General features: G+C 37.8%; 2 protein-coding genes and 1 long non-coding RNA gene across 3 annotated transcripts; 2 read left to right on the top strand and 1 right to left on the bottom strand.

Annotated features, from left to right (window-relative positions):
- Positions 1–6337: 6337 nt before the first annotated feature.
- Positions 6338–18164, top strand: LOC118643876. The gene is made up of 3 exons (XR_004962038.1): positions 6338–6443; positions 17599–17693; positions 18074–18164. It is a non-coding gene; the product is annotated as an uncharacterized LOC118643876 (long non-coding RNA).
- CUNH4orf17 (chromosome unknown C4orf17 homolog) lies at positions 7637–33814 on the bottom strand. The gene is made up of 9 exons (XM_036282216.1): positions 33688–33814; positions 28013–28225; positions 25663–25727; positions 22436–22438; positions 17581–17721; positions 12328–12409; positions 10579–10771; positions 9317–9360; positions 7637–7839 (listed from the first exon to the last, which is right to left on the bottom strand). The coding sequence occupies exons 1-9, from the start codon at positions 33812–33814 to the stop codon at positions 7637–7639; spliced, it is 1071 nt and encodes a 356-aa protein (XP_036138109.1).
- Positions 19400–19864, top strand: LOC118643865 (60S ribosomal protein L9-like). The gene has a single exon (XM_036282222.1). It carries the CDS (start codon positions 19400–19402, stop codon positions 19862–19864), a length of 465 nt encoding a protein of 154 aa, XP_036138115.1.
- Positions 33815–64708: the final 30894 nt, after the last annotated feature.

Here is a 64708-nt window from a genome sequence, read left to right as displayed (position 1 = left end):
ACAGTCAAAAGGTAATCTGTTAGTGGGACGAGTAGACTTACTTCCCGGCACTGCACTTGCTAGTCATGTGGCTTTGGGCAACTTATTCAACCTTTGTGTGTCTCAGTGTTCTCATTTGTAAAGTGGGTAAGTTATCCCCGTTTGTCCTCTTTTAGGATTGAGCAGTCAGTCACTTTGAAACTAATCAGCTAACTTGATAATAGTCCTGTACTGACATTTCTTCACTTCTTCCCTCATTTCCCTCGTTTCTCTCTCTTCCCTTTTGACATTGCCTGACTGAAAAATTAAAAATAGTAATATACTTTGTTTCAGGCTCTGCTTTTTGAGGAACCCAGGCTTAGATAAGATTTTTAAAATGGGAACTTTCTAAATGGCCAGAATGAATACTCATTAAATAAAATGTGGAAAGCACAGATCATTTAGTGAAACATTCTAAAAAGCAATAAAAACAGAATGCAAACATAAAACACAATAATTGCACAAGGCCATATCTCCTATCAGCAAGTACAAATGTTCTAAAATCACTGAAATTTGATTTTAAATGCCCCAAACCTAAACATACGCTGTTTTTAAATAAAGTTACTCAGCAATATTAAAAATACAAGAATGTGGAAAAACTCCTGGGCTAACAAAAGAGAAAAGACAAGTCACAATTTCACGTTGGATAAGGTTCAACACATTACAAACAGAAAAGAAGGGCATGCTGTAATATTCGAGAAAGCAATCCTTAGTGAAAATCTGATAGTATGAATATCTATACATCAGGTAGCATAGTATTTAAGTTTATTAAGAAAAAACTTCAGGAATTACATGAAATAATAAGAAATGCATTAGTATAAGGAAACTGATTTATGCTTTACAACCCTGGACAGCTCAAAGGGACAAAAGATAAATATATGGGATATGTAAATGCTATAATTAACAAGACAGATTTGATATATTTCAAATTCTAAAGGTTAAAAGCAGTTTTCCAGTGCCCAAGGAATGTTCATAAAAGTGTGTATGTATGTATGTGTCTATGTATATTTTTTTCCACAAAGGAAAATAAGTTCCAAAAATAGAAATAATATAAGCAACTTCTATGATAATAATACATTAAAGTAGAAAATAAATTTGTGGAACAGCAGGAAAGTCTTACCACCTAGAAATTTTTCTAATGTCAGATGGTCTATTATAAAAAGCAATGTTAGAGATAAAGTTAGTCATGACAATTATAAAATTCGAAACTATGTTTACACATCACTTCAAAATATATAAATAAAAATGAACAAACTTATAAAGACCACTGAACTACACATCTATCATATTAGTTGGAAAAATTTAGTACACATCTATAATTTTTACTCAATCACAAAGGCAAAAATTCAATTCTAATTAGTATATTTATAATCTTTCATGTGTCCAACAGTTTTACAATTTGCATTCTTTCAAGTTATATGGAACATTCATTTATGAAATTGACCATATGCTAAGCCTCCAAGCTACCCTCAAGAAAATCAAAGGATTGGTCATTTTTACAGATTACATCAGCTATGATACAATAGGATTGTAAATCATTTAAAGTATGTTTGGAAAACATACATTTGGGAATTTTAAAAAATTCTTCTAAACAACTTATGGGTTACAAAAGGAAACAATGAAAATTAGAAAATATTTAGAATAAATTTAATGAAATTATTAAAATATATGTGGAATATAGCTAAAGCAACATTTAGAGGGAATTTTATAGCTTAAGTCAGAAAAAAAAAAAAAGACCATATTATTGAGATATGCATTTAATTTAACAAGTTAAAAGAACAATATATTAAAAGTTGAAGGAGAGAAATATAACAGCAGCAACAATGAAAGGTAAAAATGTGGAGAAGAGGATCAAGGCAACAATGGGCTCTGAAAAGACTTAAAAACTAGATTAACCTCTGACAAAATTAAACAAGAAAAAAGAGGAAGAAAGGAGGCACATAATATAGAAATGAATAATGGAGGTATTAAATTGGAAACAAAGGGATATTATAAAATGTCAATACATTTGAAAGTTTACATGAAACAACTAACTTATTAAAATAAATAAAAATCACCAAAAAATGCAAAAGATTTACAACCCCAAAGAGTTTTATAACTCTAAGTAAATTGATTTAGTGTTTAAAAATTTAGGACCAAGTGTCTTATGGGCATATCTGTGAGACATTCAAAAGCAAACAAATTATTTTACACAGACTCTATAGAGAACTAAAAAGGAGGGAACCATTATTGTGTGAAGCTTGTTCAAGTCTTATGTATTTTTCCTTTTTTTTTTTTTATTATGGTAAAAAACATATAACATTAAACTTACCATCTTAACCGTTTCAAGTGTACTGCTCAGTAGTACTAAGTATATTCACGTTGTACAATAGATCTGCAGAACTGATTCACCACGCAGCACTGAAACCCTGTGCCATTAAACACTAATTTCCCCTACCCTCTCCCACCAGCCCATGGTAATCACCACACTACTTTCTGTTTCTATGATTTTGACTAGATATTTCATATGGTGGAATCATACAATATCTGTCCTTTTCTGACTGGCTTCTTAGCATATTGTCCTCAAATTTCATCCATGTTTTAGCATGTGATGGGATTTTCTATTTTAAGGCTGCATAATATTCCATTATATGTATATACCACCTTTTCTTTATTCATTAATCTGTCTGTGGACATTTGGAATGCTTCAGCCTCTTGGCTATTTTGAACAATGCTACAGTGGACACAGGTGTGCAAATATCTTTTTGAGATTTTGCTTTCAATTCCTTTGGATATATATCCAGAAGTGGGACTGCTGGATTATATGGTAATTCTATTTTTAATTTTTTGTGGGAACTCTATACTGGCTTTTCTTCATAATGGCTGTATCATTTTACATTCCCACCAACAATGCGTGGGATTCCAACTTCACATCCTTGCCAACAATTATTTTCTATTCTTTTAATAGGGGCTATCCTAATGGGTGTGAAATAATACATCATTGTGGTTTTGATTGCATTTCTGTAAGGACTAGTGATGTTGAGCATCTTTTTACATGCTTCTTGGCTATTTATCTCCTTTGGAGAAATCTCTATTCAAGTTGTTTTAAATTGGATGGTTTTCTGTCACTAAGTTATAGAAGTTTCTTATACAGTGGAACCTCGGTTCTTGAACGTCATTCATTCCAGAAGGCAGTTCAAGAAGCAATTTGTTTGAAAACTAAATCATTTTTTTTCCCATTAGAAATAATGTAAATTGAATCAATCCATTTCAGATTCCCAAAGGATTCCTTTTTAACCTTTCTTATATACAGTATGTCTAATGTCTGTTTATAAACGAACACTTTGAATTCATCGAACCACCCCTACCAGCCTCTAAGGAATCAGTCAACACTTGTTCCAGGGGAGTGTTTCAGGTCAGCATGAGGCATCTTCACTTCTTCACATATCACTGCCTCCAAAATGCTGTCACCAGCTAACTGCTTTTCATTTATCTAAATCAACAACGGTTTTTCTATCTCTTCAATTACCTGTGATCGTTGTTTCTTTCACACCCTTAGGAACATTAGCACTCTTGATTGTCTCTATATTTTAAAATTGTGCTAATTGTCCATTTTGCCAGTAACAAAAGCAAAATAAATAAATAAAACCCCACAAAAATATTCACAGCACAATTTCCTGAGATGTTAAACAACGTGAGGTTTAGTGGTGAACTGACTTATACTGGCACATTCTCTCCTTTGTGGCCTGAGAGATGCTTTTTGTCATGCTGATGTACCAGTAGGAAAGGGTTGCTGGTTGAGAACTGAAGTTTGTTTCACAACTGAGACATTCTTTTCATGAACAACTTGGTCGAGAACCGAAATGTTTGAGATGGGAGATGTTTGAAAACTAGGGTTTGACTGTATATTCTAGATATTAAATATAAGATTTGTAAATTTTCTCCCATTCCATAGGTTGCCTTTTCACTGTTGAGTTTGTGTGTGTGTGAGGAAGTTTTCAACTTTTGTGGAGTCTCATTTATCTATTTTGTTGTTGTTGCTTGTATTTTGGTGTCATAGCTAAGAAATCACCTAATAGCCTAATTCAATGTCCAGAAGTTTTCCCCTATGTGTTCTTCTAGGAATTTAATAGTTTTAGGTTTTACATTTAGGTCTCTAATCAAGTTTGAGTTAATTTTGTATACAGTGTAAGATAACTTCATTCTTTTGCATATGGAATTGAGTTTTTCTAGTACCATGTGTTGAAAAAGGGTATTCTTTCCCTATTGTGTAGTCTTGGCACCCCTGTTGAAAATCATTTGGCCATCTGTGCAATGGTTCATTTCTGGGTTTTCTTTTCTGTTTCATCGATGTATTGATTTACATGCCAGTACACACTATGTTAATTACTGTTGCTTTGTAGTATCTTTTGAAATCAGGGAGTGTGAAGCTTCCAACTTTTTTTTTCTATTTTCTTTTTAAAAAATTCATTGTTTCTTGAGATTCCATAGAAATTTTAGGAGGGCTTTTCTATTTCTGCAAGAAATGTCATTGGGATTTTGATAGGGATTGCACTGAATTTGTAGATCTCTTTGGGTAGTATGGATACTAATTATTTTCTTCCCCTTCTTCTCTAATTTCTATGCCTTTTCTTTTCTTTCTTTTTTTTTTTTACCCCTTGTCTGATAGCTCTGGCTAGAACTTCCAGTATTATGTTGAATAGAAGTGGTGAGAGTAGGCCTCTTTGCCTAGTTTTTCCCTCGTTGAAGATATTATTAGCTGTGGGATTTTCAAATATGGCTTTAATATGTTTGGGTTGTTTTCTTCTATTCATGGTTTATTGAGTATTTTTATTATGAAAGGGTATTGAATTTTGTCATGTGCTTTTTCTGCATTGAGATGATGGTGTGATTTTTGTTATTCATTTTGTTAATGTGGTGTATTATATTTGTTGATTTTCATGTATCAACCCATCATTGCCTCCAGGTATAAATCTCACCTTATAAACAAATGCTAATAAATGAGAATGACTAAATATAACTATATTAATAATATTCAACTGAAGACATTAGAACAATAGCGAACCTGAAGGGACTAAAAGAAAAAGAGTGAAAGGAAATATTAATGAAATAAAAAATAAGATTATAGAACATAGCGCTAAATCCAAGATCTGTTTTTCAAAGTGATAGTAAAATATAAAAAGCCATTATCCAAATAAATGAAAGCATTACAAATACATAAAAATGAGACTGCAGTATAAACATAGAAAGAAAGTTAGAAAAATTATGGGAAAAACCTGTCTCAATTCTATAAAAAATAAATTTGAAAAGCTGGATGAAATAATTAATTTTTAAGAAAATCAAAATCTCCTAAATTGATCCTTCAAAATATATAAAATATAAACAGGTCAGAGGCCACAAAAGAAATAAAATTGTCCAAGGGTTACCACTTTCCAAAATGCCAAATCTACATGGTCTGACAGGTGAATTTTTACAAAAATTTCAAGGAAAAGGAATCTGCTATGCTATTGCAACCTCTCCACAGCAGAAAAAAGATAGGGAGGGAGAGGAAACTTCGATACTAATTTTATGGAGTGTGGTCTTGATACACAACAGTAGTGCCTAGTGGTTAAGCACATAGATTCCAGCCATGTTTTGAACCACTCACTAAACCTTTGTGTCAGAGAGAGTTAACTGTCCACCAGCATCCAATTTTCCTTTCCATAGACTATATAGTACATTACTGGAATATGATTGCTACTTAAGAATTTTATCAGCCCCCTTTCAGCTAGACTATTTCTTATTCATGGAATATGATTCAAGTGATGTTGACCATTTCAAAACCAAGACTTTAAGCAGATGGACTATCATTGTGGAAGGCAGAATAATGTCCCCTCAAAGATTCTAATCCTTGGAGCTTGTGATATTACATGGTAAGGAAGAATTTATTGCTAATCATTTGACCTTAAGATGATCTTATATAACCTAGGTAACACCCAGGCCCAATGCAATCACAGGAAGAGGGGACAAGAAGAGTCGGTGTCAGAGTAATGTGCTGTGAGAATCAACCTGCCATTGTTGGCATTAAAGATAGAAGGGAGCCACGAGCCAAGGAATGTGGGTCACCTCTAGAAGTTGGAAAAAGCAAAGGAAACATATTCTCCCCTAATGTCTCCAGAAGGAATAGAGCCCTGGCAACCCTTTGATTTTAGCCCATTGAGACCCATTTTGGACCTCTACCCCCAGAATTGTAAGAGATTAAATTTGTGTTTGTTTAAGCCACTGAGTTTGTGGTAATGTATTACAGCAGCTATAGGACATTAGTTAATACTTTCCTTCACTCTCCTTTTCATCTTTTGCCAGCAGGATGCAATTGACAGTGAAACCATAGGTGATAGTTGAGCCACAAGATGGAAGGATCCCAGGCCTCTGAATCACCAATAAGGCAGTTATCTGCTGACTCTTAGGTGAGATATAAACTTCTATTGTATTTGAAAGATGACATTTGTTGCAATGTATATCTCATCCCAATGAGTAGACCTCTCTGTTCATCAGTTTTCTTATTTAAAAAAAAGGGGAGAGAGAGAATAACAACGTAGCTACCTTAAATAGTTATTGTGAAAATTAGTCCTGGCCAGTTTGGCTCAGCATCAGAGCATCAGCCCATAGATCAATGAGTCATGGGTTCAATTCCAGTCACGTGCAACTACCTTGGTTGTGGTTCATCCCCGGCCCTGGTCGGGGTCAGTGCGGGAGGCAACCAATCAATGTGTCCCTCTCACATTGATGTTTCTCTCTCTCTCCCTTTCTCTCCATCTCTCCCTCCCACTCTATCTGATAATAAATAGGAAAAAAAAAGTTATTGTGAAAATTAAATGTTACTATATCAATGATTTCTAATGCGCAGTAAGTACAATGTAAATATTCAGATTGCACACATGCATGCCTGCATGTGTACACACACACACACACAATTTATAGTATCTCTTTTGAATATCGAGCATTCTAAATAAAAGATTGGCTAACTGGTAGATAGAATCCAGCAGTACACAAAAAGAATAATAGCCATGGCCCAAGAGTGGTTTATTTGAAGGAAAAATACAAAGTGTTCAATATTAGGAAATTTGTTAATATCATTCACAATTAGTAATGAGTGGAAACTAGTTCCTTTCTGGCTCATAAGTTAGGGATAATTTTTATAGCTTTTCTTTTTTGGAGGAAGGTGAGCATTTTTTTCATAATATCCCAAACAACATTTTAACACCATAGATTGTGAAAATTAGCTCAGACGTTAAAATTCTGTCTGTTTCTCTGTCAGAATTTTGAGCAGGTGTCACATTATAACTGCTGAAATCTGATCATGGGTGATTATTCTGGTGTCAGAGCCCTATACTTATGAAATAATACTAATAATACAAGATTTTAAGTGTAGAATACAAATAAACATTTCTTACACATGGTGTTAAAATTAACTACAAATAGAAATACTGTCTCCAATAGTATTTGTTTAGTAGCATTATATGCAGGTGCTTTGAGGTTAACATGTGCCACCAAATAGACAAGCTGCGTATTCCTCGATACTAAAACATTCAGAAAACAATAATTTGATGTAACAAAGTGAAGCTCATGTTTGTGAAGGAATAAGCCCAGTCTAGATTTTCTACCTTTGGTATGTTGAAGGAGAAAATGTTCTTTGGGGAGAGAGATTGCATCTTTGTTGTATACTCCTTGCTGACATTGGTTTTGTTGATATGCTCTCCTGACTTTTAGGACTGGAAGGAGAGTTTGATTTGCTGAAATAGTCTGCAATGGGTATTGTCATCTTATTTCTTCTTATAAACATTGGAGGCTTGCACTCAGCCTCTGAAATAGAAAAAAATCTAAATAAGACCATAATCGAGACATCGAACATAACTTCTGCCATGTTTTAGTAGCAAATGACATAAAAAAACTGTATGAAGTTTAGATGAACCAGATACACCTTAAATTCATAAAATAATCTATTCTCATCTTTCGTATTATCTGCTCGTCTTTAATGAGTTATTTGTTCTATAACATGCAGATGTGTTCTTTACTCTTAGACTCAAACATTATTTTGTTAAGAGTGAATCAAGGCTGGGAATAGGCATGATGGGGCCAGTGCAAGAAAGCAGAGGGATCTATAGTCCTGATAGATAAAAAATGAATAGACAAGCAGGTTAAAACAAGTTATTTGTACTCATGAGACCTTCACAAGGCCTCCATGGTCACATCCAAAGAGGAATAAGGTTTTGGGGAGATTCTAAATATCAACACTGGAGACAAAGGTATCTAATTTGGGGATTCTTATACATTTTCCAAATATCTAGACAGGGTAAAATAGATTTGGAGCCAACAGTATTAAGTCATAAAATTGAGTAATAGAAACATCACTGTCAGGATTTTGTAGTCCCCGGGTGAAGAGTTTTGTAGAAGAAGATAGACACAATAGACAATCCTTGGAGTATCAGAATAAGGGGGTATTTTCTAATTTCTAAATTACACTTATTATTGTGTAATAGCAGCTAGAGCTCCTTTTGGTTTGGTTAACTCCAGCAGAACCTGCTGCAGTCTAGAGTGGCCTCCAGGAACTCTAATTGATTACATACCATTTGTGGTATAAGGGGAACTTGTAAAAATAATAAGACAGATTTTTGTTTGAGGCTAGTAGACATACCTCATAGCCATTGCTCTGTACTCATTGTTCTATAGTCATTGTTGCTGTGCCTGTTTTAAGGCTGGGAGCTACTACTAATCCCACAGGGATGTTTCAGTTGGCTTATTCTGGACCAACATAGGACTTTCCACAGTTCTTGATTCTTCTTGGTCCAAATCATAGGCTGGGGCTGGGCTTCTGGTAGGGACACAACTGTTCCTCTCTTTTGTATTTTAGCTGTCTCATGAGGCATCTGCTGGATGATTACCATTTTACTGTTTTCTCTGGTTGACCTTGTTTCTAGTGAAAATCATTTGGCTCAATGACAGTTGAGCTGTGAAGAACCAAAACTCTTAGACGATTGTCTTTTTGTTAAGTCAACACAGGGCTCCTCCTGTCACTGGGCTGGCATGACCACACCTATAGTTCCCTGTGTCCTTCTGTCTTGCTTCTCAAAGAATGTCTGTCCCAGATGAGGCACTTTACTTTTCAATACAAAGTTACATTTATGTCAAATTTATCTCTAAGAGAAATTCAGCTGATGCTGCTCCTTTTGTATTTTACTGCATTTGAAACCATAGATCCTTAATATCTGTGTCCCTAACTAGTTAGATACATACTGGTTTCCTTATAACAACTCAGTAATTATCACAAACTGTACTTAACCTTTTGGTACTTCCTTATTTTCTTCAGATCCTTGACTTGGCACTCTAAATCAGTTAGAGAAAGAAAATGAAATTCATAGATAATAAACAAATATTTTCTGTAGACTGCATTATTGTCATATAAGTTAAGTATATATGTGTCTTAAATATGCTATTCCAATTCTTTGTGTTTCAAAGTTGACAGTATTAAATGTGTTTTCCAATGAAAAACTATTCTGACTTTGAGTAAATATCTAAATAGTACATCATACTCACAAAGCTAGAGAGATGGACCCTGACTATCTCCCAATTTCTAATTTTTTAAATCCTTACCTGAGGATATGTTTTTTCCCCCCTTGATTCTCCAGAGAGAGAGTAAGGGAGGGAGGGAGGGGAGAGAGAGAAAGAGAGAGAGAGAGAGAGAGAGAGAGAGAGAGAGACTGGTTGCCTCCTATATTATCCTGACTGGGGATGGAACCCACATCTGGGTATGTGCCCTGACCGGGAATCGAACCTGTGACCTTCCATGCACTGGATGATGCTCTAACCACTTAGCAACACCAGCCAGGGCACACCAGTTTCTAATTTTATGGAAAATTTAAGGTGGAGACAAATTGCAATGCTACAAAATTCTCTATCTTAATTTTTAATTTTAAAGCAAAAAAGATTTTCTCTCCCAGCTTAAATAACATCTTACCATATTCTTTTACCATGATGTTATACATAAATATGCATTTTCTTCTGTCATTGAAATTAGAAGGTTTAGGAAGAATTTTTACTGAAATATTTTCCAATTCCCTTAATAGTTATTTTTCCATCTGACAACCCCCAGGAGTATGTCAAAAATAATTAAGTAAAGTAATTTATTTTATTGCATTGTTCTATACAAAAAAGTGATACCTCTATGATTCGCACTTAAAAAATATACAATTTGGATTTTCTTTATAGCTTTTATTTTTAATTAAACTAAAAAGCATAAAACCCTATATTTTCTTAGATTTCTGGGTGGCTACACTTGCTCTTAGTGGAAAGGGAACTTTCCTCAAAAAGAAAGGGTGTTGGATGAGGAAGACATAGCCCCTGCAAAAATGCTTTGAAAAATATGATTTAGAGTGGTTCTCATTACATTTATGAAAATGAAAAAATATATATACATTGTTGTCATTTACTGAATAAAGAGGAGACTTAAAACCTCAGCATGTTTAGCGTTTTGAAAGATAAAGAAAAGAGAATTCAAAGTCTTACATACCATCCACCCTCTAGACGGTCATTGTGTCTAATTACCTGGTCAACTGATGCCCTTCTCTGGGTCTGGTCAGCACTTTCGGTTTCGCGGGTAAATTTGAGGGCGATCTATCTTGGGTTGGCTTCGCGGTTACTGCTGCTGGTTCTGCTGAGATGCTTCTTCTTTGAGGGCCAGCCAACAAGTTTATCTCAGCTAGCTCAGCATGAATCAAAGCTGAGACCCACTCTTTTTCTGATTTAACAGAAGAGGCAGGAAGGGCAAGAAGGTTGGTAAGTATCATCGTCTAGAAGCACTGAATTAGTTTTTGTATCCAGCACTCCAGTGTAAAAGGCTGGTCATCTGTTTTCTGGGTAGGCACCTCTGTGTGAGTTGAAGTTTCTGCAGAAAAATTGGCTCACCACAACCTAGTTTCTGTTTACCTGTGATACTGTCGGGTGCCTGAGTAGCTAACTCACTGAGGTACTTGTCCATGAATGGCAGTGGAGTAGTTTTCAGATATTGAGTGCAAAACTCAACCTTATAGGCTGTTGCCAAATGAAAAAAGGAAAAAAATAAAAGTATACCTAGCCCTGGCCGGTGTGGCTCACTTGGTAGGAGTGTCATTCCGTACACCAAAACGTCATGGGTTCAATTCTTGGTCAGGGCACATACCTAGATTGTGGATTCAATTCCTGGTCAGGGTGCGAGCAGGAGGCAACTGATCAATGTTTCTCTCTCACGTTGATGTTTCTCTGTCTCTTTCTCTCTCTCTCTCTCTCCCCCCCCTCCTGTCTCTCTAAAAATCAATACTTTTTTCAATAATAAAAAAAGAGGAAACCTATACCTATAAAAAATAATGAGTACAATATGACCTTACTAAATACAAACTGAGTTTGGCCAGTGTAGCTCAGTGGTTGAACATTGATCCATGCACCATGAGGTTGCCGGTTCAATTTCTGGTCAGGACACATGCCCGGGTTGTGGGCCAGATCCCCAGTGGGGAGCATGCAGGAAGCGGCCAGTCGATGTTCTTTCTTATCGATGTTTTATCTCTCTCCCTCTCACTTACTCTCTCTCTAAAATCAATAACGGAAAAAAATTTAAAAAAAAATACAAAGTGATAGTTAAGTAATAGTTACAAGCATATCTAGAAAGATATACACTATTCACTGAAATAATGTCTGTGATAATTTTATTTATTATTATTGTTCTTCTTTTATTTTTTTTCTGGTTTCTTATCCCCCCCCCAAAAAAAATAAGCACTTATTTCTAATGTAATTTTTTTGTTATATTCTTAAAAAGGACCAAAAAAAAAAAAAAGAATAACTAAAGAATTATTACCCCTAAATACTTCCCAATGGCCTGCCAAGTAGTCTTAAATTCCTGGGATAAAGAACTATTTCCAAAATGCTCCCATTTAAAACATTAGCCTGTTCCTGGCACACTGGTATTTCCCAACTTTAATTAGTGCAATTGTTCTCAAAGCATTGTCCCCAGACCAGCATTCTCAGCATCATCTGGGAACTTGTTAGAAACGCAGATGCTCAGGCTTCACCTCAGAAGTTTGGCCTCTGTCAGTGTGATGACCAGCTAGGCTGAAGGACAGCTGCTCTATGCTGTTCACGGTCATCCCATTAAGACCGGCATGCGTTCTCATGGAACAGGCCAAGAAGGGCCTACAGGAGGCGAGCAGGTGATGAGTTGACGGTTTTGGTGGGGAACTGGCAGAGCTGTTAGGATCTGGAACTTGGAAGCCTATGCTCCTGCCGTCCATAGCAAAGAAAGAAACAGGTTCTGGTTCATCTCACCTTTTGAACTTGCGTGAAGCAGCCACTGTAGAACTTCGGCCAGAGAATCGGTACGTAAAATGTTACAGAGCTTTGCCAGAATCTGACAGAGAATATTAGAGTTACATAGTGAGCAAGGACATGTACAAGGCTTATAAAGTTCCCTTTACTTTCTCATCTTCCCAAATGTCACTCTGTACACAGTGCTCAGTTAACTCAATAGGGATTCTAACTTGGGAGACAGCAGACTCTTTAAAAACAACATCTCCAATACAAGTAGTAACAGTTTAGGTTAGGTGATGCAGTTTCCTTTGTTTTGTCTGTTCAGTACCAACATCATCTGGAGAAGCCATTCATTTTTCTTCTGTTGGGGAATTGATCCTTTCCCTCTGGACCATGGGCTGCTAATGGGCATCTCCTAGTCACGGAACTGTCCTATCTGTACTGCTCGCTCCTCTCTAAAGTGGGGGAATCTAGCTGGATTTATCATTGTTCCTCAGTTCCCTGAACACAGTGATCGGCCCAATGGGATAGGAATCTAATGCCCTTTTGTCAATCAGAATCCTCCTTTGACAATTTTTATCTGAAGCGAAGGGCTGAAATGTGGATGATAGAGGAGATAAATATGTGAAATAATTAATTCTAATAAAAATGGACTATAAAAAGCATTAAAGTGCAAAGTATTTAGCACATGTAACAATGTTTCCAGTTTGACCCTAACCTCCATCTGCTGTTAGAATTTAGACATATCTGAAAGTCATATCTGTCTGTATAACCATCAGCCTACTAGATGTATCCACTTAGACATACTACAGCTACTTTGAACCAACATATCTAACACTAAACCTCCATCTTTCTCTTCCTAAAATCTGCACCAAACTTGCTTTTCTTCCTGGTTCCCTGTCTCTGGGACAGCTCTAGCAAACATGAATGTATGTCCAAACCAGAACTGTGGGTTCATCTGATAATGCCATACAAGTTCAGTAAATTCTTCCTTCTAAATATTTCTCAAATCTCTCCGTTTCTCTCTATGAGCAAGCACAACCTTGACCTAATCCAAACCATCATCAATTCTTCCTTGAGCTACTGCAGCACCTTTTTTTTCTAGTCTCTCTGCCTGAAATATTTTCTTAAAATACTATTAATTCAACAAATATTAGTGTCTGTCACTGATCTAGATGCCGGAGATATAGAATTGAAGTTAAAGGGCAGATTTATCCACTGCCCTACATTGAGCTTTATTATATTATTAAGATTCTTGTCCTCAATAATGTCATATCCTGAAGACAGAAAATTAAATTTGCTCCTAATTTCACAATAATCAACGGTTATGGCAAGTATAGGAAAAAGAACCCTTTGGCATTACTCCCAGCTTCTTTAACTCATAGATTACTCACTGATCAACTTTGACAGAATAGAATTATCCTTTTAGTGGGAGGAAGTATAGTATGCCCTCCTTTCTTTTCATTGAGTTTTGTTCCAGAGGGTTGTAAATATATTGGCAGGTGAATTTGATGTGTGGAAACTTGATTTTAGGATTTGGGAGTGTAGGTCTATCGTAGACCCTACTGTGGGGCTAGAGTATCCTACTCTAAGCTTTGAGCTTTCTGGGGTCTCAACTGAATTCCTGGTGTGTGCAATAATGTCTCCTTAGTCTGGCAGGTCAGAAGTCCAGCATCTCTAGGCAATGTGTTACCTCCTATTGGCTTCCTTCTGCCAGGCCTCAGAATCTCATCTTCTGTATGTGCAGCTTACACTAGTTTGAGGACTCATGAAACCCTGTGCAGAGTTTTAGAGCTCATTCTCTCCACAGATTTCTTCAGAATCTTAATTAGCCAATTCCAGCCGCTTTGTCATCCCCCCAAATCTGAATTCTGTTTTCTCTACCAGAATTCAAATTCTGGTGAAGCTGTTACTGTCTGGGCTCCACTTTTCTATGCCATAATTAGGAATGTGCTCCAGACAGAAATGTGGAAATCATCCCAATTGTTACTTCTTTTTCCCAGTGGTCTTATACTGTACTTTCTGTTGCCCAGTGCCTGAAAACAGTTTCTTTATATATTTTTCCCAGTTATATGGCTGTTTACAGTAGGAGGGTAAGTCCTGAACCTAATCTATCATTTTGGAAGCAGAGTACCTTGCCTGCAATTTTGCTTCCTCCTTCCAAATTCATTAGGTATCATTCACTGCTTAAAATTCTTCACTGACTTCCCACAGCTCTTGGGATGAAATCTGAACACCTCATTATAAAGTACTTCATTATCTGGGCTCTGCTTAGTCTCCCACCCCATCTCATGCAACTTTCTCCTCGCACTCTGCAATAGCCATATTAATTGCTTTTAGCTCCTTGAATAAGCAATGCTCTCACCTCCTAACCTTTAGATAGAAGTTCTCATGGCTGGGAATGACCTTTTTCATACTTCTCTTTATCCTCTAAGTATATCTTAAACATTATTAAGTTTTTTTCCTCCTTGAAGACTCTCTTAGCTATAGAATTTCTTTCTCTATGATCTTATAACACCTGTACAATCCTTCTCATAAGCTTTGTGAATGAAGGAACCAACTGTATCTTCCAACTATAGTATTTTGTCATTTTACATTAAATATTTATGGAATAAATGAATGTGTCTGGCAGGCTTTTGGGTGCCAACAATAAAGAGACTTATTTCTATAAATTCAGGATCTTTGGGAGGAACACTAAAAACAAGATCCTAATAGACACAGAATTCTGTTTTCCTTTATAATAATAATTGTGAAACTGCATACTTTTTCATACACACCCCTATACAAACAGTTCTTGATTCCACAACCTATTCAGAGTTACCAGCCTGGATAATAGGAAATTGGAATATAGTTCAGATTTTTTGTAGAAGACACAGAATAATGGGATACCACCAAGATGAGCTCTGTGTTTAGGACTGTTTTATACAAACCAAAAAATTTTAATGACCTATTTTCTTACTTTACTCCTTCTCCTTTAATTTATTTAACAAATAGTTAACAATTATTTGCTAAAATACAATGCTGTGTGTGTCAGTTCAAAATTTGCCAGCCGGGCCCTGGCCAGTTTGGTTCAACAGTTAGAGCATCAGCCCGTGGACCAGTGAGTCCTGGGTTTGGTTCCCGCTAAGGACACGTACGGTAGTTGCAGTTCTTCCCAGCCCTGGTTGGGGTCGTGTGGGTGGCAACTAGTCAATGTGTCTCTCTCACATCGATGTTTCTCTCTCTCTTGCTCCCTTTCTCCCTCCTTCTTTATCTGAAGATAAATGCAAAAAAATGTCCTCAGGTGAGGATAAAAATAAAAATAAATAAATAAATAAGAATTTGCAAGCCGGTAAGTGTTGAAGATCAGTTGTGAACACGATAAACAAGATCCCCTCTTTAAAAGAGTTTACGTTTTAGTGGATTTTGTATCAATTGCTATCCAGTTAATACCTGTAAGGTGTAAGATGCTTTTGAGAGAAGGGCTCTTTAATAGATACCTACAATGCCAGTTTTATAGGATCATGCTGATCTATTGCTATGCCCAAGGAAGCAAAACAGCCTTACTAAAACTGCACGCAGCTCATGGTTGAGTTGAAGACCTATGTGTTTAGCTGACTTTCTACAATTCCACTTGGATCTTAATAGAACTTTTTCTTAAAATGTATGTATTCAACATTTAGTAATTCTTATTTAATAATTACTAGGTAGTAATTTAATAATTACTACCACTCATCTAGGCACTTGAAGACAAAGCAATAATGAAGACAGACAAGTATGAGATCTTATAAGACTTAAATTTTAGTGTGAGTCAGGTGGGGAGGTAGAAACAATATTGAAAAAATAAATAAATATGAACATATCAGAGATGGCATGTGTTATACAAATAAATAAATAAATAAATAAATAAATAAATAAATAAATAAATAACAGAGGGTAATTGGGATAGAAAGTGACTACGTTAGAGTGGGTGTTTAGGGAACCCTCACAACATGCTCTGTTGTTTGCAGTTGCTACTGTTGATACTTATTTTAAAAATCTGTCAGAGTGATCATTACAATATTTTGACCCTAATTCATTGTAGCGAGTCTTACAGTGAGGCAAGGTAGAGGTTACCAAAAGGATCTAAAGAAGGCAAACAAACAATGGCAGAGGACAAGTATCAGCTGCTTGATTTATTCTTGATTATGTCGTCTCAGAAATAACTGTAGCTGGAGAGAACCATCCGGTAGTCTGATATGACAGATTACTATTAATATAAGTTTATAATTTCAGGCAGAGAAGGTTTGAGGAAACAGTTTTCCACAAATAAGAGAAAGATGAATGTTGATTGGTGGAATCTCTGCTTTATAATATGTGAAGGAAATGTAAAGGTTAGAATTTGGAGGTATTAGAAGATGATAAAGAGAGACATGGGAAAAATAGGGCCAAGGTTGTTTGGCAAATGCCAAGCTATTCATTATGTCTAAACCAAATGCTATGGGTTTTTGTGTATGTTTGTTTAAAATGCTATTGAATTTGCCCTGGCTAGTTTGGCTCAGCGGTTAGAGCATCAGCCTGCGGTCCAGAGAGACCCGGGTTTGGTTTGCGTACCTCCGTTGCAGTTTATCCCAGGCCCTGGTTGGTCCTGCGGGTGGCAGCCACTTGATGTGTCCCTTTCACGTCAATGTTTCTCTCTCCCTCCCTCCCTCCCTCTCTTTCCCTCCCACTCTATCTGAACAACAACAAAAAAAAAAATGGAAAACTGTCCTCGAGTGAGGATAAAAAAAACAAAAAACAAACAAAAAAAAGTTATTGAATTTATTGGGGTGAGCATTTGTTAATAAAATTATATAGTTTCAGGTGTATAATTCTATAGTACATCATTGTATATTGTAGTGTGTGTTCAGCATCCAAAGTCAAGTCTCTTCCCATCACCATGTATCACGCCTTTACCCTTTTCTACCTCCCCAACCCCTTGCCCTGCTAATCTCTATGCTGTTGTCTGTGTCTATGAGGTTTTTTTCATCCCGTCACCTTCAACAAACAAACAAAATAGAAACAGACTCACAGATACAGAAAACAGACTGATAGCTACCAAATGCTGTGTTTTTAAAAGAGTGGCATGATTCCAGGGAGAAGTAAGACTGCAAATGAAAAAAGGATTAGGCCTTGGAATCCAGGCTAAGTGGTTTTAAATCAATTCAGTTGTTAAAGGGGAACCAAAGAATTTTAAAGATGCTAAGTGATGTGACTTTTGTTTGTTTGTTCATGCTGTACCCAAGTTATGGATTAAACAAACCTGCCCCTTACTTTGATTTCCTGATCCAGATAGTTTGGTATGCATACGGTTTTCTCTTGGACGTTAGTCTTGGTACTCATCACCTCTGAAGAACAACAAGCCGCAGTATAGCATGCCTTTGGAGGTGAGGGTGGATTTTTTACCTTAATTTCCTAAATCAAAGATACAATATAATCAATACGCATTTGCATTTACTTATATTTTGTATAAAAATTAAATGTAAAAGGAATCAGAAATATTGTAGCTAAATGAGAAACATACATAAAAGCAAAAAGAGGTTAGTTTTATCCTCCCTTAAATATCTAATTTTCAAATATTTACATCTGGAGCCAGAACAAATAGTTTCACTTTTTCTGAAACCATTTAAAACCCTTGGTTGAACATCAACATAGTAATTTTTAAATGTTTAATGTGTACATTTTATTTATATTGCTGCTTCAGATAAGAACCAACTCATGACATATAATACTATTTTCTGTTGAGTTGGCAGTATTTCTCTTTTAGGACTGGAAAAGGTAGCCAAGAGGTTTTATGGTGTGTCTGTAAAGGGACTACGTGGTGTGAACTGCTGCCTCCTCACTCTGCTAAGGATCAGCTGAGAGCTGGAGAAATAGAGAGGTAAACTTAATTACTTCCCTTGATTAGGTGAAAAAGGAAATAGAAAGTCTATTTTCTTGTTTTGAGAGGTAAAATATACTGTTTGCAATTTTTTTCAAAAAAGGTTGTGGAAGCTTAAAGTCCAAGCAGAGTTATAGATATGTGCATCTATTCCAATAAAGGCTTTTTAACCTTCAGAAGCAAGTGATACATAAAGACACATAGAAACTGGTGTCTGGATGTGTCAACAACTGGGGACTGTGAAGACTGGACTTGACTTAACAATGTTTAACTGTTGACATTTAGTGAAAATAAAGCTATATTGTATTTAGATACATTCTTTTGATAACATGTATTATACAGACTTCTAATTTTGGGGAATAGTAATATATACCTTTTTGGTTTAATCCTCCCACTGAACACAACTAAAAAGTCAGATTAAAATTTTTTAAAATGGCAGGGAGTGAATAAGATAGGCATTAACAGGTCAGAAGTGAAAGGGAAGTGAGAAGCTTGAAGTATAACCCAAAAATGGAGCTAATTTTGTCCTGAGGTCATTGAGCTCGGAGAATGCGAACTTTCCTTTTGACTTAAAGGTCCTGAAAGACAGGACTCAAAGTTCAGGACCCAGATAACAGCCACCCAAAGGCTATACTCTCAAGGTGAAGGTGACCTTGAAATGTAACAGTCCTTGAAGAACTGTAGCCTGAGATCCAGGTTTGAACCTGGTTTAAATTGTAGGGCCTCTAGGTTCCTATAGAAGCACACACAAATACTCTCTGGGAGAAAATTAATTCACCATCGGCTTCAGATTCCCACAAATAATTGTCCATATATAATATCCAGCAATTGAGCTGTGAGTCAAGAAGGAATTATAATGTAAATTAGAAAAAATTTTAACAAGACTACTGAAAATGTTACATAGCAAAAATTATAAAAGCAGCTAAAGCAATCTTGAGAGGGGAATTTATATCTTTAAATATATGTATTAGAAAGATAAAAGAAGCTACACAAAGAATAATAACAAAGTATGTGAACGGAAAGAGAAAAAGGATAATAGAAATCAACAAAATAGAAAATAAATATATAACAAAGAGGATAAAAAACACAAAAATTAATTCTTCGATGTCCTAATAAAATTGATAAGCTTCTGTTGAAACTAAGAAAAAGAACAAATTAACAAAACTAAGATGTAAAAGAGTACATCTACTCCTTGCCGCATCTACTGCGAGGATGAAGATTATTCCCAGCAATCAGACTGTCGACATCACTCTGAAGGGATGCACAGTTATTGTGAAGGGCCCCAGAAGCACCCTGTGGAAGGACTTCAACCACATCAATGTAGAACTCAGTCTCCTTGGAAAGAAAAAGAAGAGGCTCCAGGTTGACAAATGGGGAAATAGAAAGGAACAGGCCACCATTCGCACTATCTGCAGTCATGTGCAGAACATGATCAAGGGTGTTACACTGGGCTTCCGTCACAAGTTGAGGTCTGTGTACACTCACTTTCCCATCAGCGTCGTTATTCAGGAGAATGGTTCTCTTGTTGAAATCAGAAATTTCTTGGGCAAAAAACACATCTGCAGAGTTCGGATGAGGTCAGGTGATACTTGTTCAGTATCTCAAGCCCAGAAAGATGAGTTGATTCTTGAAGGAAATCACATTGAACTTGTATCAAATTCAGCTGCTTTGATTTAGCAAGCCACGACAGTTAAAAACAAGAATATCAGAAAATTTTTGGGTGGTATCTATGTTTCTGAAAGAGGAACAGTTCAGCAGGCTGATGAATAAGATCTAAGTTGTCCAGCTATAGGAACACCAAGATGCCGAATGATTTTCACAGTTATTTGCGATATTTTAAAGATGCAATAAAAGCCTCATATTGATTTGGGGGGCGGGGGAAGACTACATGTAGCATATCCTGCAGATATTTTATAAAGAATATGAAGATATTATGTAAAACATTGTTGATAAATGTGAATGTTAATATGAAATGAATATTTTTAGAAAACAATGTTATCAAAATCAAGAAGAAATAGACAACCTGAACAATTCTATAACAAAATAAATTTCAAATCAAAGTATGTTATGAGTGTTGAAGACAGTAATTTTATAATGATTAAAGGGCCATTTAATCAAGAGGACATAGCAAACTTAAATAGTTATACTCCTAATAAAAAAGTTTCAAGTGACATGTTTAAAAACGGATCAAATAAAAATATATGTATACAAATCCACAATTACATAGTCAGAGATCAACACCTCTCTCTCTCAATAATGATAGAAAAATAAACAACAAATCAGTAAGGCCATGGGAGACTTGAATGAGAGTATCAACCAATTTGACCTAATTGATATTTATGTTACATTCTACCAGCAGAGCGAACATTCTTTTTTCATGGGCACATGGAAAATTTATCAGGGTCAACCATATTCTGGGCCATATAACAAATCTTTTTTTTTTTCCATTTATAGAGCTTTATTTATTTTTATTTTTTTAAATTAATTAATTAATTTTTGTTACAGATGTTTCTCCTTTTTTCCCCCACTGATTCCCCTCTCCCCCTCCCTACCGGACCTGTCCCCAGCTTTGTTGTCTGTATCCATTGTTCATGCACACATGCATATAAGTTCTGTGGTTTATCTCTCCCCCACCACCCCCTCTTCTGGGGATTGTCAGTCTGTACCCCACTTTCACGTCTCTGGGACTACCCCATTCCTCAGACTGTTATGTTCATTATATTCTACAAATAAGTGAGATCATATGATACTTGTCTTTCTCTGTTTGACTTGTTTCGCTTAGGACGATACTTTCCAGGTCCCTCCATGTCGTCTCAAAGGATGAGAGATCTTTCTTTCTTACAGCTGCATAGTACTCCATTGTGTATATGTACCAGAGCTTTTTTACCCATTCGTCTACTGATGGACACTTGGGCTGTTTCCAGATCTTAGCTATTGTAAATAGTGCTGCTGTGAACATGGGGGTACATATATTCTTTCTGATTGGTGTTTCAGGCTTCTTAGGGTATATTCCTAGAAGTGGGATCACTGGGTGAAATGGAAGTTCAATTTTTAATTTTTTGAGGTAACACCATAGCGTTTTCCATAGTGGCTGCACCAGTCTGTATTCCCACCAGCAGTGTACTAGAGTCCCCTTTTCTCCACACCCTCGCCAACACTTGTTGTTTGATGATTTGTTGATGGCGGCCATTCTGACAGGTGTGAGGTGATACCTCATTGTTGTTTTAATTTGCATCTCTCTGATGATTAGTGATGTTGAGCATTTCTTCATATGTCTCATGACCATTTGTATATCCTGTTTGGAGAGGTATCTATTGAGTTCCTCTGCCCATTTTTTAATTGGTTCTTTGTCTTCTTTTGTTGAGTTGTATGAGCACTCTATATATACATTTTCTTGTAGGATTTTTATGGATTCATGAGTCACATTTAAGTCTTTTATCCATTTTGAGTTTACTCTTGTGTAGGGTGTAAGTTGATGGTCTAGTTTCATTTTTTTTGCACGTAGCTGTCCAATTTTCCCAACACCATTTATTAAAGAGGCTGTCTTTACTCCACTGTATGCTCTTGCCACCTTTGTCAAATATTAATTGAGCATATTGCCTTGGGTCCATTTCTGGGTTCTCTGTTCTGTTCCGCTGGTCTATATGCCTGTTCTTGTGCCTATACTAGGCTGTTTTGATTACAGTGGCTTTGTAGTATAACCTGAAATCTGGTAATGTGATCCCTCCAACTTTGTTCTTCTTTTTCATGATTGCTGTGGCTATTTGAGGTCTTTCTTGGTTCCATATGAACTTTTGAAGTACTTGTTCTAATTCTGTGAAGTATGCCGTTGGTATTTTGATGGAGATTGCATTGAATCTATAGATTGCTTTGGGTAGTATGGACATTTTAAAGATATTAATTTCTTCCAATCCATGAACAGGGTATGTGCTTCCAATTTTTTATATCTTCCTCTATTTCTTTTTTTCAATAACCTGTAGTTTTCTGTGAATAGGTCCTTTATTTCTTTGGTTAAGTTTATTCCTAGGTATCTTAATTTTTTGCCACAATAGTAAATGGGATTGTTTTCTTAGCTTCTCTTTCTGTGAGTTCATCACTGGTGTATAAGAATGCCATCGATTTCTTGACATTAATTTTGTATCCTGCTACTTTTCCAAATACATTTATTAAGTCTAGTAAATTTTTGATGGAGTCTTTGGGGTTTTCTACATATAGTATCATTTCATCTGTGAATAATGACAGTTTCACTTCCTCCTTTCCAATTTGGATCCCTTTTATTTTTTCTTGCTGTCTGATTGCTGTGGCTAAGACTTCCAGTACTATGTTAAATAAGAGTGGCGAATGTGGGCATCCCTGCCTTGTTCCTGTTCTTAAGGGAAATGCTTTTAGTTTCTGCTCCCAGCCGAGGGCACAGCTCCCAGCCGAGGCCGCAGGTCCCAGCCCAGGCCGCTGCGGACCTTGGGCTCCTGGCCCCCTGTCGCATCTTCACAAGCCTACCAGGATTGAGTCATTGTCCCTGGTTATGTGGTCCTCCAAGCTGCTTTTCGGTTGCCTTTTCCTGACGATTTGTCTTTATTTTTGTTGTTAATTCCAGTTTGGTCCTGGGAGATGTCTGTGTAACTTCCATTCACTCTGCCGCCATTTTCAGTCTCTCCCATATAACAAACCTTAATAAATTTAAGTTGAAAATATTCTGGGCAAGGAGCAATTAGCTGATGTAGACATTCATATCCATGTGAAGGGTGGTGGTCACATGGCCCATATTTATGCAATCTGCCAGTTCTTCTCCAAAGTTCTAGTGGCCTTTCAGAAATAAGTGACTGAGGCTTACACGAAGGAAATCAAAGACATCTTCACACATTATGACAAGACTCTGCTGTTAGCTGATCCCCATCACTGTTAATTGAAAAAGGTAGAAGCCCTGGTACTCACTACCAGAAATCTTACTGTTAAGCTCATCATGAGGATTAGGCTTCATCTTTATAATAAACAATGGTTATGGGATTTAAGGTTTTAAAAAAAGGATATTCTCTGGCCACAATGGAATTAAATTGGAAACCAAGCACATAAAGATATCTTAAAAACTGCCAAATATTTGGATGCTAAATAATAACTTTAAGTAACTCTTGGGTAAAAGAAGGAATTAAAAAGGAAATTAGGAATTATCTTGAACAGAATGAAAATTCAACATAAAAAAGTTTTGGGGATATAACCAAGGCAGTATTTATAGAATAATTGTAATAATACATACTTATATTAGAAAGGAAAAATATCTCAAATCAATGACCTAAGCTTTCATCTTATATAAATACAAGCCAAAATCTATGAAATAGAAACAGAAAAACAAAGCAATGGAGATCATCAATGAAATGAAAAGCTGAGTCTTTAAGAAGATCAATAAAACTCATAAACTTTTAGCTACATGCATTAGGAAGAAAAGATCATATAATCATTCAAAGGATATTTTATGAATGATTTTATATCAATAAATACAACAACATAGATGAAATTAACACATTTCTTGAAAAACAGAATTTATCAAAGCTCACTGAAGAAGAAATAGATAACCTGAATAGTCTATATCTGTGAAAATAAGAAATTGAATTTGTAGTTAAAAATCTTTATTAAAAAAAAAATTCCAGCCCTGATAGCTTCACTGACAAATTCTACTAACCTTTTTTTTTCTAAAGAAATAATACCAATTCTACATAAAATCTTCTAGAATATTAAAGAAGAATTCCCAACTAATTCTATAAAGCCAGTATTATGCGATACCAAAACCAGAGAAAGCATTACAGATAAACTGCAAACAAATATTCCTTATGAACATAGACATAAGAATGCTAAACAATATCTTATGAAATTATATAAAAAGGATAACACATCATTACCATGTTGAGTTTTTCCCAGGAATACAAGGTTAGCTTAACCTTGGATATTATGTAGTTTAACATTCGAAAGTTGACCAATGTAATTCACCCTATGAACAAACTAAAAAAGAAAACCCATAGGATCATTCCAAATAGATACAGAAAAGGCATTTGGCAAAATCCAACCCATATTTCTGATTTAAAGGAAAAACTCTCAGAACAGTAAGAATGGAAAGGAATCTCCTTAGCCATATAAAGAACATTTATGAATAAAGTAAACTAACATCGTACTTAATGGCAAAAGTCTGAATGATTTCCCCCAGCGATTTGGGCAGGTCAAGGATGTCTGTTCTTATCAGTTCCATTCAACATTGCACTAGAGGTTCTAGCTATTGCAATAAAGCACAATAGAGAGAAAAATAGCATTTGAAACTATAATAGAAGGATTTAAGATTTGGGTTTTATCAAAATTATAAAAGATACAGTTACCAAAAAAAAAGCCTCAGACTGGAAGAAAATATTTGCAAAATATGTATGTGACAAAAGTTTTATACTTAGAGTATATAAAGAACTTTTACACCTTTGCAATAAGAAGACAACCTAATTTAATACACTTTCCATAAAAAGATATATGGATGGCAAGTAAGAACATGAGAACATATCAACCTCATTAGTCATTAGGGAAGTGCACATTAAAACCACAATGAGATACCACTTACCCACTAGATTGGCTAAAATAAAAATACTGACCATACTAAGGATGTGGAGGAAAGGAAAGTCTTATACACTGCTGGCAGCAATACAAAATGGTACTTTGAAAAACAGTTTGGCAGTTTCTTAAAAAATTTAACATACGTCTACTTGAAGACCCAGTCATTCCACCCAAGAGAAAAGAAAATGCATCTCCATACAAAGACTTGTGCACAAATGTTCATATCATCCTTGTCAAAAACTGGAAACAAGCTAAATGTCTATCAACAGGTAAATGGATAAACCAACTGTAGGAATACTCCTCAGCAACAGAAAAGAATGAACTATGCTTTTCATTGGCACAAAACATGGGTGAATCTTAAAACAATTATGCTGAGTTAAAGAAGCCAGATTAAAAAAAGAGAACTCACTATATGATTTCATTTATATAAAATCCTAACAATTGTATGCTAAATCTTTAGTGACTGCAAATAAATATTTGCTCATGGGAGGGCCAGAGTCATGAGAAAACTTTTGGAAGTAATGGCTGTTTATTCTCTTGACTTCAGTGGAAGTTTCTGTGGTGTGGGTATATATTTGTCACAACTCATCCAATCATGCACTTTAAGTACAGGGTGAGGCAAAATAGGTTTATAGTTGTGAGTATACAAAACAGAGATTATTCTTGTATTATTTATTTATTAATTATTGTATTATTTTCCATACAAAGAACTGTAAATGTACTTTTGCCCCACCCTGTATGTGCATTTTATATCATGTTAATTATACTTAAGTAAAGCTGTAAAATATATTGTGAAACATGGTATCTTTTCAGAAAATTATGTGAAGAAGAAAGAGGAGAGGGAATGATAAAAGTCAAACAAAATAGGTAGCTGTAAATAGTTGTTTCTTTACCTTTTTTATTCCTAAGGGATTCTCACTGGAAGTTGTGAAGCACTCCCTGATTTTTCTACAGGGCTCTGAAACGATATTGAGTAAAAATATACTTAGATCAAACTAAAAATAAATTTCTATCACATGCCGAATATGTCAATTGATGAAATAGATGGGAATACATCTGAATTTAAGATTAACCCTGGGATCTGTTTATAAGTATTAGAAAACTTGCAGGTAGAATTGTACTACAATAACACAGTAAAAGCATATTTATTATTACAAAACTAATTCTATGGCCAGGAAGATGATATAAAGAAACAATTTTTTAAAGTACATAAGATATATTTTTCTCTGGTTCCTGTCAGTATAACTGTCACTTTCTCCAATTACAGAGACTGTATGTGTGCTGTTTGCTCTGTGGACAGAAAGCGAAGACATATGCTGAGTTATAATTTCATTCTTTATTTTATTTCTTGTTTCATCAGTCTCTCAACCCTATCATTTCATACCATCCTGTAGCTAAATACCAGCAAATTACCCTAAAACCACTTAAACGTTTAATTTTTCTTTGCATTAATTTAAAGATATAGTCTGTCTAAGTGATATTATCTTTTTTACTGAAGCCATATAAAACACAACAATTCTTTTAAAGGTGAAAAAAGGTTGTGTGTATACCCAATAGTAACTGAATTCATTACTTAGAGTAGGAAGAACAAAGTTATGGGTGTGAGCCTACTAACATAATTCTTATGGGAAACAGAAACCACTCTAGCAATTCTAAGCAAAAATAATACACGGAATTGGTTGTTTCTAATATCACTGGAGGGGCTGGGACAGTGAACTCTGATCTTGACCTTTCACAAATCATTTCCAGAACAACACTGCACCTGACCCTCCAAGAGGGACACAGCCTTTATCCCAGTCAGAAGGAAGGGGAGTCAGGAAGTCATGGCCACTTCATTTGCTCTCACAACATCCATGGGGTTAAAGATGAGGCAATGGATCACTGCTGCAATCCGAGAGCCATCATATCTGCTGACTTTGCCTTTTGACACCTACAAATCCAGAATCTGAACACTGAGATGTTGTACCAATATAACCAAACAAAAACTTGTCTCCAGTCACTTGATAGGAGACATCAACCAAAAACACGGCCTCAGTCCCATGTCTGCAATATAAATTTTATCAGGCGGCAACATCTAATTCCCATCAAAGGACTTTAGCAAATGTAATTTTTAAGTTTCTACATTTTACAGTATAAGAAGGGACACCAGAAGGAAGGTGGAATAAGTGGGCTTTGATTCTTTATTGCTAGTGGAGAGGAACTCTTAAATAAAAGATGAAATAAGTTAACAAGTGTGAAGACCCTAGAATGGAATCACATAGTAAGTACACTATTAATGATCCCTCTTATTATCTTTTGAAAGACATATATCTTACCATATCATAACGAATGGTTTTCATGTGTTCTGAAACATTTAGTAGTCACATGTAGTTTGTACAGGGCAGGAAACAGAGAACGGGATATAATTTCTACCATCCAGAATTCCTTCTATTTTATCTTGATCTTTAGATTTTGCCATACTGTGCTTTTTTTTGTATTAGTTTCAGGTGTACAACATAATGATCACATATATATGTATATGTGTGTATGTGTGTGTATGTGTGTGTGTGTGATAATATATATATTATCACAATAAATTTTGTTAACTTCCATCACCTCACATAGTTACAATTTTTTTCCTGTGATGAGAAATTTTAAGATCTAGACTCTTTCAAATATACAATACAGTATTGTTAACTATAATCATTATTTTGTATTTTTTTTTATTAATCTCGCTTCATTTCAATTCCGTAAACATTAATTAATTCATTGAATTGTTTACAAAAGCCCAGGCACTGTGCTGGAAGCTGAAGAGATGCCAAGAATAATAAAAACAGAGCCCTGACCTTAAGGGCTGTGCCATCCATGGGGGAAGATGTAAACATGAAATTCTGTGCCCATTGCATTTCCCCATCTCACTTTTTGTCTGAAGTAGTTTCCCTGTCAATGCTGGCTGAAGATTCATTTTTGGTATCTCTTAACTACTTTTGTAGAAACTAGAGATTAGAACCACACCAAATATGTCTTAGACACAATTAAGAATAATTATAACATTTATTAACATTTTTGAACTACTGAATTGAAATTAGATGAGTGAAACATTTTTATAATGAATAATCTATGTCACAGTGAGAAAACTTCATGGCTATTTAAAAATCACCGCTGCTGTATCAGCAATCATATAAATGTCAACCCCACCCCCACCGTTCCCTGATCGTTTGCAGAAGGACTCAGCAAAGATTTCATCAGTTGAGTGGGACTCACCAGAATGAGGCCGTGGGGGGTGCACTTTGACACTGTTTGGCGCTGGTGAGACTCCTCTGACTGGGCTCTCCGGGGCCACCGTGCTGGGTGGGTGACTGCATTTGGCAAACGGTGTTTTGTTTTTCTCTGAGTGGTTGAACTGGTCAACATCCCACAGTGTTCCCAGTGAGTTCTCGTCATCATTCACAGTACAAATCGGAATGTTATTCAAACCTAGATAGTAAGGATAAAAAGAACAAACCACCAGATTAGGTTTTGGGCAGGTTTTCTTTCAGTGATCAGCAATGTCCCACCCAACCAGATGTTCTTAAATGCATGTAAGATGTCAGACTTCAAATTGTATGAACCAGTGCTATCTTTGGGAGTCAGTGCGGCAAATTATATTTACAATGCATGCTGCCTTGAAATGTGTTGCCATCTTGTTTACCTGAGAACTAGACCCACATCTCTGGTCTTGGTCTGAGGGTCAAGCGGTAGATCTGTTTCTATTCCAGACAGACCTCTCCTTTCCCAAGTGTTGATAATGACTAAGAGGGATTATGTTAGTCCTCTTCATTAATACCAGATTGAGATATTTTGAAAGCATCTAGAATGTCTCAATGTAGAAAGGCATCCTAACAGACATACAGTGGCTCTTTTTAAATACTGGCAGAGGTGAAAAGCTGTTGGAGCTAGGAATAGCAGAATAAGGTAGGTGGTGAGGGAAGGAAGGAGAATGTGGTACAAAGGAACTTCCTCATGTCGGAGTTCTGGGTTTATTCCCTCTTCTATTAGAGCTATTTGCTTTCGGCTCAAATACTGATTTATAGACAGGTTGTCTTTTCAGTACAATGCTATGTCATGTCGGATTGGACAGCTTAGGAAATGGGGACATGCAGGGCACTGCTGTATATTAATCAGTGAATTACGAGAGGCAGTAATAGATGGCTGCTTTGTGTCACAGGAAGCGTCTTGATAATGTTTTTTATATTTGCTATTCTTCTGAACCTCTCTCTGGTACAGTCGGTCCACACTCTCTTCTTAATCTATTTGCTCAAATGACATCAAACAGGTCTTTGCTGACAACCATGTCTGAAATATAGCCCATCATGTTCTATCTCCTTGTGCTCTTTTATTGTTCCCATAGCATTTATCACCTGTCATATCTTTTCTCACATTGCTAGGCTGAGCTGCCCAGAATATAAATTTCATGAAGCATAGGTTTTGTCCATTTCATTTTCTGCCCTATCCGCAGTGTCCAGAATAGTGCCTGGCATAAAGTAGGTGGTCTATGATTATTTAAGTGAATAGCCAAATACAAAGCTTTTATTTAATCTAATACTTTAAACTTTACTGATAGTAACTTGTTCCAAATAGAAATTAGAATAAAATTTCTGAAGATAGCATCACTTCTTATCATTTTATCTTAAACACTTGGGTTAGTGATTGGTCCAGGAGCATAGTGAAAAATTGCTTATCAAATGAAATATATCACACTAACACAGAGACAATTAAGGGAAAAAATTCTATTTTCTCTGTTACCTCCTTTAATTATAAAAGGTGTGTGTGTGTGTTGGAGGGCCTTTATTCCTCCATCTCTAGTTTTTTTCAGCTTTGTTTTTCTTGTTAATTTATACATTTTCCATACACACACACACAGAGAAAATATATATGAAATATATATGTAATAAGAAAGAATTTGGATTCCATCTACCCAAGAGTTAGGAAAGAACTATATAAAAATGTGTGAAGGGTCAATGGAATGTCATTAAAGTGGCTTCAGAGTCAAATGGGACAATATTAGATGATTTAAAGCTAATCACGGAAATGTGAAGTTCGATCCAACAGTGAAGAAGGTTAGTGCCGGTCTTGGTGGGAGTTTCATTTACCTCCTTGAATATACAGGAGAATTAGGTAGTGCAGTCTTGGGCCCAAGAAAGACCAGCTCCGCCTCTAGGGAGTTCAGTTTCGGTACCACAGTGATCATAAGAAACGGCTCACTCATGTCCCTGCCCAATTCTCTGATTAATGTGCAACTTCAGTTAGATGAGAAAGTAATTCTAATTTTTTTTTTTTTTTTTGGTCTAAGGTAATTGGTTTTCTTCCTGATGAATGTCCTTTAACATTGGGAAGGTTTTGAACTAAAAATGGAAATGTTAAAATAAGAAAAATACATGCTATTCTTATTCATGGGTTAAGTTTAGTAAAACCATTGCATATGTGTATTTAATACATATATAATATTTAGCTAATTGGCATATTAGACTAACAAATTATCTTTAGAATTACAGCTTCAAATCTTTATAAGAAAATGACATTTTAAGTAGAAATTTAAAAAAAATTTTAATTTGATAAACATTAAAGAAATGTTTTAAGTAATGTATTTGTCTATATAAGTTTAATTTATTTTATTGACAAGCGTTATTTACAGGTTGGTGTGAATTTGCTTGTAAAATATATATAAAGGTTTTAAAAGAAATCAAATCTATGTAATGAGTAATTGACATTTAAAGTTTTTAAAGGTATTTATTAACTAAGTTTGTAAGTAGAACTAAATATTAATCAAAGACTCCCTTGAAGTGATTGTTAAAATTTACTAGACTTTTAAGTAAAGTAATAAAAGTTTTAAGTTAAATTTTTAAAGTTAAAACAAAAAGATTTGGAATTTTTAATTTAAAATTTAATTTAAAAATAGTAAGTAACTGTAAATAATCTTCTTTGTGCACAAAATTCTCCATCAAGAATGCCAAATACTTAATATTAGCATAGTTGGTGTTATAAAAGTATTAGATGCTCATGAGCACTGAATATTTTGCTCTGAACTCGATCATTCTTGAAAAGTATGGTCCTCCAACTAGTCTACCCTAACTAGTCAAAGGTGCTATCAGTTTGGGGCCCTTCCTTAACTCCTCCTTCTCCTTTCTTTCCCCTTCAAACTGCATTTGATCTTGTCCTTGTTTTTCTGTTTTGTAAATGAACCACTTCTCTCCACAGACCCCGTTACGCTCCCTTCTAGGCCACTATCATCTCTGGCTTTGACTACTACTTTCGCAATTTATAGCCTTTTAACTGCTTTACTTCCTTGCCCTCATCCAATCCATTCTCCATAGACAACAGAAATAGATTAAGATATAAACTTCACCTTTTTAAACATCCTCCCCAGAGCCCTTCAGAGGCTTCCATGCACTTGGGACAACGTTGTACATGTTGAAATAGGCTAAAATGTTCCCTAGGAAGTGACCTGTGCCTCTTATGACTCATCTCATATCAATACCCTCCCACCCCTCCTTGTACCTGTGCCACACTGGGTTTGTCTCAATTCCTGGAACGTGTAACAAGGAGACATTTTCCACCTCTGAATGTTCACTCACACTGTTTCCTGTAGTCATGAAAAAGCTCCCCAATTATTTGCTGTTTCTCATTTTTTAGGTATTGCTGTGAATGTACCTAAAAGAGATATTACTCCCTGGCTGGATAGCTCAGTTTGTTAGAGCATCGTCCTGATATGCCAAGGTTGCAAGTTCGATCCCCAGTTAGGGCAACTATAAGAATCAACCCATGAATGCATAAATAAGTGGAACAAGAAATCTCTCTCAATCTCTCTCTCTCTCTCTCTCTCTCTCTCTCTCTCTCTCTCCCCCTTCATCTCTTTAAAAAAATCAATAATTTAAAAAATAGAGACCTTCTAGGCTCTACATTCTCAAACTAAATTAGATTTCCTTATGGTATATTCTCATAGTTTCCTACATTTTCTTTTAGAGCAGTTGTCTTAGATCACATTCTCTGGAAATGGAGGCTGGGGTGGTGATTTGTGTGAAGGAAAGTTATTGGGAGTGTTTGGGGAAGAGCATGTCTAAGGAAGCCAGGGAAGCCGGATGGGGCTAAAGATGAACTGCGATGCGGATACTGCAGAGGCCTCCGTCCGCTCCACAGGAGCAGAGGGTGGCTCTGGGGAGGTGTTTCAACTCGAGGCAAGGAGGTCAGGCCTTTCTAACACCCATCGGCCACTCATTGGTCAAACTCCCATTGTGCGTGAGGGCTCTCTTCAGCTGAGAGCTATCCCAGAGAGGGGCTCATGTGGGCCATCAGGAGCAGACACACCTGGCAGGTGAGCAGATGAACGCCGTGGTCCTGAAGGCAGGATCTACGGAGGTGGCAGGTGCACCAACTACAGTAATTGTTCCAGCTTATGACTAAAAATTTTCAAATTGTGTTAGTATCAAATATCTTCCACTAAACTGTGAGCTCCTTGAAAGGAGGAGGTTTGATTGTTTTGCTCACTTATGTTTCAGTTTCTCACGGAATGGCTGCCACAGGGAGGCGCTAAATTCTTGTGGAAGGAAAGGAGGGAGTTTAACACCCAGATTAAATTGTAGAGCCACTGACAGATTTTAAACAGAATTTATAGCTACCTCGGCCGTCTAGTAGTTGTGTGTCTTTGAAAACGTGTTTTCATTAAAAAATCATTTCCAGCTGTATTGTACCACGTGGAAGTGGCGTGGGCCTCGCTTGAGGTTGGGAGATCGGTCAGAAGACTGAGTCAGTCATCCAAGTAAGAAGGTGTGAGAGGGATGGACCAGGGCAGAGCAAAGAGCAGAGAAGATATGAAGCACAGAGAATAGTCAGAGGGTTATGAAATAAGATTCAAGGAGAATGGCTGGCTGAGTGACGACCAGAAACAAATTCCTAAAGGAGATTAGGGAAATGAAGGCCAAGGGAAAGCAAAAAGATGTTGAAATAAAGAAGTCATAAATACCCTAGGAATCTGTTGTCTTGGCAAAATCTGAGGACAGGGTTTTTCAAAACCCATATGAGAAAAAAATTGCATTTTAATTGCAACTTTTTTCTCTATGAAGGCAAATACTACTAAGTATTTAACTGACTATAATTTTTTTCTGATTTCAAATGCTTGGAAGTACTTGATACATCCCTCTTCTTTATTTTATTTCACATTCTTCCTTGAGTTATCTTATATCTCTACCACAATATAAAACTGCTGGCATGGGACTGACATTTATGTCTTTGAATCCCCTACAGTGCCTACCCCACAAAGCTCTGTTCACAGAAATATATGTTCATCTGAATAGAAAATGTTCTTCAGAACTCTTTTGAGGACAGATCTTCTAATTCTAGAAATCATAGTCCTGTAATTAGAATTGAAATGAAAAACAGAAGAGCAGCCAGTTCAGTTTCAAAGAGCAACACTCAAGGTGTCCATGAAGCATCCAGTGTCTCACATGTAGGTCGAGTAGACAGTTGAATATAGAGATCTCAAGTCTGAGTCTAGGATACACATTTGAAAGCATTTGCCCTATGAGTGTATTTGAAACTTGTGAATGGGTAAACTTGACTAGGATCGCAGTAGACTAAAGAGAGAAAATGGTCGAGGACTGAGCTGTGAGGGACTCCAACATATCCTGCAGCATCAGCAACAATAAAGGCTGGGAAGGAGAAACCACAGATGTAGGAAATGTAAATAAATAGTGTTACAGAATGGAGTAATCACAGCATGAGTGCCTGGCACAGAGAAGGCCTGCCAGCCTCTGCCTTAGCTCCAGTGCTGGTATCTGGTCTCAGAGTCAATGCCTGTGCCTCAGCAGTGGTTAAATATTTCGAATAGCACCCCATGCTTACACCAGAATCATTAAGTAGCCTGTGAAGAGAAGATAGAATTCTAGGACCTTGAGTCACCTTACCTTTGATGTGGCAGACCCTTCTGGGATGAGGGGTGTGCCTGACGAGATAACAACTCCCATTTCTAGCCATACTATGGCTGCCTTTGCTCTCCAGCTGAACAGCAGAGGATGGGGGTTTGAGGCTCATGTTCGTGGAGTGTTGGCTTCCTCTCTCTGCTGTTGCTGCAGACGTTGGGTCTACCTTGTTAACCTTGCTTCCACTTCCAGAGGTGCTCATGCCCTGAAATTACAGAATGACAATCATTCTGACAAGGGGTGCTTGACATTTTCTTCACAGCGAACGTTTATCCACCTCCTTTGTTTGCACTGAATTATTCCTCGTGTCAAGGCAATGTGTGGCCATTCTACTTTCAGACCAAATTTTTGTAAACACTGAAATCAATCTAGGCATGGGTGGAACAGAAAAATCTTTCCCTGAAAAAATCAAAACTTTTGTGAGAAACTTAAAGTATATTCTATATTTAATTGTACTTAAGGTCACTTTGTTAGCTTTCCAACATAAAAATAGATAGCATGGTTATTATCAATTTTGATATAGTAAATTAAAATGATATCTTGAAAATACAATACCCACAAATGTGCTTTACATTAAATTCACTTCCAATAAGGACCTTTTCTATTGTACTTTAATGAAATCAGTATCTTAAGTTTGTCATTTTCTGAGATAGTAAAATCTGAAGAAGGAAAAAATCCAATAGCAAAAGAATATTATGTTTACAGATGATAAACTGGAGAAACTTTGACATGTTGTTATTTGCAGTATTCAGTAGTATTTAATGGTGTTCCTTCAATCACTCAGCAGTCACTCATTAGACACCTACAATGTCACAGTCCTAAGGGATAAAAGACAATTTGATGGCTCTTGGGGAATTCACAGTTATTTGGGAAAGACAATGTCTGGATTAGGAACATAGGAAAGCACTATATAAACTGTCTTGAAGGTGGTATACTGGTCTTGAAATTTAAGAAGACTTTTTTTTTTTCTTTCTGGTGTTTATTGTATATTTTCCAACTTACATGAAAATCTTATCACAGCAGTATTAGGAAATACACATTTTATTTCTAACCATGGAGGGGGATTTTCTGGTCAGAATAATTTGCAGTGTCAAAACATTTCCAGATTCTAGAAGTTAATTTCAAGAATTTGTTGGGGCAGATAGTTTTAGTTCATTGACTGTCTTTTTAGACTAGAGCAATCTGTAGACAAGTTTTTCAAGGTATATATTCAGAGTGCATGATTTAGGATTACCACCCCTGTTGCCACAAAACACCAGATTCTTATATAATTCTAAAATTATTCTAGGCTGAATAAAATATATGTCACTATTTTAAATTCACAAAATATTATCTAATGATAAAAATATATTTTATCATTGTTACTTATGAGTAATTAGGAGGTAGTTCTAATCTCTCTGTGAAAAGCAAACCATAGACTTACTCATTCTTCTTTCTATGTGAGACCTTTTGTATGATCAGGTCAGTAAATTAATTTTTTTATTTGTATTGGGAAAAAATGGTACAGCAGGCAGTTTGGAAAAGGATATAGAACTAGAATTAAATAGTGGGATTTATGGTCCCAGCTTTCCATTAATAAGCAAAGTGACCACGGGTGGATTGTTTTACGTCCTAGATTTTGGCTTGCTCATCTGAAACCTGCCCGTCATTACATGTCTGCTGGAATATTTAGTTATTCTACTCTGTGTGTCTTTCCCACATCAGTTCTCTTAGGTTTATTTGAAGGATAGGAAAATACTTTAAATTCTGGTATAAAAGATCAACAAGCAAACAATGCAGAGAATTATCCCTCCTCCTCCTGTGAAAAGTGCAGTGCAGTCTGAAATTCATCTTGCTCTTATATTTCCAAAGGTGTATAGCACTTACTCCTGGATTGTAGAAAGTTTAATAATCTGACGTTATAGTTTTTATTGTTTCTATTAACAGTTTCAAAATAATGTTAAAGGAATAAAATCAATGTATAAATATTTTATCCTCATATATCATTTAAAATTCTACAAAATCCAAAATATACATTACATACTATTGAAAGTCTCATTTAAACTTAAATTTTCACAAGTGGAATACTTGAATAACTCAGTTGTACTTTGATTTGTTCTAGAAAGTGATATAATGATATAAATTAAAACTAACTCAAACCTGAGGAAAAGCAAAACTATTTTTTGCTCTGTGAAAGGCACTGTTAAAAGAATGAAAATTAAGCCACAGACTGGGAGAAAATATTTGCAAATCACATATCTGGCAAAGGACATGTATCCAGAATATACAAGAACACTTAAAACTCAACTGCAAGAAAACAAATAGCCCAGTTAAAAACAGGACAAAAGATCTGAACAAACACCTCATCAAAGATCATCAGTCTGCCCAGCTGGTTTGGCTCAGTGGTTGAACGTCAACCCATGTTACCAAGAGGTTGCCAGTTCGATTTGTGGTCAGGTCACATGCCCAGGTTGTGGGCCCAAACCCCAGTTGGGGGCATGCAGAAGGCAGCCAATTGATGTTCTCTCTCATCAGTGTTTCTCTCTCTCTCTTTCTCTCTCTCTCCCTCTTTCTTCCTCTCTCTCTCTCTAATCAATAAAGAAAAAAAAAGGTCATCAGTTGGCGAATAAGTGTGTGTTAAGATACTCAACACCATTTGTTATTAAGGAATAAAAAATCAAAACAACAATGAGATACCAATATACACCTATCAGAATGGCTAAAATCCAAAACACTGACAACACCAAATGCTGACAAAAATGTAAAGCATCAGGAAATCTCATTCACTGCTAGGGGGGATGAAGAATGGCACAGCCACTTTGGGACACGTACTGGCAGTTTTGTATAAAGCTAAACATACTTTTACCATGTGATCCAGCAATCATGCTTCTCAGCGTCTGCCCAAAGGAGTTGAAAACTTATGTCCACATGGAAACTTACACATAAATGTTTATGCATAATTGCCAAAATTAAAAGCAACCAAGGTGTCCTTCAACAGTGAATGAATAAATAAACTGTGGTACATCCAGACAATGAAATACTATTCATTGCTAGAAAGAAATGAGCTATCAAGCCATGAAAAGACATGGAGAAATCTTAAATGCATATTGCTAAATGAAAGAAGCCAGTTTCAAAAGTCTATATACTGTATGATTTCAACTATGTGACATTCTGGAAAAAAAAATAACAATGGAAATAGTGATAAGTGGCTGCCAGAAATTCCAAAGGGAAATGGGGGAGTAACAAATAGGTGGAATACAGGGGGTGTTGTAGGGTCATGAGACTAACCTATACTGTACTGTTCTATACTGTAATAGTGGATACAGGACATTAAGTATTCACTGAAATCCATAGAACAAAGCAGAGTGAACTCTATGTAAACTCTGGACTTTAGTTAGTAATAATGTACTATATTGGGTCAGAAGTTGTAACAAATGTACCACACTAATGCAAATGTTAATAATAGGTGAAACTGTGCAGGGGAAATATATATATGGAACTCCTGGTAATATTTTCTCAATTTTTTTATAAGCTGAAAAACTATCTAAAAAATAATAATTTGTTGGTTTTTAAAAATCTACCTTCACAGCCTGAAGAAAAACAAAACTGTTCTGGCTACTATTAATAAAGACTATATCTTTTTCTTTCACCTGTTGTTTGTACTGATTTCAACACTTTAATCGACTGATATTTATTTTCATGAATATCTTCACAAAGTCCATGAATTGCTTTGGAATAATATTTCTCTATTAATAAGCATTAATTTTAGATTGTAATTAAATTTTTTAAGACTTATAAACTCAGAAGAAATTAATGAATTACTTATTCTTATACAAAAGGGTAGATTTTTTTCCCCAAAAGATAAATCTGAAATGGGCATATTATTAAAATGAAGAATTAATAGAAGTGGATATCAGGAAGTAAATTATATATTAATTGATAAATATTGTCTTTATTGGTGAATCAGAAATCTTATTTACTTTGTAATGAAGTGACTGACATTTTTCCTAAACCAATATTGGAGAAACCCATCGATGCAAAACTGGTCAATGCATATATCATGGATGGATTCTGAAGACTAAATCAGTTCTAGTTATTTCTACAAATGGGCCACGGATTGTTTACGATGGTCCAAATACAGTTTTGTGATAAATCATAGGTATAGTTAAAACAAACACACACACACATACACAAGGAAAAAACACGCACTTTTTCCCAGCATTTTAGCTTAGTAGGTATTTGCCATATAACATAGAGCAACAGTTCTCAGCCTATTTTCCCCATCATGATAAGCATAACAGATGATGTTCACATAAGAGATAGATTCTTATCACATGTTCAGATTTTATTTTATTTTATTATTATTATTTTTTATCCTCACCCGAGGACATTTTTCCATTTTTTGTTCAGATAGAGTGGGAGGGAGAGGGAGCGAGAAACATCGACGTGAAAGGGACACATCAAGTGGTTGCCACCCGTGCGACCCAAACAGGGCCAGGGACAAACTGCAACCGAGGTACGTGCCCTTAGCGGGAACCGAACCCCGGGTCTCTCTGGACCGCAGGCCGACGCTCTAACCACTGAGCAAAATCGGCCAGGGCACATGTTCAGATTTTAAAGAATGCATCCCAAAATTGTGGGGAAGCTAAAATACTAAAAACAAATCTTCAGTCATCACAGCTATGGTGCGTCAGTAACGGACACTCAGAGGAGCTGTATAAACAGGTTCTAACTCCAGTCTTTCCAATCAGGTGAACACATGGCATTGCATCTAATGCCAGAGATACTGTTAGAGAATTACTTTTCTTTGTATTAATAATCCCTTTAAAAAACTAGACAATTTGCGAACATAAATATTTTGGTTATTATTAGTAAATATCTAGAGTCTCAGCTCACTACCTGTGCGTTGTCAAACCTAGGCTGAGACCTCCTGACTTCAAAGATATACCCAAAGGACTTGCTGCGTGAAAGCAGTTGAGTTCCATGTCTAATTCTGTGTTCATTGTGACGCCAACACTCTGTTTTCACCCTGAAGAGGAAAAGGAGAACCTGTGTAGAGGCAACTCTGTGGGAAGAGCTAATTAAAATTACCATTTGCCTTTCAGAGAATTGAGTGAGTACTCCTGGGAGCATTATTTCCTTTCCTGCAGCCTCTTGAATTTACCGCTCTCTCTATATTTATTTGTAAATTATTGAATTTCATTTAGACTATAAAAATTCTCAAAATAGGTGGTTTTTAAAGCATTATTAATCCTTCTAGCCCTAAATCTGGCCATTGTGACTTAGAAAATACCACACAAATCTGCATTAAATATCAATAGTCTAGGTCTAAAAGGAACGCATCTATAAAATGTATGCTTACGGAAGGAGAAGACTATATCTTATCAATGAACAGCTGGAAGGTACTCTGAATCCCTAGGTGATAAAGGCTGAACCATTTTGTATTTGCATGTCCCTGAGCCTAGAGTGAATGCCAGTGAGCTCTTCCCATGGCTTCCCCTCACTTCACTGCTCTGCCTAAGGAGACTTTCTCCACAGGCTTCCTTACTCTTCTCTAAAGCAGTTCCCACCATCGTCTCAGACTCAGTTACTCTCTATACCGACCCTTCTTAAGTTGTCTTCCTAGCGTGTCACTCCCTGGCGTTTTTTTTACATTTCCCTGTTTATTTTCTATTTCTCGCAGTAGGATGATCAAGCAGGCAGAGATCTAGTCCAACTTTACATCTCTGGATTCCCAGTACCTATCACGTGGTATATGCTCAATGAATGTTTACTAAGTGAAGTTGAATGTTCCCCACAGAGTAAATATCTTGATTCCACAAACAGCATATTTTATTTGTATGCTTTCAAAATAGGTGGTTTACTTTAAAAGATAAATACTTCATTTCTTCAAAACAGACGTATTTGGCTTTTCCATAGTCTTGAAAAGAAAATGAACTTGAAGTCCTTTAAGTAAATCATACCTAAAACTTTTAAAGATTATTTTTAAATGGTGAATTTAAAATTGTACCTGAGGTCAGTTTTAAAAGAAGACGGTCTGGTCGACAAGAACTCAAGGCTGTTGACACCCTCCAAGCTTCATAATGGATCTATACTGAGTTGTCCTTAATTTCCTTAAATATTTGCACTTGAGCTGGAGTTCTTAATTGTTAGCGACAGCCTAACATCTAATGCTTCCAAAGGAATATAGCTATCTCCCTTCCGTTTCTTCCACGGTTGCTCCAAGGAGCCTACTGGCTCCCCGCTTGTTAAGATACACGACACAGCTTAGCAACATGGTAACATTCCTTAGAGAAACCTGAGTTCCAGAACTTCTGCACCTGCCATTCTTCTCAGAGCTCCATCTCCTACCGCTTGACAAAACCACATGACAGCATGACTCGTTTTAGATGCGTGATAGATGGAATCAGATGCAAGAGAAAGAGAAGAAAAGACAGCAATTTTAATCATATTGATAATTCTCCCCCTGATTCTGCTTAAAGAACACATATCATGTAGAGGTAATCAAACTGAGCTCATCCTAAACCTCTAGCAAGAAAGCATGAATGATTTTGAAGATAGCCGTCATCCTGCTGTGGTTGTCAGGATGCCCGTGCTGATCACCTGTATAGCAGGCTTGAAAAAAATTGAAATGTTAATGGAAGGTCATAAACATTAAGTAATACAGCTCAAGTAATAACATTGCCTATGAAAAGTGAAGATGGAATCCTACACAGTAATTTCATATATGCACATAGATTCACATATAGTACATACACATATGTTGCTGTCAGCTATCAGGATTATATGTACTGGTACTTCCCAATTTTTTTTTTTTTAGACCACACACGATTTTTATTTTCTGAATTACAGTTTCTGAAAGCGATGTAGATCATTTCTGAAGGGCTAATACCAATTTAAAACAATGCAAGAGTAGACTCTCGCTCGGTCTATTTTCTTGACTGGCCCCAAGCATTAAAGGCTCAAGGTCGCTGCACGCCCAGCCCCCATTCAGGACCTGAGCCACAAGACTTGACTGTGTTGTGTGGGGGATTTAAAGGATTTTCTAAGGGAATTTTGGCGTTTTGAAATTTTTATTCTACACTTTGTGTGAGTTGGGAATTCATTTGACACAGCTAGTAAGAGACTTACTTCTCCCTCACATGAAAGAGTTCAGCAGCCCAGGGTTGGTCTGGAAGCTCTGTGGCGTTGTTTTGGATCTGGACCTGTTCCATGTTGTAGTTCCATCTTCTTTAATGTGTGGCTTCTCTTCTTGAAGTTCTCTCTTGCCCAGTTCTAGTCTTCCAAATGGCTGCTGTATTTCCAGACATCAACTCCATAGTCCAGGCAGAAAACAAGAGGAAATGGGGTAAGGCAGACAAGGACACATGCTGACCCTGTGCTGCCTCCGTAATCCCATTTCCATGAGTCCCAGACAATAATCTAGATGTGAGGGAGGATAGAAAATGTAGCTTCCCACGTGGTTATGGGGTTGGGGGTAAGTTACTAAACAAAGAGAGAGAAAACATATATTGGGTTATAAACAGCAATCTCTAATGAAGATCCTGACATTCGTACTGAACCCCTGTGTAAGAAGTATCTACACTCTATATAGTTGTACCTTTCCTTAGAGAGGGCTGAAGCCATTACAGGGAGACACTGTTGGCTTTGTAACTATGGTTTTGTTATATTTACTGTATGGAGCCCTTTGGGGACCTTTCTCATCTCATGACTACGGAAGAAAATCAGTGATTTTTAAAACACTGCGGTCGTTATAAGCAGGATGCTCCAGAGGCTGTTCATTGTCCACAGACATTTTGAGTATTGTCTGGACTGAATTGTGTCCTCCAAAATTCATATGTTGAAGCACTAAGTCCCAGTGTGACTGTATTTGGAAATAGGACTTCAGGAGGTACTTCAGGTTACAAGAGGTCATAAAGGTGGGTCCCAATCTGATAGGACTGGCGTCCTTAGAAGAAGAAGAGACACCAGAGCTTTCTCCCCTCTCTCTCCATGCACACATAGAAGAAAGGCCTTGTGAACCTAGAGGTTATTATGCTAAGTGAAAGAGTCAGGGAAAAGACAAATGCCACATGATTTCACTTGTATGTGGAATCGTATGAACAACATAAATGAACAAAAAAAACAAACAGGCTCATAGATACAGAGAACAGACTGATGGTTGCCAGAGGGGAGCGGGTTGGGGGACTGGATGAAAAAGATGAAGGAATTGAGAAGTACAGATTGGAAGTTACAAAATAGTCATGGGGATGTAAAGTACAGCACAGGAAATACAGTCAATAATATTATAATAACTATGTATGCTGCCCACTGGGTACTGGAAATATCAGGAAGAACACTTTGTAAAGTAGATGTTTGGCGAACCACTATGCTATACAACTGAAACTAATACAAAATAATGTAAACTGTAATTTAAATTTTTTTAATTGAAGAAAGAAGAAGAAGAAGAAGGAGGAGGAGGAGGAGGAGGAGGAGGAGGAGGAGGAGGAGGGAAGGAAGGAAGGAAGGAAGGAAGGAAGGAAGGAAGGAAGGAAGGAAGGAAGGAAGGAAGGAAGAAGAAGGAAGAAGGAAGAAGGAAGAAGGAAGAAGGAAGAAGAAAGAAGAAAAGCTGCCCTGTGGGGAATAAGGAGGCCCCTAGCCAAGAACCAACCCTGCCAGCACCAGCCTCTCCGACTTCTGGCCTCCAGAACTGTGAAACGTTTTTTCCTGCTTTATAATCTACCCAGTTTGTGGCATTCTGTTACGGCAGCTCAAGCAGATTAATACAAGTGTAAATATTTAGGACACTCTGTAGGTACATTTTCGTCATGTATAAGTAGTGTGGCCAGATCTTGGAGCTGTGAACTTATTAGGTCTATTCATTCTTATCTTCATTTTGTACTTATTGTAAAAATGCTACTGGTGTCTAATGAACATGTAAGAGGGCAAAGTAAAAAATTTATTGAAGAAGTGCCTCTGTCAATTACATGTTTGCTAAGCAGGACATGGTGGGTGGTCTCTCAGCCCTATCTATGTATGTCTTTTCTTTTTGTCATTGTGTTGAATCTGACTTCTTTAGCTCAGCATTATGTTGATAAAATTCATCCATGTTGTGGGAGTAATTGTAGTTGAATTTTATTTCTGTATGGCATCAAATGATAGAAAAGGCCACAATTTATTTATTCTTATGCTGATAGACATTTGGGTTGTATATATGTTTGGCTGTTTTGAAGAATGCTTCTATGAACATTTTTGTGCATGAATTTCTATTGAATTGCATATATATAAAGGGATTGCTGAGTCATAGGTTGTATATCTTTAATTTAGTAGGTAAGGCCAAAACTTTCTTAAGGTCATAGTGTCAATTTGTGTTCCTATCAATGATGTATAAGAGTTCAGATTGCTCTGTATCCTTACAAACACTTGGTATTATGTCTATAAATTTTAGAGAGTTTGAGTGGTGATTAGTGGTATCTAATTGTGACTTTAAAATTTTATTTATTCATTTATTGGAGGTAGAAGTTGTGTACAATAAAATTCATCTTTTTAAAGGAATACAGTTCAATGAGTTTTGGCAAATGTGTACATATCCAGTTATATAACCATGACCACAATCAAGGTCTAGAATATGTCCAACAACACAGAAGTTCCCTCATGTTCCTTCACAGTAAGTCTTCTTCCCCCTTCCCAATAGCCTTACAAACACTAATCTATCCTCTGTCCCTATAGTTTTACCTTTTGAGAATGTTCTACAAATGGCATATAGGCTTTGAATCTGGCTTCTTTTGCTTGGCACAGTATTTTGGAGATTTATCTATGTTGCTATTTTTATTGTAGTTCTCTCCCTTTTACTGATGAGTAGAATTTTATTGTTGGGATGCACCACAATTTATCCATTAGCTAGCTGACAAGGGTGCTTCCAGTTTTTATTATTATGAATAAAACTGCTATGAACATTTTTGTACCAGTCTTTGTTTTTATTCCTCTGGGTAGGTAACTAGTAGTAAAATTGCCATGATCACCTTACATCTTATCTGCCCTTTGGAATGTAAATGACAAAAGAAGAGTATCTGGACACTTAAATATTTTCTGAGTACTTACTATTGCCAATAACTGACCTACATACCTACCATGCATACATTATTTAATATACGAACAATACACAAGACCTCTGTGACCCAGAACGATTCGGGGAGTTATACAAGGTCACATAGTCTTTGTCTGAGTTGGCATTTTCTAACTCAGGCTTATTGAACTAACAGCCATATTCTCAGACTCTGGGAGTAAATGTTGCTCAGATTCCTGAAGATTGATTCAGAGCAGCAGCCAAAACCCATGATGGATGTGAAAGTGCTGTGCAAATAGTAAAGCAACGTGTGAAGTCAAGTGTTAATATGATGTGCTGAATTCGATTAAGGGCTGCAGATGATACAATTCGACACACTTAGCTACAGCCTGGAATAAGAGCTGTTAGAGAAGCACAGTTACTGGTGAAGAGCATGGATTTTGTAATCAGACAAACTTGAATTTGAATCCTGGCTCTGAATTGTACTGGAGGCTTGGCCTTATAAAATTATGTAATCACTCCTTGGATTAGATCTGCATTGGATAAAGAATAAAACATTACTGGATAAGATTTTTTTTTTTAATCCTCAACCGAGGACATTTTTCCATTTTTTGTTCAGATAGAGCGGGAGGGAGAGAGAGGAAGAGAGAGAGAGAGAAAACATCGATGTGAAGGGACACATCGAGTGGCTGCCACCGCACAACCAACCAGGGCCGGGGACAAACTGCAACCGAGGTACGTGCCCTTAGCGGGAACCGAACCCGGGTCTCTCTGTACCGCAGGCCGACGCTCCAACCGCTGAGCCAAACCGGCCAGGGCTACTGGATAAGATTTTTAAGAGGACTGAAAGAAATAATGTTCAAGAAAAAAAGTCCTAAAATTTGTATGAAACCACAAAAGACCCCAAATAGCCAAAGCAATCCTGAAGAAAAGGAACAAATCCAGAGATATCCCACTTTCTGAATTCAAACAATACTAAAAAGCTAGTAATACTAAAAGTAGTAATAAAAACAGTATGGTACTGGGATAAAAATAGACACATGGACCAATAGAACAGAATAAAGAACCCAGAATCACAACTCCACATACACAGTCAACTGCTATTTGACAAGGAGCCAAGGATACCCAATGGGGAAAGGATAGTCTTTTCAACAAACAATGTTGGGGAAACGATAAATACATGCAGAACCATGAATCTGAACCCCCATCTTACACCACTCACAAAAACTGACTTAAAATGAATAAAAGCCTTAAACATAAGACCCACTACATAAAAACTCATAGGTGAAAATGTAGGGGAGAAGCTCCTCAACATTGGTCTTGGCAACAATTTTCTGGATTTGACACCAAAAGCAAAAATCAACAAATGGGACGACATCAAACTTAAAAGCTCTGTACAACAAATTAACAAAGCAAAAAGTCAACCTATAGAATGGGATAAAATTTGGGAGAACTGTATATCAGGTAAAGGATTAACATCCAAAATATATAAAGAACATTTACAACTCAATAACAACAAAAAAATGATTCAATTAAAAAATAAACAGAGCCCTGGCCAGTTTGGCTCAGCGGTTAGAGCGTCGGCCTGCGGTCCTGAGAGACCCGGGTTCGGTTCCCGCTAGGGGCACGTACCTCGGTTGCAGTTTGTCCCCAGCCCTGATTGGTCGTATGGGTGGCAACCACTCGACGTGTCCCTTTCACGTCGATGTTTCTCTCTCTCTCTCTCCCTCCCACACTCTATCTGAACAAAAAATAGAAAAAATGTCCTCGGGTGAGGATAAAAATAAATAAATAAATAAATAAATAAATAAATAAATAAATAAATAAATAAATAAACAGAGAAACTGAATAGACATTTTTCCAAAAAGACATCCAGATGGCCAATAGTGATGGATTAGTGATATTGAAAGATGCTCAATATCACCAGTCATTAGGGAAATGCAACTCGAAACCACAATGAGAGCCCAGCTGCTGTGGCTCAGTGGTCAACCCATGCATCAAGAGGTTGCCAGTTCGATTGCCGGTCAGGGCATGTGCCCAGGTTGTGGGCCTGATCCCCAGTGGGAGGCATGCAGGAGGTGGCCAATCAATGTTCTCTCTCGTCGATGTTTTCATCTCTCTCTCCCTCTCCCTTCTGAATCTCTAAACAGTAAAGAAAAAAAATTTTTTAAAGAAACCCACAAATTTAAAAAATTTTTTTAAAAGAAACCTTACTCCTGTTAGAATGGCTATCGGAAGACCAGAGATAGTAAGGGCTGACAAAGATGTGGAGAAAAGGGAATCCTTGTACACTGTTGGTGGAATGTAAATTGGTTCAACCACTATAGAAAGGAATAATGGAGGTTCCTCAAGAAATTAAAAATAGTTTTACCATACAACAGAAATTCCATTTCTGGGTATTTTTCTGAAGGAAAAAAATGCTAACTTGAAAGATATATGCACTCTCATTTTTATTGCACTATTATTTAAAATAGCCAAGACAGGGAAGCAACCTAAGCATATTAATGGATGAATAGATTAAGATGTAAAGGTGTGATATATAAACAATGGAATATTACTCAGCAATAAAAAAGAAGGAAATTCTGCCATTTTAGTCAACATGAATGGACCTTGAGGGTATTATGCTGAGTGAAATAAGTCAGACATAGAAGGACAAACACCATACAATCTCATTTGTATGTGAATTTAAAAACAATACTCACAGATCTGGAGAGCAGATGGGTGGTTGCCAGAAGTAGAGAGTGGGGTGTGCAAAATAGGTGAAGGTGGTCTAAAGGTCCAAACTTCCAGTTATAAAATAATTATGTCCTAAGGGTGTAATATTACAACATGGTGACTACAGTTAATAATACTCTATTGTACATTTGAAAGTTGCTAAGAGAATAATTGCACGAGTTTCTCATCACAAGAAAAAATTGGTAACTATGTACAGTGATGAATGTTAACTAGATTTATCTAGTGGTGATCATTTTGCAATATATGCATATAGTGAGTCATTATGTTTTACACCCAAAACTAATGTAATGTTATATGTCAATTATACCTCAGTTTTAAAAAAGACTTGGAATTTGGCTTTTAGCAGCCTCTGATTTGGGAGGGAGCCTGTAAAATGATCTAATCCAGCCTGTACGCACTGCAGGGATCCTCTGCTCATTGTTGTTACATTAACACTTTCCTGGGGTGGATGGGGGGGGGGGGGCTTGTCACACAAGACAAGGACACCCACTGCCCTTTAAGAAAAAGGGGTGATGGTTGTTCATTTCCACTCTTCAGGCACCTCTCGCTTTCCTTAAGGTGTCAATAATCACAAGCTGACATACTTTCCCAGAATATATTTGCCAGCATTCACACCTGCCACTTGCTATCTTACCATCTGTTAGTCTACATCAGGATTCGACTCCTTCTTCCCAATGTGTAATCTACTCATTGTTGACCCACCAGAGTTTTCCTTACTGAAGAGACGTGAGACACATTGGAAGTGAGCAATTCTACCTTCTGTGTCTGCTCTTTCCCCTTTTTGTTTGAGACACAGCATCAAACATTAAGGCCTGCTTATTTGTCCCTAGCTCATTTTTATTTTTAAACAAGCCTCCTTATTATTCTCCCCTTCGGCTCTGAGACACTGTTGTCACAGGTCCCGAGACTCTCTCTCACCGTCCTGATTATGAGGGCTCGCCTCTCGTTTGTTGTTCTATTCTCCGATCAGGCTGCTTTACGAGTGCAGTACCTCATGGACATGGACAACAAAGCTGGGGACAGGGTGGGGGGATGGGGAAGAGGGTGTCAATGGGGAAAAAAGGAGAAATATCTGTGACAAAATTAATTAATTTTTTTAAAAAAAAGAGTGCAGTACCTCCAATTAGGAATTATTCGGGTACACTCTATCCTCCCTCACAGAGCTCACTGTGACCATCACCGCCAGATTAAAATATTCCTCTCCTCTTAAACTTCTTTTTTGGGATGCATAGCTATAGATTCCAACCTACTTTTTAATCTAAAATAAAATCAGCCCTTCTAAAGCCTGGATAAAAGTAGGATTGTGTTTATGGGTTCTCTCTTGACGGTAAGTAAGGAATCACAGGGCATGGTGACTCTCGCCCATCACTGTGTCACCAAGTGACTTTTCCTTTTTAGCCAGAGTTAACCCAAAAGAAAGAGTTCTCTTCATTGCTCTCTGAACTGGTTGGAAGATGCAACTGCTGGCAAAGAGAAGGCAAAAAGAGACCTTTCAGTCCATATTCAGAGGGTTTAGCTTGCAGCCCTTCATGATGTGAGCTTCATCTCGGTGGCTTCTTTTGCCCTTTGATTCTTTGTCCAAGTGCTTTTCTCTGCACTTAAACACATCTTTAAAACTTCATGGGAATCTTTTAGATGCATAGAACATTTATTTTTTTGTAAGTAATTTTCTGATGAAAAGATATCATTTTAAAGGGGGGAGGGGCTTTCCAGAGCTTGCTAAGAAGGAGCAAATCTGACCACTTATAATACACTGTCTTTATAGGGAAGGGTCTCTCTCCTCCTCTGCCTTTAACTTCTCTGCTCCGGAATCCTGCAGTAAGAGTTATGGCCAATGTGTGATGCTGGGAACAGTTCCTTTGGGACAAGTGTAGTCTTGTATCCAACGCTGCCCTTTTATGGACGGAGATTGGAAGGCTCTTTGTTTGAAGGTAAGGAGACATGTTCGGCGTAAATGTGAACCAAGCCCTACGTAATTAATGCCTTCCCAAAAAGCAGATTGTAGTTCTATCTCACAAAAAGTACAAAACCAACAGAAGCAGAGCACAGTGGAAAGTGAAGGAGAGGTCACAGGGGCCGGGTCCCACACACCTTCACCCAGGCCGCGCTCAGCAGCTGGAGAATTCCTGATCGACGCCCATCTCCGTGATGCGTCAACTCAGTGGTTTCAACAGCCCTCCTCAAGTGTAATTGAACAGCACACCCCTAAAAATTAAATGAAGGAAAAGAACCAATCAGCAGTCCAAGGAGGAACATAAAATCAATTTTGGATTCTTAAAAATCAGAGAAAAGCAAAAAGGGGTACATTTTCACATACACTTTCTAAATCTCTTCTAGTCAGAGGGACTGGAGTTCTTTTTTTTTCTTTCAACCTTTAAAGTTTTGTAAACCTATTTTCTATAGGCAGGGCACCAAAGGACACATAACACAGACAGATGTGACACCTTTCTATAAATGAAAGCAATAAAATGCCTCAAAATAAAGATGATATTACATATAATCTATAACTTATGAGAAAGGTCTGTAAGAAAAGTTTCCAAAATGTTAGAAGTGATTTTTCCTGGATGTAGGGATGACAGATGATCTTGATTTTTCCTTCTTCCAGTCTTTACTTTCTAAACTGTCCTCAGTGAGTATATTATAGCTTTTTAAAGATTCATTTTTATATTGAACCATATACAACCACTTTTTCTTTTTCAATTTTTACTGGTTTTACTCATTTTAGTTGTCAAAATATTCCAAAATGGCTATGACAATATATAAACTATATTCTGTACTGTCCTTTGTGGTAACCACTAGCCACGTGTGGCTGTTGAACGCTTGAAACAGTCCCTAAAATGTGCTGTAAATGTAATGTAAAATATCTGATTAACAGTGTTCTCTATCTCGATTATATGTTGAAATAATATTTTTATTTATATTTGATCAAACATACAATTAAAATGAATTTCACCCATTCCCTTTTACTCTTCTTCACACAGCTGCTAGAAAATGAAAGATTACAAGGGTCGCATTTGTAGCTCATAAGTTTATGTTGGATGGAGCTGCTATTACTCTTCTGGCTACCATTGCACTCCCCTCCCAGATGTCATGACTACTAGTGGTAAAGGTGTATTCTCTATTTTTTTCTATGCATTTGCCTCTCGGAAACATAAAAAATATGCCCTTTTAGACTTCTGATCCAGATGGCGGCGTACGTAATGCGGTATCGCCTCCTCCCACAACCACATCAAAATTACAACTAAACTATAAACAACCATCATTCAAAACCGCCTGAAATCGAGCTGAATGGAAGTCCTACAACTACGGAATTAAAGCAGCAGCCATATGGAGACTGGTAGAAGGGGTGGCGGACGGGCTGGGCTGGCCTGGCCTCCCACCCACGTGTGGCGGATAAAAATCAGGAAACCTCAGCTATGAAGGTCCTCCCTGAGGACTGAGGAATCCCTGTCCCACACCAGGTGCCCAGCTCAGGGTTCTAGTGTCAGGAAGAGAAGTCCCCATCACGATGGAAAAACCAGTGGGAACTGAGGCTCAGGGAGGCTGAGGCTGCTGACGCCCCAGGCAGCTCCTCTTAAAGGGCCCACGCATGGACTTACTCAGACTTGCTTCCTCTGAGCTCCAGTATGGGGGAGGCAGTTCAAAAGGCACCAGAGACATCTGGGGAAGAACTGAGCTGATTGGCACTGGGGCGAGGGCTGGAGAGGCAGCTTTCTTCTGGACAGATGTGCTGGCAGAGGCCTTTGTTCCTTTGGTGAGCCCTTCCCTGGGGCAGCAGACAGAAGCCATATCTGGGACTCCAGCAACCTGGCTCACACTGTTGGCCCCACCCTGGTGACTCCCTGAGGCCCCGCCCCACCCAACTTTCAGGCCCACCCAAGCTGTTGCCACTTGCTTAACCACAGTATTGGCCTGTCTCGGATCCTGCTTCAGGTTTATCTAAATTCTCTTAAATAAGCAGCATCTGGACTCAGCAAGCCCCATACCTCTCACAACACTAGAAGCAGCCAGCCTTGGTTCACATTTTGGCTTTGCCTGGGCACCTCCAAGCCCAGCACAAGCAGCAGCCATCTGCAGACCGCTTTGTAGCTTATGCCTGGTGGCCCTGGGTAGAACACAGGCAGTGGCTGACCTGGCCACACAGCCAGCACACCCAGTGGACAGCTTCAGAACACTGCGAAGCACCACCACCCAAACACCTCCACAAGTGACACACTCAAGGAATGGACTCAGTGGGTACCAGAGCCCTGCTAAAGTCATTCTTGCTCTGTGTGTGGGGCCCTGCACAGCTGATCATCTACGGTAGTCAGAGGTCGGTGGACAGTGGGCACAGCCAATCCTTACAGCTGATCAGCATGAGTAAAATCCTCTCATTGATGTGCCAACAGCAATCAAGACTCAATTACAACAGAAGGGTGTACAGTCCACACGAGGAGTGCACCTGGAGGGCCCAGCTGGGGTGAGCAGGGAGGCTGTGCCACTGGACCTACAGGACACCTACTACAATAGGCTACCCTAGGAAGCCCAGGACACATAACAACTCTACCTAATGCACAGAAACAAACACAGGTGTGGGAGACCATTTGCATGGCATCCATCTTGTTAAAGTCTGCTCTGCTGTCTCCGGCCCCAGGGCGGGGTCTCTGCGTGCAGTGTCTGCATTCCTCTAGATAATTGTTTACTCCATTCTTTGCTTATCATTTGTTCCACCTGGGGTATTTACTGGAATTTGCTTCAGGTGGGATACTCATTAACTGTTTCACCCGTTTTCCCCCTATATATTATGTGAACTCCCCCTGAATAAACGAGACTTGATCAGAATCCTGTCTTGTCTCCATTTCTCGTGTCTCTTGTCCCTCCTCATCCTCACTCCCCCTCTAGAGTCCTCGTTGCTCTACCTGCGGGATGGGTCACACAGGGAGGCAGCCAAAATGAGGAGACAAAGAAACAAGTCCCAAATGAAAGAACAGAACAAAACCCCAGGAAAAGAACTAAGCACAATGGAGATAAGCAACCTAACAGATGCAGAATCCAAAACATTGCTTATAAGGATGCTCAATGAACTTAGTAAGAACTTCAATGAACTTAGTGAGGGCCTCAGGGGCATAAAAAAGGACCAGTCAGAAATGAAGGAGGCACTAACTGAAATAAAGAATAATTTACAGAAATTCAATAGTAGAATAGGTAAAGGCAAGAAGCAAACCATTGATTTGGAATGTAAGGAAGCAAAAAACACCCAAAGTAGCAAAAAGAAAAAAGAACCCCCCAAAATGAGGATAGTGTAAGAAGCATCTGGGACAACTTAAAGCGAGAGAGAGAAGGACAAGAGAGAGAACAAGAAATTGAAAACCTATTCGAAATAATAATGACAGAAAACTTCCTAACTTAGTAAAGGAAACAGACATACAAGTTCAGGAAGCACAGAGAGTTCCAAACGAGATGAACCCCAAGAGGCCCACACCAAGACACATCATCATTAAAATGCAAAAGATTCAAGACAAAGAGAGAATCTTAAAAGCAGCAAGAGAAAGGCAGCTAGTTACCTACAAGGGGATTCCCATAAGACTCTAGGCTGATTTTTCAAAAGAAACTTTACAGGCCAGAAGGGAGTGGTAAGAAATATTCAGAGTGATGAAAACCAAGAACCTCCAACCAAGATTACTCTATCCTGCAAAGCTGTCATTTAGAACTAACGAACACACAAAGAGTTTCCCAGACAATAAAAAGCTAAAGCAGTTCATCACTACCAAACCATTATTATATGAAATGTTGAAGGGTCTTCTTGAAGAAAAAGATAAAATATATGAATAAACCAAATGACAATGAATATATATATATATATCTATCGACAATTGAATCTACAAACAAAATGAACAAGCAGAACAAAAACATTCTCATAGATACAGAGAACATTTTGTTGGTTGCCAGATTGGAGGGGGGTTGGGGGAATGGGTGAAAAAGGTGAAGGGATTAAGAAGCACAAATTGGGTTTTAGACTTACAAACCTCAAAGGGAAGGGGGCGGAGGGATGGGAAGAAATAAGCCAAAGAACTTATATGCATATATGCATAACCAATGGACACAGACAACAGTGTGGGGAAAAGCAGAAGGGGGGCCGGAGCGGGGAGGAGGGGGTCAATAGGGGGAAAAGGAGGAACATCTGTAATTCATTCAACAATAAAGATAATTTTTTAAAAATGCGTTTTTCATATAAATGGGGATATATTATCAATATTGTTGTGCAGTCCACTTCCTGCACTTAGTATCAGGTGATAGCATGTTTCAGCTCTTTATTGCTTTAACAAACTGCCCTAAAACAAGAACGGTTTGTGTTTTTGTTTTGTTTTTCCATGATTCTGTGGGTTGACTGGGTGGTAGTATTTTGTTTTTATATTTGTTTTCTTTCCATTTTCTACCTGAATAAATGTTTTCCTATTTCCTCTAGATTTATGTATTTCTAATACAAAATGTTCAAATTAAAGTGTCCAAGCCTAATCACTCTTCAGGTGAATATATTTGTATTCTTCACATGCACCATAAAATGACATAAACAATGCTTACTCTTCTAAGTCACTCACTTTTTAGTATTTTGCGATGTTCCCTTTATCTTATCATCTAGGAAATAAAAAGAGGGTAATTAAACCTGGAATGCAGAAAAGATAAATATTCCTGAACCATAGCTCCAGGATTTTTTTTTTAATTTTTAAAAATTGTATTGAATTTATTGGGGTGACATTAGTTAATAAGGTTAATTATATAGGTTTCAGGTGTACAGTTTTATAATCCATCATCTGTATGTTGTATTGTGTGTTCACTGCCAAAAGTCAAGTCTCCTTCCATCACCATTTATCCTCCTTGTACCCTATTCTATCTCCTTCACCCCTCTTTTCATCTGGTAGTCACCATATGGTTGTCTGTGTTTGGGAGTTTGTTTGTTTGTTTTCTTTGCTTAATCCCTTCATTTTTTTCACTCAGCCCCCTAAACCCTCTCTCCTCTGATAGCCGTCAGTCTGTTTTCTGTATCTATGAGTCTGTTCCTGTTTTTGTTTGTTTATTATGTTCATTAGACTCCACATATAAATGAAATCACATGGTATTTTTCTTTCTCTGGCTGGCTTATTTCACTTAATGACAAGGATTTTAAAACTGCCTTCAAACTGAAGACACCTGTTTTGAAATTTCTGTAGCTGATGTGATGAGCAAGATCACCAGTCAACAAACAGAAAAGGGCAGATGACATACTTACTTTCTCCAGCTGGCTGCTCTAACTGCTGTCTCTTCCTGTCGCGTGGTCTCTGCTGCAGCGATTCAGCTCGGTTCCAACTCCAAGTGGAGCGCTGCTGAGCCGGTCTCCGGCCGGAGAGGCGCCGCTCCTGCCCCCGAAGTCGAATTGCTCAAAAAAAGCTCGAGAGAGCATTCTTTGTATTTGCATATCCACATCAATATTTCAGATATTGAGAGGTTAGGAGGGGAGTTTGTTTCTGTTCCTTTTAAAAACTTTTTTTTTTTAAAGAAAAAACTACCATAGGATGCGAATAGAGAAAAGTAGGAAAGGAACTGTGTAAAAATAGCTGGTTATAGCATATCTAATTTTGTCAAAAGGATATACTAGGTAGTGTGTGTGTGTGTGTGGGTGGGGGGGTAAGTGAGGATTCAAGGTTGTTTTCAAATTGACCTTGCTGATACATCTTTCTGTTCTTTCTAGATTTTTATTCCAGGCACAAGGTTTAAGTGTCCTATTGACCGCTAGGTGGCGGCAACACGCTACACACAGGCTTGCTGTGCCCAGCCCAGCCAAGGCTGCGAGACTTTGGAGGAATAAACTGCTGAGGCCGTTCAGTTTCCTAAACGAATAAACCCCTTAGAAGGTAAAAATCAATGAAAGCTTATGTAGAGCCCTTTCAATAAGATACTCTTGATAGATTTGAGCATCTCCACTCGGTTGCTTTCACTAGTGGACTGACATTCTACAACTTGACATGGCCATTTATAACAATGATCTTCACTTTTCTTATTAAAGTTGTGCTATAAATACTTATAATATTACATCTCATGATAAGCGGAGTTAACAAGTAAAAGAATTCCTACAAATATGCCTTACAAACTCAAGTGTGCTAGAGGAAATATGGGCTACCACTAACTATTAAATGTATTTTTCACTTACACGTAACAAACAACCTTATTTTCATTTCAGGTGCACCACACAATGATTAGACATTTACGTACCTTATTGAAGTAATCACCCCTCTGCACCATGCATAGTTATCACAATATTACTGGCTATTGTTCCCTATGCTATACTTTACATCCCCATAACTATTTTTATAACTGACTTTTTATTTTTGTTTTGTTTTTTAATCCTCATCCGAGGATATTTTTTCAAATATCTTCAGCTAGAGGGCGGAGGGGGAAAATCCATGCGAGAGAGACACGTGGACTGGCTTGCCTCCTGCATGACCTCAACCGAGATATGTGCCCTTGGCCAGAATCTAACCAGCGACTCTGGTCCACGGGCCGGCGCTCTAACCATTGAGCCAAACTAGCTAAGGCAGTGCTTTTGTATTTCTTAATATCTTTTCCCCTTTAAAACCATTTCCCCAGCCCCCTGCCATCTGGCAACCATCAGTTAGCTATCTGTATCTATGAGTCTGTTTCTTTTTTATTTGTTCCTTTATTTTGTTTTTCAAAATCCACACATAAGTAAATTCATATGGTGTTTCTCTTTCTCTGTTTTATGTCACTTAGCATAATACCCTCTTCATCCATCCATGTTGTTCCAAGTGGTAAGAGTTTATTCTTTTTATAGCCAAGTAAGATTTCATTGTTTATATGACCAATTTTTTCTTTCTTCCCTCCCTCCCCCCTCCCTCCCTCCCTCCCTCCCTCCCTTCCTTCCTTTCCTTCTTTCTTCTATTACAGATGTTTCTCCTTTTTTCCCCCATTGACACCTCCTCCCTACCTCCCCCTGGCCAGAGTTATTGTTTATACCCCTGTTTACGCATACATGCATAAAAATTCTGTGGTTTATCTCTTTCCTCTCCCAACATCCACCTCTTCTGAGGTTTGTCAGTCTGCATCCACTTCCATGTCTCTGGGCCTGGTATGTTCATCAGCTTATTTCGTTCATTATATTCCACAAATAAGAGAGGTCACGTGATATTTGTCTTTCTCTGATTGGCTTATTTTGCTTAGGATAATACTCTCCAGGTCCTTCCCTATCATCTCAAAGGATAAGAGATCTTTCTTTCTTACAGCTGCATAGTACTCCCTTGTGTATATGTACCACAGCTTTTTTTTATTATTATTAATTAATTTTTGTTACAGATGTTTCTCCTTTTTCCCCCACAGATTTCTCCCTCCCCCTCCCTCCCCCCTCCCTCCCCCTCCCTCCCTGCCCTTTCCCCAGTTTGTTGTCCATGTCCACTGTTCATGCATACATGCATATAAGTTCTGTGGTTTATCTCTCCCCCACCACATCCCTCTTTAGGGGATTGTCAGTCTGTACCCCCACCTCTGCATCCCTGGGACTACCCCATTCCTCAGACTGTTATGCTCATTATATTCCACAAATAAGTGAGATCATATGAAACTTGTCTTTCTCTGTTTGGCTTGTTTCACTTAGGATGATACTTTCAAGGTCCCTCCATGTAGTCTCAAAGGATAAGAGATCTTTCTTTCTTACAGCTGCGTAGTACTCCATTGTGTATATGTACCACTGCTTTTTTATCCATTCGTCTATTGATAGACACTTGGGCTGTTTCCAGACCTTAGCGATTGTAAATAGTGCTGCTACAAACATGGGGGTACATATATTCTTTCTGATTGGTGTTTTAGGCTTCTTAGGGTATATTCCTAGAAGTGGGATCATTGGGTCAAATGGAAGTTCAATTTTTAATTTTTTGAGGTAACACCATATTGTTTTCCATAGTGGCTGCACCAGTCTGCATTCCCACCAGCAGTGTACTAGAATCCCCTTTTCTCCACTTTTTTGAGGTAACACCATATTGTTTTCCATAGTGGCTGCACCAGTCTGCATTCCCACCAGCAGTGTACTAGAATCCCCTTTTCTCCACACCCTCACCAACACTTGTTGTTTGATGATTTGTTGATGGCGGCCATTCTGACAGGTGTGAGGCAATACATCATTATAGTTTTAATTTGCATCTATCTGATGATTAATGATGATGAACATTTCTTCATATGTCTCATGGCCATTTTTATGTCCTGTTTGGAGAGGTGTCTATTTATTTCCTCTGCCCATTTTTTAATTGGGTTCTTTGTCTTTTTTAGTTGAGTTGTATGAACACTCTATATATATTGAAAATTAACCCCTTATCTGATATATCATTGGCAATTATGCTCTCCCATACAGTGGGTAGCCTTTCCGTTTTGATGATTATATCTTTTGCTGTGCAGAGGCTTTTTAGTTTGATGTAGTCCCATGTGTTCATTTCTCTTTGTTTTTTGTTGCCTTATGTGATGTATCAGTGAAAATTCTGCTGCGTATGATGTCTGAAATTTTGTTGCCTACATTTTCTTCTAGGATTTTTATGGATTCTTGAGTCACATTTAAGTCTTTTATCCATTTTGAGTTTATTCTTGTGTAGGGTGTAAGTTGATGGTCTAGTTTCATTTTTCCACATGTAACTGTCCAATTTTCCCAACACCATTTATTAAGGAGGCTGTCTTTACTCCACTATATATTCTTGCCACCTTTGTCAAATATTAATTGAGCATATTGCCTTGGGTCCATTTCTGGGTTCTGTATTCTGTTCCATTGATCTATCTGCCTGTTCTTGTGCCACTACCAGGCTGTTTTGATTATAGTGGCTTTGTAGTATAACCTGAAATCTGGTAATGTGATCTCTCCTACTTTGTTCTTCTTTTTCAAGATTGCTGTGGCTATTCAGGATCTTTTTTGGTTCCATATGAACTTTTGAGGTATTTGTTCTACTTCTGTGAAATATGTGGTTGGTATTTTGATGGGGATTGCATTGAATCTATAGATTGCTTTGGGTAGTATGAACATTTTAATGATGTTAATTCTTCCAATCCATGAACAATGTACGTGCTTCCACTTTTTAATATCTTCCTCTATTTTTTTTTCAATGACCTGTGGTTTTCTGTGAATACGTCCTTTATTTCTTTGGTTAAGTTTATTCCTCAGTATCTTAATATTTTTGCTGTGATGGTAAATGGGATTGTTTTCTTAGTTTCTCTTTCTGTGAGTTCATCACTGTTGTATAAGAATGCCTTCGATTTCTTGACGTTAATTTTGTATCCTGCTACTTTGCCAAATTTATGTATTAAGTCTAGTAAATTTCTGATGGAGTCTTTGGTGTTTTCTACGTAAAGTATCATGTCATCTGCGAATAACGACAGTTTCACTTCCTCCTTTCCAATTTGGATCCCTTTTATTTTTTCTTCCTTCTGATTGCTGTGGCTAAGACTTCCAGTACTATGTTAAATAGGAGTGGTGAAAGTGGGCTTCCTTGTCTTTTTCCTGTTATTGAGGGAAATACTTTTAGTTTTTGCCCATTAAGTATGATGTTGGCTCTAGGTCTTTCATATATGACCTTTATTATATCGAGATATGATCCCTCTATTTCCACATTGCTGAGAGTTTTTATCAGAAATGGGTGCTGGATTTTGTCGAAGGCTTTTTCAGTGTCTATTGATATGATCATATAATTTGTATCTTTCATTTTGTTTATGTGGTGTATCACATTTATTGATTTGCAAATATTGTACCAGCCTTGCATCCCTGAGATGAATCCCACTTGGTCATGGTGAATAATTTTTTTGATGTATTGCTGGATTCGATTTGCTAGTATTTTGTTCAGGATTTTGGCGTATATGATCATCAGGGATATTGGCCTGTAGTTTTCTTTCTTTGTAGTGTCTTTTTCTGGTTTTGAAATTAGAATTATGCTGGCCTCATCAAATGAGTTTGGAAGTCTTCCTTCTTCTTGAATTTTTTGAAATAGTTTGAAGAGAATGGGTATTAGTTCTTCTTTGAATGTTTGGAAATATTCCCCCATGAAGACGTCTGGGCCTAGGTGTTTGTTTGCTAAAATAATCTTGACTATATCTTCAATTTCTTTTGTTGTTATTGGTCTGTTCAAATTTTCTATCTCTTCCCGGTCCAGTTTTGGGAGACTATGTGTTTCTAGAAATATGTTCATTTTGCTTAGATTGTCGAATTCCTTGCTGCATAATTGTTCATAATATTTTTTCACAATCCTTTGTATTTCTGTGGTGTCAGTTGTTATTTCTCCTCTTTCATTTCTGTATTTGTGTATTTGGGTTCTCTCTCTTTGTTTCTTGGTGAGTCTAGCTAAGGGTCCATCAATATTGTTTATCTTTTCAAAGAACCGGTTCTTTGTTTCATTAATCCTTTGAATTGTTTTTTTGGCCTTCAGGTCATTTATTTCTGCTCTGTTCTTTACTATTTCCTTCCTTATACTTGCTCTGGAGTTGTCTTTTTGTTTGCTTTCTAGTTCTTTAAGTTGTGAGGTTTGATAGTCTATTACAAATTTTCCTTGCTTGTTGAGGTAGGCCTGTAGTGCTATGAACCTCCCTGTCAGAACTGTTTCACTGCATCCCATAGATTTTGTGGTGGTGTGTGTTCATCTTCATTGGTTTCCAAGAGGTTTTTAATTTCTTCCTTGATCTCCATGGTAACCCATTCATTGTTCAATAACATACTATTTAGCCTCCATGTTTTCAAATGTCTTTGCATGTTCTTGTTGCAATTGATTTCTAGTTGCATGCCATTGTGATCTGAGAAGATGCTTGATATGATTTCAGTCTTCTTGAACTTGTAGAGATTTAGTTTGTGTCCTATCATGTGGCCTATCTTTGAGAATGTCCCATGAGAATTCTGTAGTTTTGAGATGTAACTCTGTAAATATCTATTAAATCTGGAGAAAAAATGGCGGTGGAGTGAATGGAAGCTACATAGACCATTTCCCAGGACCAAATTGGAATTACAATGAAAATAAAGACAAATCGTCAGGAAGGGGCAACTGGAAGGCAGCTTGGAGGACCACATAACCAGGGACACTGACTCAATCCTGGTAGGCTTGCGCGGACGTGAGAGGGGGCCAGGAGTCCACGGTCTGCAGCGGCCTGGGCTGGGACCAGCGGACTCGGCTGGGACCAGGGAACTCAGCTGGTAGTTTTGCCCTCAGCTGGGTCCTGTGGCCTCGGCTGAGACCAGCGGCCACCTTGGCTGGGTCCTGCGACCTTGGCTGGATGCTACACCATCGGCTGGTGCTGCAGCCTCAGTCGCACTTAGCTGGGAGCAGCGCCCTCAGGTTAAAAGTCCCAGGCGGCTCCACGACGCAGAGTCTGGACAGAGGCTAAATTGGCAGCAGCCACTCACCTTGGGCTCCAGCAGAGGGAAGGCAGACTGGACTGGGACTGTGTGGGGACACTTGGGATCTGGAGGGTGCTCAGAGGTTTTGCTGAGTGTAGCCACGCAGGTCTGTGGTCATCTTACTCCTTCCCAGGGCCCTGGGGAGAGGCGGCGGCCCCTCCCTCAGAGATTCAACCCCACCTGTGGCCATTGAAGTGCTAATTGAGGCCCATTAACAACCAGCATCTGCCCCACCCTTGGAAAATTCTCTTACACTGAGCACCTGAGGTAGTTTTTCAGACAACTCAGAAACCAAGGTTCTTCAGGTGACTGCTACTAATAGTCTCCAGGCAAACAAACTAGAAGATAACTACCATTCCCTGTGCTAGCAACTTTAACTAGGAAAGTTAAGACTTGTCAGTGGTGTTTAAAGTGGGTCTTCCCTGCCTCATCCAAACCCAGGAGAGGGAGCCACAAACAGCAGAACACCAACACCCAAAAGGAAAATTGGGCAGACTCCAAAGCCCACTGTGATTGCCAAAATGATGAAACACAGAAACAAAAGCCAAATGAAAGAACAAGAGACCTCCACCAAAGATGAGATCAATGTGGAGTAGTTAGGCAAGTTAATAGAATTCAGAGCCATGACCTTGAGAAAGTTCAACAGCATGAGTAAGGACATAGAGATGCTGAATATAAACCAACTGGAAATTAAAAACCATCAAGAAGAGATCAAGAATGACATATCAGAAATAAATAACACATTAGAAGGTCCAAACAGCACCATAGAGGAAGCTGAGGACCGGATCAGTGAATTAAAATACAGGGTAGAAAAAAATCAACCAATCAGAAAACCAAAAAAAAAAAAAAAAAGATTAAAAAACAGGAAGACAGCTTAAGAGAACTGTGGGACACTGAAAACGTAATAATATTTGCATCATAGTAGTCCCTGAAGAAGAAGAAAATGAGCAAGGATTAGAACATATATTCAAAGAAATAGTGACAGAAAACTTCCCTAATGTGGTGAAGGAAGAAGGCATTCAAGTTCAAGAAGCACAGAGAGCCCCAAGTAAGAAGAACCCAAACAGGCCCACACCAAGACACAAGTAATTAAAATGCCAAAAGGTAGAACTTCCGGTCAAGATGGCAGCATAGGTAAACACAGTATTGCATCCTCCCACAACCACATCCAAGTTACAACTAAACTAAAGAACAACCATCATTCAAAACCGCCTGAAATCAAGTTGAATGGAAGTCCTACAGCTAGAGAATTAAAGAAGCTGCATCGAAACTGGTAGGAGGGGCGGAGGGGTGGCAGCGAGACGCCGGTGAGACGGGCTGGTCCCACACCCACGTGTGGCGGATAACAATCAGGAGGACACCTCGGCTGGGAAGGCTCTTCCTGAGGCCTGAGGGATCCCCGTCACACACCAGGTGCCCCGCTCAGGGCTCCAGTGCCAGGAAGAGAGTCCCCATAACTTCTGGCTGGAAAAACCAGCAGGAACTGAGGCTCAAGGAAGCTGAAGTGGCTGGAGCCCCAGGTAGCTCCTTAAGGGGCCCAAGCACGAACTTATCGGACTCTCTCCCTCTAAGCTTGGAGGGGAGGCAGCTTGAGGGGCACCAGAGACATACAGAAAAGAACTGAGCTGTTCGGCACTGGAGCAAGAGCTGGAGAGGGGGCTTTCTCCGGGACAAACATGCTGTCACAGGCCTTTGTTCCTTTGGTGAGCCCTTCCCTGGGGCGGCAGACAGAAGCCATATCTGGGACTCCAGCAACCTGGCTCACACTAGTTGCCCCACCCTGGTGACTCCCTGAGGCCCTGCCGCACCCAACTTTCAGGGCCACCCAAGCTGTTGCTACTTGCTTATTCATAGGATTGGCCTGCCTTGGATCCTGCTTCAGGTTTTTCCTAAATGATTTTAAACAAGCTGTATCTGGTCTCAGGTAGCCCCATACCGCTCGTTAAGTAATACATAGAAACAAACACAGGGAGGCAGCCAAAATGAGGAGGCAAAGAAATAGGTCCCAAATGAAAGAACAGAACAAAACCCCAAGAAAAGAACTAAGCGAAATGGAGACAAGTAACCCAACAGATGCTGAGTTCAAAATACTGCTTATAAGGACACTCAATGAACTCAGTGAGGGCCTCAAGAGCATAAAAAAGAACCAGTCAGAAATGATCGATGAACAGGTAGAAAAAAGGAGGCTTTAACTGAAATAAAGAATAATTTACACAGATTCAATAATACAGTACATAAATCCAAGAAGCAAACCATTAATTTGGAATATAAGGAAGCAAAAAAAGCCCAATCAGAACAATAAAAAGAAAAAGGAATCCAAAAAAATGAGGATAGTGTAAGGAGCCTCTGGGACAACTTCAAGCGTGCCAACATTCGCATCTTGGGGGTGCTGGAAGGAGAAGAGCGAGAACAAGAAATTAAAAACCTGTTTGAAACAATAATGGCAGAAAACTTTTCTAACTTGGTGAAGGAAAGACACATACAAGTCCAGGAAGCACAGAGCGTCCCAAACAAGATGAACCTCAAGAGGTCCACACCAAGACACATCATCATCAAATGCAAAAGGTTCCAGACAAAGAGAGAATCTTAAAAGCAGCAAGAGAAAGGCAGCTAGTTACCTACAAGGGAGTTCCCATAAGGCTGTCAGCTGATTTCTCAAAAGAAACTTTGCAGGCCAGAAGGGAGTGGCAAGAAATATTCAGAGTGATGAAAAGCAAGAACCTACAACCAAGATTACTCTACCCTGCACAGCTGTCATTTAGAATCGATGGCCATATAAAGACTTTCCCAGACAAGAAAAAGTTAAAGGAGTTCATGACTACCAAAAAGTTATTATATGAAATGATAAAGGGTTTTTTTGAAGAAAAAGATAAAATATATGAACAAACAAAATGGCAATGAATACATATCTATCAACAATGGAAACTACAAACAAAATGAACAAGTAGAATAGAAACATTCTCTTAGATACAGAGAACATTTTGTTGGTTGCCAGATAGGAAGGGGTTTGGGGGAATGGGTAAAAAAGGTGAAGGGATTAAGAAGCACAAATTCATTGCTAGACTGACAAACCTCAAAGGGAAAGGAGTTGCGGGTGGGGTGGGAAGAAATAAACCAAAGATCTTATATCCATAACCAATGGATACAGACAATAGTGTGGGAAAAGGTGAGAGGAGGGTGGGAGTGGGAAGGAGGGGGTCAATGGGGGAAAAATATGGAACATCTGTAATACATTCTACATTCAACAATAAAGATTTTTTTTTAAATGCCAAAAGTTAAAGACAAAGAGAGAATCCTAAAAGCAGCAAGAGATAAGCAACAGGTTACCTACAAAGGAAACCCCATAAGGCTCTCAGCTGACTTCTCACAAGAAACACTACAGGCCAGAAGGAAATTGCATGAAGTAATCAAGGTCATGAAAAACAAGGATCTGAATCCAAGACTACTCTACCCAGCAAGGCTGTCATTCAAACTAGAAGGTCAAATAAAGAGCTTCCCAGACAAAAAAAAAAAGATAAGGGAATACATTAGCACCTAACCAGCACTGCAAGAAATGTTAAAAGAACTGCTCTAATTAGTAGACAAAATAGGAAGAAAAATATAGCCAAACTAAACAAAAATGGCAATAAATAAGTACATATCAATAATCACCTTAAATGTAAATTGACTGAATGCTCCCATAAAAAGGCACACAGCAGCTGATTGGATAAGAAAGCATGACTCATCTATATGTTGTTTACAGGAGACCCACCTCACAACAAAAGCCTCACATAGATTGAAAGTGAAGGGATGGAAAAAAATCTTCCAAGCAAACAGAAAGAAAAAAAAAAGCTGGGGTAGCAATACTCATATCTGATAAAATAGATTTCAAAATGAAGGCCATAACTAGAGACAAAGAAAGCCACTACATAATATTGAAAGGATATATCCAACAGGAAGATATAACCTTGATAAACATATATGCACCCAATATAGGAGCACCAAAATATATTAAAAATCTTCTGGAGGACTTCAAAGGAGAAATCAATAGCAATACAATCATAGCAGCGGACTTCAACACCATGCTGAAATCACTGGATCAATCCTCTAGACAAAAAATTAGCAAGGAAACAGAAACTCTAAATGAAGCACTAGATCAAATGGATTAAATAGATATCTACAGAGAATTCCACCCCAAATCTACAGAATACACATTCTTCTCAAGCGCACATGGGACATTCTCAAAGATAGAGAACATGTTAGGGCACAAACTAAGTCTCTACAAGTTCAAGAAGACTGAAATCATATCATGCATCTTCTCAGATCACAATGGCATGAAACTAGAAATCAATTGCAACAAGAAACATGCAAAGACGTTTGAACACATGAAAGCTAAATAGCATGTTATTAAACAATGAATGGGTCACCGAGGAGATCAAGGAAGAAATAAAAAATTACTGGAAACCAATGAAAATGAAGATACAATAACACAAAATCTATGGGATGCAGCAAAAGCAGTTCTGAGAGGGAAGTTCATAGCACTACAGGCCTACCTCAAAAAAGAAGAAAAATCTCTAATAGACTATCTAACCTCACAACTTAAAGAACTAGAGAGCAAACAAAAAGAAAACCCCAGAGCAAGTAGAAGAAAGGAAATAGTAAAGATCAGAACAGAAATAAACAACATAGAGACCAAAAAAACAATTCAAGGGATCAATGAAACAAAGAGCTGGTGTTTCGAAAAGATAAACAAGACTGATGGACCTTTAGCTAGACTCACTAAGAAACAAACAGAGAGAACCCAAATACACAAAATCAGAAATGAAAGAGGAGAAGTAACAACTGACACCACAGAAATACAAAAGATCGTTAACAACTACTATGAA

The sequence above is a fragment of the Molossus molossus genome, unplaced genomic scaffold (assembly GCF_014108415.1).
Source record: "Molossus molossus isolate mMolMol1 unplaced genomic scaffold, mMolMol1.p scaffold_m16_p_1, whole genome shotgun sequence".
Lineage (NCBI taxonomy): Eukaryota > Metazoa > Chordata > Mammalia > Chiroptera > Molossidae > Molossus > Molossus molossus.
Note: the sequence above shows the minus strand (reverse complement) of the source record. Positions and strands in the feature narration are given on the sequence as shown.

Bases quoted from the DNA above. Each gene is read 5' to 3' on its own strand.
- LOC118643865 (XM_036282222.1), top strand. From the start codon at position 19,400: ATGAAGATTATTCCCAGCAATCAGACTGTCGACATCACTCTGAAGGGA.
- CUNH4orf17 (XM_036282216.1), bottom strand. From the start codon at position 33,814: ATGAGCCTCAAACCCCCATCCTCTGCTGTTCAGCTGGAGAGCAAAGGC. The intron at 28,226-33,687 runs GTAAGGTGACTC...CTTACTATCTAG, and splicing joins AAGGGTCTGCCACATCAAAG to GTTTGAATAACATTCCGATT. The intron at 10,772-12,327 runs GTGAGATGAACC...CTGTTAAATCAG, and splicing joins GCTTCACGCAAGTTCAAAAG to AAAAAGAGTGGGTCTCAGCT.